Raw genomic sequence first — 72,089 nt, 5'->3', positions numbered from 1 at the left:
ATGTGTCTAATAATATGTTTAACAGATTAATAAAACAATATTGGTCTTTTTATGCTCTGTATGTGTTATGCAAATTTTAAGTAATAAAAAATAGTGATGACTTTAACAATGGCAAATAATTCAAGTGGTTTGAAATTTAATATTTAAGAGCAAAATCTTTTTTTTTTTTTGAATAATTCTCCACGTACAAGCGTTTTTTTATACAAGTCTTTACAAGTCATTTATATTAAAGCGCTTTGAATCGTTACTGCACGTTTTTACTGCACCTTCTTCTTCATCTTGCTGCACGTTCTTCTTCCTCTTCCTCTTCTTCTTCTTTTTTTTCGTTTCTTGCTTTTTCTTTCTCCTTCTTCATTTACATGCTTTTCTCTCTATTTTCTTTCTTCGTTATTCTCGATTTCTATTGTTTTTTGACATCAAGCTCTGAAATTGTTTTTGAAGAAGAAGAAGCAGCAGAAGATGAGGAGGAGAAAGAGAAAGAATTCTGAATTATGCATAAGGTGTACTTCAACGAATTTTGGGTGTATTTCTTAAATCTTTTGGGTGTAGTTTTGTAATCCTTTGGGTGTATTTCTATAATCGTTTGGGTGAGTTCCTGTAACCGTTTGGGTGTATTTCTGTAATCGTTTGGGTGTATTTCTGAAGTTCTATTATCTTCAAATTTGACAAGAAACTCATTTTTCATGGAGGAAGAAGAAGAAGAGTCGTTCATAATACATGGTGAGTAGCGCACTTTGGAAATAGGAAGTGGTTGAATAACCGTGCATTTATTTACTCTTGAAGATGGGAGTGTAATGCGTGTGTTTGTTGAACTTGTGCCAACTTATAAAACTTGTAAGTCAAAAAGACTTGTATATGTAGTAGACCTTTTTTTTTTACGAATACTAGTTTTATGTGCTTCAAAATCTTTATTTTACCAATGATAAAGAAAAAAAAAATTCTGCAAAGATAAACAAATTAAATAAACTGACTTTACTTAAATAAACTTAACATAAAAAATACTTTTCAGAATTTCAAAGTGTCATGAACATCAAATGAAAAGAATTTTTATAAAATTTTGAAGTTTCAAATAAAATGAAAAATATAATAAAGTAAAAAAAAAAATTCCTCACTCAAAATAAAATCTAAAAAAGTCACTCGAATGTAAAAGTGTGTTTTTGAAGAGAATTTCCAACCTTTTACTCATTTATATTCCATCAATTTATAGACCAAATAGATCCAATCATTTAGCGACACATTATTAGTTCAATAGTTTTTGTCAAATAACTGTTCGCGTCCAATTCTATAAATCAAACTTTGTCTTTGAATTCTTTTTCGATAGCCTTTCTCGACTTTTTCCAGATCATAATCCACTTTGCCTCATTGATCACCAAAATTACATCACTCGAGTAACAATATGATTTAACAAATGGGAGAAAAAAATATAAAGATTTTAATTAACTAATTAACTTTTTTATTAGGGTGAATTATGATGTATCCTTAAAATAAAGGTTATGCCAACTCGCTCCCAATAATTCATTATAGTTACACTTCATTATCTTAAACGCAAAAGAATTAGCTCACCTAATAACTCGTAAATTATTTTGAAATTTAGAATTTATGGACAGGGTTTTTTATTTAAATCCAACCATTATTTTCTGGTTTAGTTAAAAACATAAAAGAAGAAGAAGGATTATATTATTGTGTATTATTTCCTAATTTCGCAGCTCAGATTGTGAAATTAAAAAAAGAAAGCAATTTCACATGCATTGTCCACACAAAATACTTAGAGCATTTTTAATGGTTGATTTTAATTTTATTTTATTTTGGATTTTACACAATACCACATAATAAGTATTTGTAAGATCATATATTATAAAAATTGATTTAAAATTTAATGTGAAATTTGTTGCTCTAATACTTGGTTTTATTTTAATTTAATAACGTTATATAACAAAGTTATAATGTTTATTTAACGAGTTTAATGGATAATTGGATATAGACAAATGACAGTATTATTATTAAATTTAATAATAATACAATATCTTTTTACTAATACTACTATCAGTATCATTTTAAATATTGTATTTAATGTACATTTTAATTTTAAATCAATTCTATAAAAATTAGATTGATATAAAAAAATATCTTATTGAAATTGCTTTTACATACACGTAATATATAGCATAATTATGTATTTATCGACAGCAAAATTGCACATGAATATGTGATATACTGGGAATGAATTTTTTTAATTGTTAAAAAAATTGAGAGTGTAAAGTGTGATTTTTAACCCTCTATTACTCTCTTTTATATTTATTCTTGGTTCCACTTATAAAATTAATGGTGAGAGATCATACTTTATTCCCTCAATTGTTAAAAAAAATGAAAAGAATCCATTCCCGTGATATACTAATTTCCCTTTCAATTTCACTGGAGTGCAAGAGAAATTATAGTAAAGAGTTTTTTTTTTGTCCGCAGAATGCGAAATTGTGGTTGATTCATGTAATAACAAAACTAATTTTTCAGCCTAAACTTGAAAAACTTACACTATGATTGGTTTAAGGAAAAATAAGAGGAAAGAAAAGTGATGAAAGAAAAATGAGTAGAAATTTTTATTTTTTTTTGTTTGGATATCAAAGAAAATGGGAAAGGAAAGAAAATTTTAGTGTGGGTCCCACAAAAATTTTTTTCTCTCCATTAGAAGCAAGAAAACAAGAAGAAAAATGTTATTTTTAGTGTATTTACAATACTACCCCTAATTCTATTATTATTAATAATTATTAATATAAATTTAGTTTTAATAGTTTTAATACATTATTATAATAAAGATTTATATTTAAACATTATATATGTATTAGATAAATAATTTATAAAATTATAATATTTTATAATATTCATAAAATACAATAAAACATAAATAAATAAAAATATTTATACTTTATTTTATTATAAGGGTATTAATGTAATTTTATACCATTATGGTTTTTTTTCTTCTCACTTTTCTTCTCATCCAAACAAAAAAAATTTTTTTCCTATTTTCTTTCTATTTATTTTCTCTTCATCCAAACAACACACAAATAATTCTACTTTTCTTTCTATTTTTTTTCCTCTCATTTTTTTTTCTCTTATTTTTTTTTTTCTATTTTTTTTCCTATATCCAAACAAAGCCTTACTGCTTGGGAAACTGCAAAATAATGAAGAAGAAAAAAAAAAATCATGGTCAGGGTCAGCTTCAGCTATAATTGGTGGTTTCTCATCAGATGGCAATATCTCTTTTTGTACGATGTATGCCTTTCTTTCCAAAGTTAGCTTAAATAGGTAAAAAAAATTAGGATGCCTCCCAGATACCTCTGATACAATGTTAACCAATTTTCAGCTCTAACGTGTCAGATTTGAGAGTACAGGTCCTAGCATGATTTGACAAATGCACCCTTAATTATTATATCACGTGCCTAACTCCATGGTTATTAACAAGAGAGATCTTATAGGATCAGTATAATTTATTTTTTGTTTAATAATATTGTTAAATTATTTAAAAAAAAAAGAAGCTCAACACATAAAGTAGAATAAAAAAGACAACAATAAAAATAAATCAAACAAAACAAACCAATAATAATAGATATTTTTTGTTATTTTTGATATTGTTATTAACAATAAAAGAGATCTGCATTTAATCATTTTTGTAGTTTTGAAAGCACATGTTTATAATCTCTTCAATCCTTTTTTTTCATTCTAAAAAATTTTTCTGTATTTTTTCAATGCGATGTTTCAAATAATTGTACAAAAACACACTATTCATTTCTTGCAGTCCTCTTTTTTATTTGATATTTCAGTCTAATTTTAAAAATATTTATCAGACTAAAAAAATTGAGTTAATAACTAATATTTGTCAAAAACAATAAATTCTACTCATCTTTGAATTTTTCTCTATTAATAATAAGGATCAAAAAGAAAAAAGATTGAAATAGTAAAAACAATTAACTTTTAAATTTTCTTCTAATATAAAAGTCTTGATTGATTGGACAATAATTTCATGTTGCAACAAAAGAATAGAATAAAAGTAATTCCTTCTTTATGCTTATCACCAAATCAAAGAATAAAAGGAAACGTGACACATTGTTACCGAAAATAAATAGGAAACAAGACGTTATTTCGAAAGAAAGATTGGCGCAAATTACTAAATTGTGTGATGGACATGGTCCATGACTCCGTAGAGATGCCTTTAACTCACATTACAGTGCTTGTTAGTTGAAACTTGAATCTAAGTTTTATTGCTACCTCAAATCATTTATATTGCTCATCTTATTCTCATCCTCCCTCTCGAATAATTGTACTTTCCAATGAAGAAATAAAGGAACCAAACTGTAAAACTTTTCAGTTATCATTAATCACTTCAAGTATATATCTATCTAAGAATTCGTACGTAGATTAAAGTATGGGTAAAATTGCATTTACCTCGCTTAAAGTTTGGTAAAATTTAACCTTTTTTTTAATTAATATTTCTAAAATGAGTCCTACTAGAGAGTCAATGTACTATTTGTACAATGTGTACAATGGACTATTATTGAGTTACAAAATGAACATTCTCCATACTATTTAAAATAACCATTCGAGTACTAGGGATAATAAACATCTTCCCAAAAACTTAAACTGATTTTGGGGTTCAGCAAGGATTGAGCTCTTGACCTTTCGGATCCAGAGCTCTAATACCATGTCAACTGATGTCAAAAGATAATACTAATGGTTATATCTCTAATACTCCTTAATCCTTTAGGTAGCGTTTGATGGAGAGACAAAGATGGAAAGACTGAGACTGAGAGACAGAGACTAAGAGACAGGGATTGAAATAAATCTCAGTATTTTGTTTGGTGCAAAATGGGAGACATGAATTGAAACAAGAATGAAACTCTAATTTAATTTGCACAAAGGGTAAAATTGGAATTAATTAATTGAAATGAAAGTATTTTAGGTATAAAATGTTATTAAAGTTTCAGTCTCCATCTCTAAAAATTCCAGTCCCCTGTGTCCCTACTTTTTGGAGGTACTAAAATACTGAAATTTTAGAGACAGAGACAGAAATTTTAGTACCAGTCTCTAAACTAACAAACACGATACTGAGTCTCAGTTTCTCAGTCTCTGTCTCAGTACCTCAAAACAAACGCTACCTTATTGTACAATTCCATTGGCTCCTCGTACTTTCCCTTCTAAAATTTATCTTGTGTGGCATTAACGAATGCTTCTATCTGAACACATAACATTAATCTTCCTTTAATCCAAATAAACAAAAGAAAATACTATTAAGTGCAATTAGGCCCTGTAATACGCAACCACATTGATGCTCCAAAACAAACAATAGCATCCGCATAATAATCGACATGAATACTGGCTTTCATCAATTACGTACATGAGAGTTCTGGCGGGGTCCGCCATATCAAAAATTTGATCTCATACATGCATCTCCAATATTCTCTGCAAAAGAAACCAAATTAATTAATGCTAATGAAGCATTAACCCGTGAGAATGTTTATTATGAGTCAGTTAGTTTGATTCGGATAGTATTGGTGTTTTTTTATTTATTTACGTTTATACAAATTAACTTGGTTAGTCGATCCGCTTAAACAAGTGTTGGGACTGTGTTGTTGATGTAACAATCCAAACTATAGTTAGTTATGAATTAGTGATGCAAATGTATGTGTTTTGACGTTACGTTGTTGTTTTGGAGTGGAAAGCGTGAAGTCTGGGTCTCTGGGATTTATGATGCATGAGTGCGCCCTTTGAATTTATGTGGACCATTTTTATTCTGTTTCTATGTAAGCTGCGTTTGTCTCAGCTATGCCTTGTGTTTTGACACTTTCAGCATATTCAGATAGATCAGCAACAGTTAAATTATATGGATATTATAAATATTTTTAGGTTGAATGATAGAGCTCGTCGATGAGATTGAGATTGACATTAAGACGTGCCATGGCAACCAATATTTATTAAAGTTGCTAAAGCATTATTATATGAATAATACATGGTGAAAAGTATTTTTAAATGAAGGTTAAAAATAATAAAAATGATTCATTTTATAAGAGTAAAAGTTAAAAAAAAAATTATCATGTGTAATATATATTTTCTATAAATTTAATAAGAATTTTTATATTTCACCAAATTCTTATTTTCACCGAACAAATTTCTCTATTATATTCCTATTTAAAAGGTACTTACGTCAGAATATTATTATAATTTTTTAATCTATTTATAAATAATACATATAATTAATTATAATTTTATTAGATATTTTATATTATATGATTTATATAGGTCTCATTTATGATTATAAATACTAAATAAAATAACTCATTATTACTTCACAAAAAAGGTAAAATTTTGCTAGAACCTTATAAAGATACTTTAGTGATTAAGGTCTTGGACAAGAACTACAGTTACACAGCTTTTTTACATAAATTTCAAATGGTTTGGCACATCAAAGGTGGTTTCGATCTTCTAGACGTGGAATTTGAATATTTTCTAGTAAAATTTGATGCTGCTGAGGATCAGAATAAAGTCATGCTTGGTGACCCGTGGTTGATAAAGGGGCATTATGTCGCTGTAAAATCATGGAATGTAGATTTTCAGCCATGTGAAGAGTACTTCGGATCAACGCTTGTATGGATTCGGATTTTTTGGGCTTCTAATCTGGTGCTACCAAGAGTAAGCTATGATGCATATTGCTTCTGCAATAGATGTCCTGATCATAGTGGACCAGGCCATTAAATTGGCAGAGAGAGGGAGATATACCCGTGTATGTGTTCAAATAAATCTGGGATTATCGGTGATCAAGAATATTATTGTGGAACGAATAACTCATGCAATGGAGTATGAAAGTCAAAATCTGATGTGCTTCTTATGAACGTCATGGTCATGATAAGGCACAATGCTTAAGTAGTAGAATCACCACGGAAGGAAAGGGTGTTAATCCTGGTGCCGCTAAGATCCAGGTTGGTGAAAAAGTCAATGCCAATTAATGATAAAAAAAATTCAAAAATTAAATGCAGCGGATCGTGTTGTGATAGGCGTGGTTGTTGGCGAGGATCACGGACCTAATATGAATGATGATTCATTGACTAATAAGTTACATAAGGTTCACGTTGAAGAGGCATGCATGAATGAAGAATTGGATTGGGAGCAAGTATTAAGGAAGGGAAAATATAAGTTAGGCCAAAAGCAAATTTTTAAGGCCCAAGGAAGAGAATACTCAAGCAAAGGTTTGGATAAGAAAGCAAGACCCATGTTGCATGCTCCTCTTGCTGACAGGTCCGCTTTTTCACAAGCAGGATTGGATCTCAAACCATGCTCCAGCAGCGTGGATTGCATGTGAGGAATGGAGATGCATTTGCGATGCTGTCTTCTCACTAGACCCCATCTCCCCGGAGCTCCTCCCTCCGAAAATGGCCAAGACCGCCGTCCTTGCAGAGCTCGACAACAGAGAATAATGGAAGCATGGTGGTGGGCACTTCCGTGAAGGTTGTTGTAGCGGCAGTACCACCGAGGATGGAAGTCTCACCATCGAATGATGCAATGAAAGAAGGCATGGATGAGGGAGTTTGTCTCGTTATTCAAGCCTCATCTTGAGGTTGGTGAACCAATTTTATATTCATTGCTGTTCTATTATTCTATTTTTATATTATGGATAGTTTAAATATAATAGTTTAGAACATTAGGGATGCATCTAACAAGTTAGCCCAGGTGAATTGCAAAGAGCTTGTTAGAAAATTTAAACTTGTCTTTTTTATTGTGGTTGAAACTCATGGACCTTTTCAACACTTAAAACTGTTCTGGAAAACGCTTGGTTATCATTCTATTGGTACAGTAGAGACAACAGGACATAAGGGGGTATTTGGTTCCTTTCTACAATGCCGAATGCTTGTTGCAAGTGGGTAGATGCTTTTGATCAGTGTATTACGGTGGAGGTTTAGTTAGATAATGTGACTTGAAGGTGTAGTAGTATTTATAGTAGTCCTCATTTTAATACCAAAATTACTTTGTGGGATTATCTTGTGATTCAGTCCTTGTCTTTTCTTGGGCAATGGATCATTCTTGATGATTTTAATGAAGTCATCTTCTCTCATAAATCTAAAGCTTGTCTTTTTTCGAGTCAACACGCAGATAAGTTTGTTGCCTCATTAGAGGATAGTGATCTATTTGACTTAAAGACTATCAAAAAATAATTTTCTTGGTATAGAAGATTGAAAAATTATGTTAAGGTGATAAAAAAGTTTGACCGGGCTTGTATCAATAGTGAATGGTTATCTCTATTTTATGAGACTTATGCGAAAATACTAAATAGACTTCAGTCTAATCATTGTCCCATCCTAGTTCATTGTAAAGGGCAGCCCCAACCGAAAAGGAATAGACCTTTTCAGTTTATTGCTGCTTGAGCTACCTATCTGGGGTATACAGATATTGTAACCCTAAGAACCGTGGTGGTCTGGCTATAAATAGGTGCATGGCAAGCTTTCAGAAGTACAGAAGAACTCTCTAAAATTTAATTCTAAAGTGTTTGGCAACATTTTTGTTAGAAAAAGCGAGTTAGAGTGCCAAATTAACTTTCTACAGAAGTGGCTAAAAGTGATGGAAGATTCTTCTATGCGGCAAAAAGAGTGACAATTGATTGAGGATTACAATAACACTCATGTGAAAGAGGAACTTCTGTAGTTTCAGAAATTTAGAGAGCAGTGAGAAAATTTTGGAAAAAAAAGACTAATTTCTTTCATGTTCAAATTTAGCCCTTCAAATATTTATTATTAAATCTCAATGATTTAAAATTAGGGAAGACTGAACTTCTAGAAAAGTATAGAGGCATATCTAAAACGCTTTCTATATACTAATCGATCGGAGTCTAGAAGCATGCTATTCTATTGATTGTCGAGGCTATGAGGCCATTGGTTGAATTCAACCAATCCATAAAGATAAATTCTATAATTACAGAAGTTCAATCATGGTTCAACTACATTATTAGTTACCAAAAATATAACATACATGAAAATTGAAAATGTCATCGATCAACATCAAATAATCAAATCATTCGCAGCGCTAAGGTTACTGATTTTGAAACCGAGATAAGAAGAATTTGTCAATGGATAAATTATTCTGGACCTCGCTACGTGCAGAATCATATATTTACTGACAAAGAACACCAACTCTGACCAAAACCCCAACCATGTAGAGTTGGATCCAGCTAGAATGAGGATTGTAAAATTCATGGCCGATGAATGGGTCAAGATCCAAATCCAAAGCACAGGTCTGATCTATTTCAAGCCCACTATCTACGTTGACCTTAATTCTAATTTAATTAGGGGCCCAAAACTAAAGGAATTGATTTGTGAGAATGGGATCAGAATTAGTTGGCTCATCTCATCTCTTTTTACACAAAGTGAAAATGACTCACATCCACTAAATTCACTTTCTCTCTTTCTCAATTCTAACACAATGCAGCCCTACTGATACGGAATTTAAAACCAATAACAACTTACAACTCCTCTCTAGTAACGAGGCAGCTAATAGAACACTATGAATCATCAATTGCGAAGGAATAATAATGGTGTGTGAAAATGATGATGTATGTAAACATTGATTTAGATAAACAATAATGACCTGATATATATAACCTTATTTAAGATAGGATTCAAACCAATATTTACTTTGACTTTTTTTTTGTATTTTTATTTAAAATTTATGACTTCATCACTTCATTATAAGAAGCATAATAATGAACTTGAACAAAATTAGCAAAAAAGTGGGTCATTGTCATTCCATCCTTATTTCTTAAAAATAAATAAATTGGGACCAATGTTAGAAAGGCTAATGGTACCGGATCATTTGATGTCAGATACTCTGCAAAGTGGTAATGAATTAATGTTGGTTGGACCACACAGCCTACAAAAGGGTGTCATCCATTGGAAGAATCATCGAAAATTTTGCAGTCCACATACACTAGAGTAATCTTTCTTTACTTATCTACATTCTGTTAACTACTACAATCACAATATCTGTTTTAACCGTTTACTGCATCTTCTTAATCTTCCTAAATTTTATCAATTGATCTCATTATCTCCTCTCCAAAAGTGAGGAAATAATCTCTTTACTCAAAAAATTACTCGACTATTTTTTTAGTCCTATCATATTATTCGTCTTTTTTTTTCTTCTCTTATTTTATCCTATCCTCTTATTATTGTCTAAACTCTAAAACGTTTCGCTTGGGTCAGACAAAAAAAATTAGTAAATTAATGATACCAAAAACATATGAATTTTTTTGTGATCAAAACAGAAAATAAAAAGGCAGTGAGATCCCCGTTATCCTACTCAAAAAAGGAAAAAAAAGGCAGCGGCAGACAAATAGTTAAGTATGAGCCGCTAATTTATAACAATATATAAAGTCAATATAAAGAGTTAATTATAATTTTGGTGTCCAATCTTTTTAAATTGTATTTATCCTTTAAAAAATTATTTCATAAAATAAATTATAAGAATAAAATAGTTATAAAAATTATTTTAAAAAATCTAATAACCTACCACTAAAATAAGAACAAATTTATTATTCGTATAACTATAATAACATATCTCCTAACAAAAAAGTGCAGAAACTGTCCGCAAATTGTTAAAAAATCATAAAATAGATTGACATTTTCTAACAAAAAAGTACAAAAATTGTATGCAAATTGTTAAAAGATCAGAAAATGAACTGATGTTCAATGTCTTCACATTCTTTACCATCTTCAAATTTCATAGTACTAAAGGATAGAAGACCAAAAAATAAGTTATTTATCAGTCAAGCATTCTCTACTTCTTACCCTGATCTCTGTCGAAAGTAAAAAAAATTTAAAGTTCTTCAAGTTTAGATTATTTTGTTTTGAGTATGTTGTATCAAATTATTCTATTAAAGTTTTTTTTTGTATTTTCTTAAAAAAATCTGCCATTTTTAATTTGTTCTTAATGTACTTTTCTATATTTCTCTTGTTCGTCCTTCTCTTTTCTTTAATACTCTCAATTACATTGGCTCCATCCTTCTTCATTGTCTTTATCTACTGCAGTTGTAAATTTCATTCGATTTTGCAACAATTATTACTTTTACGCATAATTTCACTTACATTTTTTTCTTCTCTTCAATTTACTTATCTAATCTATATTTTTAGTTATTTCTCTCTCTTTTCAATTTATTCCCAACTTTTTACATACGAAGATAGTGTTATATCTTTTTCTCTTATCAATTTGATAGAGAAAGAAACCATTTCTTTTTGATAAAGAAAACAATTTCTTTTTATCTAATATGTGTTCTTATTTTTTTTACTTGTCTTTATCTATCAATAATGAGATGAAAAAGTCTCATAAATATTTTGTCAACTTATTTTTTAAATTGCTTCGTAATAGTATTATTTTTTAATTTTTTAAATTATTGATTATGCAGAGTATTATATTTAAAATTTGAGTACATAAATATTTACTTAAAAATTAAATTAAATGATTAATTTTGTCTATCACAATAAAAAAGTTTGCACCTATTAAAGATTCATTAAAAATATTAATATGTTAATTTTCTAAGCTATTAATTATGTAGAATACTGAATTGGATATTTAATTATATAGAATACTAGATTTGACATTTATTAGGATATATTTTGATATTATCTTTTAGAATTATTGACATCAACTTTTAATAATTTGGACAAAAATTTTAAATGCTTTATATCTTAATTTTTTTAATAAAACTTCAACAACTTATAAAAGTTATCAGAATAGATAGTTATAAATCAAAGTGATAGATAAAATTAAAAGTTGCGATAATTATACTTGGTGATAATTAATTACGATCAGATGAAGAGAAGGTGAAAGGAGAAGAAAAAAAACGAGAAAGAAAAATAAGGTAATATATTAGTAGCGATGAGATAATGATAGGTATGTGTATACAGAATAATAGTAAGAGAAAGAATAGTGTTTGATATAGTAAGGAGATATAATAAAAATATAAATTAATAATTTTAAAAAATAATGAAATTAAAGATAATTTAAAAATTAAATATAAAATAAAAAAATAAAATATTTTTTATTAAAATTATGCATGAAGACAAAGAGTGCTTTGAATATAAATTTTTATCTTTGCTTCAAATTTAATAACATTTATAAATAATTAATTTGTAAATAATGTTTTTAAATTTATTTTGATTTTGTTACACATAATAACAACATAATAAATTTGTTTAATATCTTATTTAATTTAAATTTATAACTTTTATACGAAGATGAATGGACAACTTGCGACGACTTCGAGCGACGATGGATGACTTTCTTGATGGTGGATGACGCTCTCTGGCTCTTTGGCTCTCATTCTCTCAGGCGTGGCCGCATGGAGAAGGAAGAATGGAAGATGAAAGTGAGCTGTAGGTGAGTAGGTGTCTGGGTGAGGGTGACTGCGCGAGTGAAAGGGAAAGAGAGTTAGGGATTTCAACCACAATAGAAAAGCTTAGATATATTTTTTTCAACCACCGAAAACTTTTTCAATCGGTTTCTGCTTTGTCAATCAAGCCTTTCAATAACTAATGGTGTAGTTGAACCTAGACTGAACTTTTGCAATTATAGATTTCATCTTCAGGGATGGGTTAGTTTTAACCAATGGCCTTATAGCATCAACAATCGTGTCTGAGTCTAACTTAGAACGATCATATGAGATTGTTCCAATAGTGCACCTGTGTCTCCCGTTGTCTCTCCATATCACCCAACAACCTTTCTTTCATATCAAGCTAGCTTGAATAACCCAATCGCACCCACGGTCATACATCTTGTATTTTGCATAGAACGTCTGTGACTTGGACTCATAAATAGTGGAATCAACTCCTCTAGAGATAGTGTAGCTCCCAATTGCTGTGACGATCGACTTTCCATTCCGATCCTGAACTTCTTGTCCTTAGATCAACAACACCTGCAAAAAAAGCAAATTTTCACTCATCAATATATCCAAAATATAAATTAAGAAAAATATATTACTCACTCCTCACGTATTTATGTTTGCATATTCGAGGAATTCCGGTGTATGCATGGCATCAAGATCTGAGCTACTCATAAAAGGTGAAACATCCATAAGTTGACTGACTACGGGTGAAACCACTACATTTTCCACGACTACCTCAACTCCCCCATCACTATTGTCGACCTCGTCGTCTGCTTCATAGGTAGCTTCAAAGTCTTCTTCGCAATCACTGTTCATTCATTGGTACACTTCAACTCTATCATCTTCCATGTATGAGTCATGTTAAATCCTATCTATAGCTATATGTTCAAAATCAAAATTCAACTCAATGTTTGGTTGTTGCACCTGCGTCTGCTGGTGAATATGAAACATATGCTATATACTTGCTTCGTCAATGATCGATAAAATATCAAATTGTATTAGACCGCCAAATATGATAACGGGATTCCTGTACAGAATACAGCTGACCCTCTTTGAAATATCACTCTTTATGCTTTGATAGAGACTGTACTATTACTATTGTAGCTTTGACGAATGTCTTAGTGCAGGGAACCACAAACAAAATGGATTTTCACCAGCAAAACTCATCCCCTCATGTGTATTTCCTATAATCTCATCGTTGTGATACACCACTATATTTGCAGTACCTTTAGTTACAACACCAATACACTAAAACAACTCTCGTCACAATAAAGTAAAATAGTAACAAACTTCACTTTAATAGGCAGAGCACCAAACACTCCCCCTGCGTATTGGCTTAGAGTTCGCCTCCTGCGTGTTGGGCCTGCTCTACTTGCAACATCCACTTACCTACAATTACACCAAATAACCATATTTCCAGCGAAAACGCCAAAAAAATTTTCATATAGAAAAAATAGCCTAGAGTTCTATTCAATATTATCTTGGTAAGTGAAAAAAAATGAGATAATAACAAGAGTTAATAGTCAAATTAATCCTTGAAAAACGAGACCTTCTCTAAATTCATCCTTGAAAGATTTTATCAATCGAATTAGTCCTTCAATGATGATCAATTAATCATATTTGTCATTCAATTACTCAATTAATAATTTCTATCAACGAAAGATATTGTGAAATGTTAATTGATAACATACATGATACCTAACATAACTAATTGAATATTGACCAAATATGTTTATGAAAATCTTTTAATTTAATTCTTTTCTCTAATTACATAAACCCTACTCCTAATATGATATAGCGGCTAAAGTGATAGATTTTCAAAACATATTTGGTCAGCGTCCAATTGGATATCTTAGGTGTCATGTATGTTATCAATTAACATTATACATCAATACATCATCAATCGTTGACAGAAATTGTTGATTGAGTAATTGAATGACAAATATGATTATTTGATAATCTTTGAACAATACAAAAAAATGTTGAGTATCGCCAGATTTACCGTCGGATTAATCAAATAAATTTGCCGCTACATAGATTACCGTCGGGTTTATCGTCGTCCTTGGATCGATGGTATAAACCTCACCAAAAACTGCTTTCTGGCGGATTTATTTTGTCTGACGCTAATTATCGGCTGATTTTTCATCGATCTTTTCAATGGATTTAACGAGAATCTGTCGATGGTTACTGTCAGATGTATCCGACGGTAACTTTAGCACCGTTTCACGTGTTTAGGCGCCAAGTTACCGTCAAATTTATCTGACGGTAAGTTCTACGGTAATATTAATTTTATTTTTTTTATTTTTTGGCATAGTTAAACCACAATTAGTAGACTCTTGTTAACAAAATTGGTAGCAAAACTTTAAAGTTTCCAGAAATTAATAAATTATTTCATTAAAAAATAAATGATCTGAATAAAATAAAATGTTATAAATGTAGAATACAATGAAGTAGATGAACAAAAATGCATAAAACTTTAAACCCTATAGATCCCGGTAATCTTCATCATCGGCGGCGGCGGCGTCGTGGTTCCCGTGCTGAGGCGGCGGAGTAGGTGTTGCTGTCGGTTCCCCACCACTAGCGTTGTCGCTGGAACCAACAGTGTCGCTGCATCCAGTGCGCATCTGCTGGCTGTATTCCTCCATCTGATGTTGCAACCACTCGAGCTGCTCCAACTTCTTCGTCAGGTCCGAGCTGATGGCAACACATGCAAGAATTTCTTGCTACCTCTACTCAGACTGCTCTGCCTGCTGGTGTAGCTCCTGTATTAGCTTCTACACCTGGGGATCAGCAGGACTGTGGTAGAGGCAGACGCAAAGGAAGCTGCCAATGCGAAGGAGCGGAGACCACTGGCAAAGAACGACCTTAATCCGAAGCGGTGATACTTGTGGGTTCAGAGGCGGTCTCACGCCAAATCTTATTAGGATCCACCACTGAGGTCTCGAAGCCGGCTTTGTCGGCCCCACTAGGCGGTTGAGATTGTTGGGTTGCGGACTCCAACCTCTGTGTGTACTCCACGTTAGTTGCGATTAGGATAATAGTTAGATAGTTTACTTTAAACCAAATAAAGTTGAAACTTAGGATTAATTTAAACTCATATAATGGGTCACAAACTGCTCGTTAGCAAATCTCTCCTTATTTGCCTTCAAAGTATGGGTATACTTGAAGGTCTTCGCCAGTCACGATCCAACGACTTAGACTACAAATTAATATATCAACCAAGCAATAAAATAAACGAACAAATTAAACAATGACAGACAAATATATATGAACCAAAATACAGGAAATCTTAATTCTAATTTTGAAAACATAATTTTAATTTTTTCAATTTTACTGAAAATCTTCTAAAAATTTTGACAGAGTCTCTCCTAAAATTTGGACTTAGCCACCCTTGAAGGGTTCCATCTAAACCAAATATCCATCAACCCTTCACAACTTATTAATTTTTTCAATCATTATTAAAATAACATACAAACAGCTCAATCATTACTAATACAGTCAAGTATTTTTCAAATAATTTCAGTTGCAGAAATTAGCAAACAGCCCAATACTGCAATATTTTTCAGCAATCTCAGAGTCTAATCTAACCTATTCTAACCTATCCTAACCACCTAGTTCACTAAAATAGAAAATTAAACTAACTAATTAGTTAACTTGATAATCAAAAAGAAAATTAAACCAACCAAGCAGTTCTATATCAGGTCAGCTCAGTTTAGTTCATACAGGACTATATAAGTATACATCAATAGAATAAGGCTAACACCAAAGATCATATTCAAAACAAGAATGCTTATAAATCAATTACATTCTTATAAAATAAATGAAGAAATTAAAAAACTAATTCAAGTAATTACTAAAACAATAAACAATTTCAAATTCTTACCAGTCTGGTCTTCATCTTCATGAAGGTCGCCGACCCACCCGTATACCTGGATGACCTGGGCAAACCCCTGTTAGCGACGCTCGTCAGATGACGATGCTTGAACCCTTCGTTATCTCTAAAATAGGCCTCAAGTTCATGCTTGATGTTTGGACAGATCCATGATGTCAGGTGGTCTTTTTCCCTGACGAATGTTGTTCATCATCTGCAGAAGTCGTTTGGCTGTCCGGTGGTCATAGATCTTCCTAATCATGACATTGTGTTCTGTATCCCATATGAATTTCAACTGCACAAAGTGATTCACCAGGATTAGTTAGTCGGAATAAAATATAGTTCAAATACAGTTAATTAATTCAAACCAAATTGGGTTCTTATCGTCCACTTCTAAAACCAAGGCTCTCCGGTCTCAGCCGAGATCTGCGTGTAGGTCGGCCACGGGTGGTCATACATGGACTTAATGACCTCGGATATCTCGTGTTTGCAAGCATTGGGGTTTGGTGCAAACCTGCTAGAGAAAAAACCTCACATTAGCAAACACATAAGATAAACAAACTTAACATAAACAAACTTAAGATAAACAAACTTAATAATTAATATTAAAAAATTGAACTCACGACCGCATGCCATCGGGACAAATTCTCAGCTGGATGACGGGCGGTGGTGGAGGGGTATCCTGCTCGGGGGCATTGGAGGAATCACCCACCGCAGGATTTGTCGACGTCGTCGCTGCATCTCCAATGGGCGTAGCAGAAGGAGGCACCCAGTTCGGATTTAGGACCATGACAAATTGTTGGTCTAATGGACCTGCCTATGACATCACAGAGGTCGACGAGGTAGCCAGGGTAGAGGATGATGACTGGGTAGCCCTGGAGGATTCAGTGGAAGCCCGCCCTTTACCACGACCACATGACGCACTCGACCTACCTACCTGTCATCATATCTGTACAGCGAATATATTAATAACATAACAAACACTAATAAATAATAACATAAGAAGAAACTCTAGAAATAACAAATAATTCTAAAAGTGTTTTAGTTTAGTAAATTAAAAAAAAAAGAAAAATTTTAATTTTCGATCAAATAGAACCGTTAATTTTAATTTTAATTTTAATTTTAATTTTAGTTTAGGATAATAGTTTAGTAAATAAAACACCAACTTAATAAAATAAAAAACATAAACTAAGATAAAAATAATTAATAAAATTAACAATTGCACAAAAATACAGCAACCTAACAATTAATTATAACAACTTCGAGAACTTAATTTTAATTTTTTCGATTTCACTGAAAATTTTATAAAAATTTCGACAAAATCTCCCCTAAATTTCTTATTTCTCCACCCTTCAAGGGTTCCATCTAAACCAAACATACATCAATCCTTCTCTTCTCAACCAGTTAATTTTTTCAATCATTATTAAGGTAAAATACAAATTGCTAAATCATTATTAATACAGTCAAGCATTTTTCAAACAATTTCAGCAACAGTAATAAGCAAACAACTCAATAATCCAATATTTTTCAACAATGTCAGAGTCTAATATAACCTATTCTAAACTATCCTAACCACCTAAATCTACTAAAACAGAAAATTAAACCAACTAAACTTTACTAACTAATTAATTAACTTGATATAACAGAATTTAAAATAAACAAAGTTCAAATAAAAAACCTTGAATGCAGAATAAGAGAAAACAGAGAAGGGGGTGGAGGTGCAGTGGCGGCAGAAGCAGAAGCAGCAGGGGCGTTGCAGCAGCGGCGGCAGGGACGTTCAGCAGCAGCGTCAAAGGCAACAGCAACAACGTTTGTGAAAGCGGCGGCGGCGAAAGAGGTTGACGGAGAAGAGAGATGAGAAGGTTAGAGAGAGATTGGGAGGGTGAGAGGTTAGAGAGATCGAGACGAAGGTGAGAAGTTAGAGAGAGAGAGTGAATTCGAAACGAGGGGGAATGGGGTTCGCGACTCCAATTTAGGGCACCATTACTGTTGGATTTACCAGCGTATACATCCGACAGTAACGCGGGGCGGATCACCAAAACGCAGCATTACATTAAACGTGTCTACTGTCGAATTCTTCCAACAGTAACTCTGACACTAAAGTTAGCGCTTGTTTGTTGTGGTTTTCTGCCAAAAGTTACCGTCGGAAGCGACTATCCGCCGGTAATTATTTGACATGATGAATTTCTCATCAAATTCGTCGCTAAATTCAACTGTAATCGTCGCCACTAATTCCGATAGTAAATCCGACGGTTCTCAGCGTTTTTTTTTGTAGTGAAAGGACCAATTCGATTGATAAAATCTTTCAAGAACAAATTTAAAAAAGTCTCATTTTTCAAAGATTAATTTAACTATTAACCCATAATAATAATAAAGTTTTCTAGTCTGGTGCTAACTATCAATTGCAACCGATACATCATATAAATTTTTCTAGTGCGAAAATTTTGTACTCCAAGAGCAAGAAAGTTAATTGTACTAAATTGTTTTGCATGTATATCATTCTAAAGTCGGTTAAATTGTGAATACTACTAAAATTTAATTTTGGACAATTTACATAAATAAAATAAGTAGATTTTAAAATTATATAAATATAACAATTGAAAATTTATTACATACATATACAATTATGTATTTATGTAAATCGCTACATTTTTATTGTTGTTTATTTGGTTTTACATAATCTGCCATACCTGTCACAGTTTACGTTCAAGTTCTCCTAGAGCATAAATTGCTATATTTTTGTCGCGTTTTACGTTTAAACTCTCCTAAAACATAAATCGCTATATTTCTATTGCGATTTACATTCTTTTTTAATTCGTTTTTAACTATTACGATTTATGAACAGATAAAGCTACTATGTATACCAGATGAATGTTGTTGTCCAAATTTACAATGTCGTCAAACCAAAAAATTAACGTTCTTTGTTATGGACATGTATTTAGATCCTAATTTAAAAAAAGGGGCATAGGACTGTCTCGTCTCTTACTTTCCATGTATAATTTAACATACAATAGGATTAAAATAATTACACATTAATATATAGTAATATATAAGAGGGTGGTGGACTGGTGGCAGGAGAAAAAAAAAAAAGAAAAGAAAGAAAAAGGCACGTTACGTTAATGTTAAAGTACATAGATTAATTTAAATAATTATACTTATTAGAGAAAGTGAAAAGGGACGGAGCTGTTCATCTAATTTGGATGATTATAAAATTGCTTTGAGCAGTTGAGAAACCTTTAATTATGACCAAAGATGCCTAAAGATATGGTAACACCTTGGCTTCATTAATTTGGTCTGCCATGCATTTTGATATTATTAGTAGTATATATGGAAGATGATGACATTAATTTGAATATTGTTAAATCTAAGCTAAGGCAATTACTTTAATTATATAAGTGTGGCACTTTAATTTATTGGAAGAATCTTTGTTAAGATAAGAAAAGATTGCAACTATATTATCTATCTTAAGCCAATTCCATAAAAGCCATAGGGATGAGATTTACGATAATTCTTTATATAGCCACCGGGAATTAAATGAACATACATAAGTACATACTCTGAAATCAACTGTACTGTTTAACTAGAAATTTAAAAGCTAATTATAGTACTTCGAGACGGCAGGTTTTTATTTAGTTATTAGTGTACTACTAAAATATATACAATTCTTTTGTATGGAGTTGACTTTTATTATTATATTTTTACAAAAGTACTATATATGAATATTAAAATTGGTTACAAAAATTATTTACCGTATATTTAGATATAAATATATGTATTATTTAATTTATTTTTAATATATATTTTATATTTTAATATTATTTTATATTAATAATTAATTTTATTATATATTTAACGTAATTAATATCTTTTGTAACTTACTAAATTAAATTAAGTTGCTTCTATATATATATTTATTATAAAAGATAAATTAAATAAAAATTAAATAATAAATAATAGATGCCATAAAATTGACCAATAAATTATTAATACCTATTTCAAAAATTTAATGTATGAACTAGATTGAAGGGAATCTTTCTTTCAATCTATTTTTTATCTTTTTTTTTTCAAAGACCGTGAATTACTTTTATTCACCAATAAAAGAAATAATTTACTAATAACATAATTTATTAATTTTTGGCAATTTTAAATTTTTGCTATCAATTTTATTAACAAGGGTCTACTAATTATGGTTTAATTATATCAAAAAATTTAAAAAATAAAATTAACATTACCGTAAAATTTACCGTCAGATAAATTCGACGGTAATTTGGCGCCTAAACACATAAAACGGTGTTAAAGTTACTGTCGGATACATCTGACGGTAACCATCAACACATTCTCGTCAAATCCATTGAAAAGACCGACAAAAAATCTGCCAGTAATTAGCATCGAGCAAAATAAATCCGCCAGAAAGCAGTTTTTGGTGAGGTTTATACCATCAATCCAAGGACGACGATAAATCCGACGGTAATCTTTGTAGCGGCAAATTTATTTGATTAATCCGACGGTAAATCTGACGATACTCAACATTTTTTTTTGTATTGTTCAAAGATTATCAATTTATCATATTTGTCATTCAATTACTCAATCAACAATTTCTGTCAACGATTGATGATGTATAATGTTAATTGATAACATACATGACATCGATGATATCCAATTGGACGCTGACCAAATATGTTTTGAAAATCTATCACTTTAGCCGCTATATCATATTAGGAATAGAGTTTATGTAATTGGAGAAAATAATTAAATTAAAAGATTTTCATAAACATATTTGGTCAATAATCAATTAGACATGTTATGTATAATGTATGTTATCAATTAACATTTCACAACATCTTTCGTTGACAGAAATTGTTAATTGAGTAATTGAATGACAAATATGATTAATTGATTATCATTAAAGGACTAATTCGATTGATAAAATCTTTCAAGGACAAATTTAGAGAAGGTCTCATTTTTCAAGGATTAATTTGACTATTAACTCTTATTATTATCTCATTTTTTTTCACTTACCAATATAATGTTGAATAGAACTCTAGGCTATTTTTTCTATATGAAATTTTTTTTTGGTGTTTTCGCTGGAAATATGGTTATTTGGTGTAATTGTAGGTAAGTGGATGTTGCAGGTGGAGCAGGCCCAATACGCAGGAGGCGAACTCTAAGCCAACACGCAAGGGGCATATTGGCCACGTGGGAAAATCCTAGCCAATACGCAGGGGGAGTGTTTGGTGCTCTGCCTATTAAAGTGAAGTTTGTTACTATTTTACTTCATTGTGACAAGAGTTGTTTTAGTGTATTGGTGTTGTAATTAAAGGTACTGCAAATATGGTGGTGTCTCACAACGATGAAATTATACGAAATATACATTAGGGGATGAGTTTTGCGAGTGAAAATATGTTTGTGGTTTCCTGCACGATGACATTCGTCGGAGCTACAGTAGTAATAGTACGGTCTCTGTCAAAGCATAAAGAGTGATATTTTAAAGAGCGTCAGCTGTATTCTGTACAGGAATCCCGTTATTATATTTGGTGGTCTAATACAATTTGATATTTTATCGATCGTTGATGAAGCAAGTATATAGCATATGTTTCATATTCACCAACAGACTCAGGTGCAACAACCAAACATTGAGTTGTATATTGACTTTGAACATATAGCTATAGATAGGATTCAACATGACTCAGACATTGAAGATGATAGAGTTGAAGTGTACTAATGAATGAACAGCGATAGTGAAGAAGACTTTGAAGTTACCTACGAAGCAGACGACGAGGACGATAATGGTAATGGGGGAGTTGAGGTAGTCATGGAAAATGTAGTGGTTTCACCCGTAGTCAATCAACTTATGGATGTTTCACCTTTTATGAGTAGCTCAGATCTTGATGCCATACATACACCGAAACTCCTCGAATATGCAAACATAAATACGTGAGGAGTGAGCAATATATTTTTCTTAATTTATATTTTAGATATATTGATGAGTGAAAATTTAAGAGCTAATTATAGTACTTCGAGACGGCAGGTTTTTATTTAGCTATTAGTGTACTACTAAAATATATACAATTTTCTTGTATGGAGTTGACTTTTATTATTATATTTTTACAAAAATACTATATGTATTTTAAAATTGGTTACAAAAATTATTTACCCTATATTTATATATAAATATATGTATTATTTAATTTATTTTTAATATATATTTTATATTTTAATATTATTTTATATTAGTGATTAATTTTATTATATATCTAACATAATTAATATCTTTTATAACTTACTAAATTAAACTAAGTTACTTCTATATATGTATTTATTATAAAAGATAAATTAAATAATAAATAATAGATGCAATAGAATTGACCAATAAATTATTAATGCCTATTCCAAAAATTCAATGTATGAACTAGATTGAAGGGGATCTTTCTTTCAATTTATTTTTTATTTTTTTCAAAGACAGTCAATTATTTTTATTCACCAATAAAAGAAATGGAAGACATTGTCCAAATTAAAGGACATAACCGTAAAAACAAAAGAAAGGGGGTCTCCCAAAAGCTTCACTTCACACGCAGGTGAGTAAATCGACATTGAACCACAAAATTGAAAAGGGAAAGTAAGGTAAAAAAACTAATCTATTTTTGAAGGCACAGGGGGCGGACAAGAATTTCTTGGTAAGCTCTAATGATGCTAGCAGCAATCTCCTCTGGAGGGGTAGCACCAGCACCTTGCTCAAACACTCTTCGGTTCCAGTCTTTCCATATATACCACAGTAAAATTGCTGCAAGAAGAACCTTGCTACTTTCATTTGGTTGCTTATCCAAGAGGCTCGTTGTTGAGCTCCCACCAGTCGAAGAAGGTGGTTGAATTAGATAAAGGTACACATGCTTCTATTTTTGTCTTCCTCCACGTTAATCTTGCATTTTGACATAGAAATAGGCAGTGAGTTATTGTTTCACTCTCTTCTTGACACAGTGGACATGTTGGTGGCGTATTAGGGAATCTCTGATGGATGAGTTGCATGACTGGGATTCTTCTATGGAGACATTTCCAAAGAAAAATTGCAATCTTCTAGGGTGTGAGCAGTTTCCATAGTTGGGACCAAATTCCTCTTTGTTGTATATACGCTGGGCATAGATCAATTGGTTCATGATAGAACAGGTAAGAAATTCGGTACCCAGATGCAACGTCATAGCATTTGGAGTTATTAAGTAGCCACTGAACCTTGTCTGGTCCTTCTCCCGGGGTTATTGTATGTTAGAATTTGCTGTGCTAACTCAGTGGGAAAAACCTCTGAGACAAGCCGTTGGTTCTATTGTTTATTTTTAGAGAAAAGGTCTTTGACTAACGCCATTCGATTTGATGCTTGGCTGGAATTGATGTCGCAGGAAAGTCCATATGGGAAGGTTGAAGGAAGCCAGGGGTCTCTGAAGATCCGAATGGACTCGCCGTCCTCCACTTTTCAGATTGTACCTTTTTCTACCACACTTCGTCCTTGGAGAAGACTCTGCCACCCCCAGGAAGGTAATACTCCTTTATCTACACTTAGTAAATCCCCATACCTGTAATACCCGCCTTTTAAAATTCTAGCTAGGAGAGAATTAGGTTGGGGTATGAGTCTCCAGCATTGCTTGCCCAGCAAAGCTAGATCATGTGCTCGCAAGTCTTTCACACCCAGTCCTCCCTCGCTTTTCGGCCTTGTCATCTTATCCCAACTAATCCAGACCATGCGTCTTTTCTCTCCGTGCTGTCCCCACCAAAATTGAGTCGAAATACTATGAATGTCCTTCAGCAAAGTATCTGGGAGCCTGAAACAAGATAAGGTATAGATAGGTACTGCTTCCCCTACTGCCCAGATCAAAATCTGATGATCTCCATTTGACAATAAACTCTTTTTCCAGCCTTGCACCTTCTTGAATACCCTATCTTTAATGGAATTGAAGGTGGCTCTTTTTGATCTATTGATTACTAAAGGGAGCCCCAAGTACTTGTCTTGTGCTCCAATATAAGTAATGTTCATTGTTGTTGCAAGGATTTCCTGAGTAGTATCTGGAGTATTGTTACTAAAAAAAATTGCTGACTTAGATAGGTTAATCTTTTGTCTGCTAAAACTTTCATATGACTCCAAAAGCTCTAGGATTCTATCACAACTTTCCTCAGAGGCCTTGCAGAATAAAATAGAGTCATCAGCAAATAACAAGTGACTCACTGTAGGGCAACTTCGTGTTACCTGAATACCGTGAATTAAACCGTTTTGCTCTACCTTGTGTAGCAGGAAGGATAAACGTTCCGCACAAAAAAGAAAAAGATATGGTGATAGAGGATCTTCTTGTCGGATTTCTCTATTTAGTTTGAAAAAACCAAAAGGTTGGCCTTCCACAACAACAGGATAAGAAACTGTGGTAACTAACTCTCGGATCCAGCTAATCCATCGCGTGCCAAATCCCATTTTTTCCATTATGTACCAAAGAAATTTCCATTCGACTATATCATACGCTTTACTCATATCAAGCTTAATAGCCATTTCATACTCCAGCCCCCCGTTTCTTATTTTTTAGATAGTGCATGCACTCATGGGCAATTAAGATATTATCAGAGATCAGCTGTCCCTTCAGAAAAGCGCTCTGATTAGGGCCTATTAATTTATCCATACAGCTTTGTAATCTATGCACCAAAACTTTAGAGATAATTTTGTACATTGTCGTAGATAAGCTAATAGGTCTAACCTGGGACATGTTGATAGCATCAGGAACTTTCAGAATTAGGCAAATATTTGTGTGATTAAAGCTTTTTAATATTCTCCCGCCTTCAAAGAAACTTTTAACGGCTCGTGTTACATCCTCATTTACAATGTCCCAATAGAACTGAAAGAATTTTACTGTCATTCCATCGTCTCCTGGGGCGCTTTGAGGATGAACACTGAAGGTAGACCTCTTAATTTTCTCATCTGACACTGTTTTTTGTAGCCTTCGGTTCATGAAAGCTGTAACCTTAGACTCAAAATCAGCAAGAAAAGGCTCCAGATCCACCTGATTGGTAGATGAAAAAATGCCTGTAAAATATTTCTCAGCCACTCTTGCAATGTCAGCTTGAGAGGATACTACTTCCCTATTTCCTCCCACTAGTCGACAGATTTTATTCCCCATTGTACATACTTTGAACTTTCTGTGAAAGAAGGCGGTGTTCCTGTCCCCTTCTCTAAGCCACTTGACTCGGGACTTCTCCTTCCAATACAATTCTTCATTTAGGTATGCTTTTTCAAGCTTTGATTCAACCTCGTGGATCTCGATTCCACCGCATATCCCTGTTGTACTTATTTCCTCCAGTCGGGCCTTAAGTGTCTCAATCTCCTTCTTTGAATTTGACCGATTACTTTGTTGCCACTGCACAAGCTTGTGGCTGCACAATTTTAATTTTTGAGGGACGATATACATCGGAGAACCTTCAAATGAAGAGGCCCAGGCTTTCCTAACAATATTCCTTATCTCCTCCATACCACACCACCTCTCTTGGAACTTAAATCTTTTTTTTTCATCCGAGGATTAGTGTCTAGCAGTAAAGGGGTATGATCTGAACCGTTTTCGGTAAGCCTGAGGATGGTTGGGTGACAATAAGATTGCAATAGCTCCTCGTTTACTAGTACTTTGTCCAAACTTTCCTGGATCAATTCATTCCCTACCCTCCTATTGCTCCAAGTGTATTGTCTTCCGATCATACCTAGATCCACCAAATCATTGTCACCAATGAAGAGATTGAAGGCTGTCATAGAAGATAAAGACATGTCGCCACCCCCAGATTTTTCCTCTGGTGTAGTGATTGAATTAAAATCACCCAAGATAGCTATTCCTCCCTGATTCTTCCCCATCATCACCGAGATCTCTTGAAATTGGGCTGTTCTTACTTGTTCACTACAGTTGAGATGAACTCCAATTATACTCTATTCCTCATTATTTGCTACATCTTTCACTATAGCTTGTATATAGAAACTGGAGCTGCTGATAACTTTAATATCGCACCCTTCTTTCCATGCCATGGCCAGGCCTCCGGCAATGCCATTTGGATTAACAATATGCCAATTACTAAAACCACACGACCTCAACTTCGCTTCCACCTTTCGAGTTTGGTTTTTGGTTTCACAAATAAAAACCAACTCGGGAGAGTGGGATTGAGATATCCCTTTGAGGTTATGGATTGTCAGGGGTCTCCCCAAATCCCAATAATTCCACATAAGAATTCTCATGGTATTTAGGGTGCCATTTGATGGCTGGCACCCTCCGCATTCTCCTTATCTGCATTCCTTTCCTCCAAACATACATTTTTCTGTTTTGTTTCATTCTCCATATCTGCTGGCCTCCTTTTGTTGCCACTTACGTGCTGGTAGTTTTCCCCTCTTTGCCTAGCAATCTGTTTGATCTTCTTCTTTCTTGACTCCTCTTTATTTGTATCATCCTTTTTCAGTTGTACTTCCATAGAATATGCCATTGGATTAGCATCATCCAACAAGATCAGAGCTCCATTTTCCTCCATAGGTTGCCCTTCTTTCTCTGGTATCTGATTCAGTGCTACTTTATTCCACTTATCCAGAGATTCCGGTGCCCCTTTTTCCGTGTCTCTATTATCCTTCATTCTCATACCAGTAAAGCCTTCTATTAGTCATGTGGGAGGTGGTTTCTTCTTTGTCTATGCAGGTCTTAAATTAGATGTTTTATCCCTTTCTATGTCATCTCCACCCTCTGTATCCACTCTTTTGCCAACTTGATCAGCTTTAACCCACTCTCCAATGCTGTCCTATGTGTTCTAATGCGCCATCAAGTCTGTGATCAGCCTGTTATAGTTTTTTTGCATCATGCACTAGGTACGCACAATAGGTGCAGACTTTACCCAAGTGCTCATATCTAACACCAATCTCCATTACCTTCTGTTTTGGTCCAGCGAGCCGCAGGCTGTCTCTAGCCTTTTTTTCTCCATCAAGTTGGATTTTTGCCTTCACAATTCTGGATTTTTTGCCTCTAATACTAAATAATCCTACTTCAACAACCTCTCCAAGCTTCTCACCCAATTTTCTTCCTACCTCCAATGTTTTGTATTCCTTCGAAAGACCCCAGAATTGAGATCATACTGAAAAGTACCGAAGTCTTTCCTCCACTACGTTCTCATCCTCATTTTATCTCTGGACGTGCAGCACATAATCTTTAAAGATCCACAGCCCTCTTCTTTCAATTCTTATTGCATCTTGTTTAGAGTGAAAAAAGAATTGAAATCCAACAAGATAAGAGCGCATATATATATTTTGAATTGAATTGGCCAATGAAATATTAACGACTAGTATGCCTATATTTTTCGTAGCTACAGTGATTACGAAGTGATATGAAAATTAAAATAATATTTTTTTATATTTTAGTAATATATTTTTAAAATATTATAACCACGCAATATAAATATACTAAAGTGATTATATATATATATATATATATATATATATATATATATATATAATTCATCTTTTTAATTTATTTTTTGTTAATTATTAAAATAGGTGATTTACTGATGACCAAAATCATTATTGCAAAATTGGTTAAACGAATGGTGAGGATAGTAAACTTATAATATCCCAAGCATCCATTGGGTCTGTATTCAAAGGAGGATTGTCAAATAGGTAGGGATAACAATGAAACAGATAGAGATAAATTTTTGTCCTATTTAATTTTATTTTCATCCTACAATAATCTATATTAAACTCGTCTCGCCTTTATCCGTAGGTAGTAAAGCCTATATTCTAACTCATTTTCGCAGGTATTTGTCTCGTTCTTAATTGTCCCTATCAATTATTAAAATTCAACAAATAAAATTAAATTTTAAAATTCATATAACCATTATTATATATATGACATAAACTAAACTAAAAACTTAAGAATAATACATTATCAAACAATATTATTGATAATCCTGCAGGTTTGAGTAGTATGACCACTCCTACAAATAGGTCAGTCCGACCCATTTAAGACCAGCCTGCAGGTTAAATGTAACGGGTTAGTCCGTTTAAACTCGCTTTGTTCACAGATCATAATTTTTCAGTTCAGATTATTTTTTGCTAGCCCAACATGTTAAATGATTTGGCTTGTTTATCTTTTTTTTATTTTTTGAAAATATTTTGAAAAAAATATTAGTTTTAGGTCAACAAATTTAAACAAACATTATTTTTTTAGTTGATGGGTCGAATTTTTAGGTCCGATTAGGAAAAATATTAGCAAAAAGTGCTAACTTTTTGTTTGAAAAATGCAAAAAAGGGGTCACCCCGTTTAGCTCGCGAGCAACTCTATTTGAGCCGTCATTTTTTCAGGTTAATTGAACTCAATCCATTTAACCCAAACTCTAAATTGACTTAATTTTATAGACAAAATTCACCCATTTAAACGGATAAACGGACTGGCCTGAAAAATTTGGCACATTTCGACGATCATAGTTTGTAGAAACAATTGAATTGGAAAAGAATAGAAATTAATAATCAAAACAATTATGTTATTAGCTCTCTCTCTTTCTCTGTCTCTCAAAGACTACAGTGTTACAATAATACAAACATAATTAAAGGTGTTCGCAGATCAAATCAGATTAGATATGACCAAAATATCAATCTGATCTACACTAAACGGATCGGATAAAATATTCACATTTTTTAATGTTCGGATCCGATCCGCACATAGATCGGATTGGACCGAGTATTAGATATATCCACAAAATAAAAGATATATTACAAAAATATTTTTATAAAAAAGTCAACAATTTTTTTTCTTCTTTTAAACATGTTTACTCCTAAAATATTATTTAGCCAATTTTTCTTAAATAAAAAAAATAAAATAATACAACATATATGAAGTATTTTTTAAATAAATAAAATAAACATTTTATTTACCAAAATAGGTAATTTGGAGCATTTTTACGAATTTTTATTCTATTACTTATCTCGTTTATAGTGTAAACAAAATAATACTGTACATATCTCGTTTATCTCGTTTATAGTGTAAACAAAATAATACTGTACATATCTCGTTTACACTGTAAACGAAATAAGACACATCATGAAATTCACGTATCACGTTTGCACACGTGTTATGACACGTAGCATATCTTGTTTACAGTGTAAATGATATATGCATAGTCTGATTTCGTTTACACTGTAAACGAGATAAGACTAAGACACACTTATATAAGTAACTCGTTCACAGCGTCTCAATTAGCACTTTCCTTCCTCGTTAACCTACATTTCTCCCTTTGTTGGATGTTTTCTTGATATTTTTGAGATACTTGGACATTATGGCGCGCGCAAATGCACGAGATGATGACATCAACTTCCTGAATGCGACTTGCACATCGCGGGAGTGACGACTTCCAAGTGTTGTTGTTTTTATCTTTTAAATAAATAAGTTTATGATTATAGTTATGGTACTTTTATAGATTTAGTATTGTTATACATGAGTAGAATAGATTATGATTTGGTAACATAAAATAGGTTAGTTGGCATGTTATTAACATTTGTTAGGTATGGAATGTATTGTTAGTAAAGTTAATTAATTAATTTAATTAATTTATTAACTGTTTATTACGTTTTCTTATTTCTTGAAATCGAATTTTATGTTTTTAATTTTAATGTTGAATATGCTAGAGAACTTGTTGCACTGGATATTTGTTGCAATGATGTTTGATAAATTTTTTAAATGCTTGATTTTTAAAGTTAATTATTCTTAAATGTGAAATAATTTTTTATCATTATTTTTATCTTTTTATTCAAAATAAAAATCTTTACAATTGAAATAGATTTGTTATTGAAATATTTTTATATTTTAACAGAGATCACGTCTTCTACTTCCTAGACGAGTGAGCCACACTCTTACACCATCGGACGTCATTCTCTCTTACTTAAGGGAGGATGGCTTTGGCGACACGATGCAATTCAATGACTTTTTCTTTGACAACTCCTTGATTACTGCAGTCGTAGATCGTTGGCATCCAGAGACCTACACTTTCCACCTGCCTTGGGGTGAGTGCACCATCACCCTACAGGACGTTGTGTACCACCTTGGGTTACGCACTCACTGAGAGCTAGTGGTGGGTGCTTGCGTGATTTTCACACATGGTACCAGCACCCGACCTAGGAGTGGGTAGATGAGCTCCTTGGTGCCAAGCCTCCTCATGCTCAGCAGCATGGTGCCCAGAGGAAGGAGTCATTCTCCATCAAGCTGACCTCGCTTTTGGACCGAGTCCGGCATATGTTCGCTACTGCAGATGCAGCCACCTTCTGACAGTGCACGAGGTGTTACATCCTATTGCTGATCGGAGATTATCTGATGACCGACAAGTCAAACAATCAGGTCCATATTAGGTGGTTGCCACTATTGGATGACTTCAAGAGGTGCCACATACTGTCTTGGGAATCTGGTATGCTTGTCTGGATGTACCACTCCTTATGCTCTGTAACACATTGAGATACCACAGACATTGCTGGATGTACTCAACTGCTAGTCTCATGAATATATAGAGATTTTCTCAGTGGTGTCCAACAAGAGACAGATTCTAAGGTTTTCTCTGATCGTGAGATAACTAATTTCATTTACGATTTAGTTTCTTTTTATTTATGTAATTCGACCTCTTTTTGCCTAACTGTACTCTGTAGAATAGGGATAGTGTCTGATGAGTTGGACTGTATGAGGGACAGGATGAGACTACAAATGAGGTTGTTGTCTAATTGTCGATTATCTTGGGACATGGTGGGGCTAAACAGGTGTGCGCACCTTGAAATTTACGCACATCTCTAACAAAATAAAATATATACGATAGGCATTTATAAACAAAATAATCATGATAAATAATAATGTACACCACAATTAAACTTGACCTCACTAATATCTGAGATTCTACCAGAGGGTGACACGTTAGATCCAATGCACTATAGTGACTCGGTACAGCTGATAAGATTGGAATTAGTTGCGGGTCAGTCAGAAAATATCAAACTAATGCGTCCACCGGATTCTCTGATACAAACTCCTTATCATCATCATCCTCAGAAGAATCACTATCGTTGCTATCGGCAACATACTCCTCATCAGACTCGTTACTGTCCACGTCCATGTCTACCGTTGGACTAGCACAATGCAGCAGTGGTGGTGCAAGAGGTGAGTCATCCCTGGACAAAATTTGAATGGCCAAATCCACCGCCACCAACATCACCAACCTCTGTAGAAAGCTCCATCACTTGTTCCACTATGATTTTCCCGTGGATGTCAAACATGAGGCGCACATGCTCATCGCCATGGAGTCAAAACAGACGAAACCAAAAAATCCTATTTCCCATCAGTGCTGGCTACTTATACCCAACTCTTCCAATCTCTTTTATCCTACTAGCACTGATGTTCCTCAATATTAGACTTTAGCTCAGACAAAGAATTTGCTCTCCAAGTGTGTAACAAAATAAGATTATCACACTCAAATATCATCCCAGTGTCATTGTTTCTCATATGACAATTGAGATACATACTTACAACCACATATCCACTACCGCTAGATATTTTTTCTTATGTTTTGGAAGAAAAATGGAGGAGAAGTGAAGTGTTTGTGGAGAACAGAAATGGTTGCAGGTCATTTTATAGCTGTTCAAAATTTGTCATATTGTATCTCATTTACAGTGAAAACGTCATAACTTTTTGTTTATCTCGTTTATAGTATAAACGAAATATATTTTGTTTATACTGCAAACGAGATACGTGTTGATCGTTATCTCACACGTATGACGTTTGCAAACATGATACATCGACTTTGTGATGTGTCTTATCTCGTTTATAGTGTAAATAAAATAATCATTTACAGTGTAAACGAGATAAATAAACTAATACAAATCAGTAAAAACGCTCCAAATTATCTGTATTGGTAAATAAAATATTTGTTTTATTTATTTAAAAAATTCCATATATGAATGATAATTATTAATTGAATAAAATATAAATACAATATATATACTATTTATTATTTTGTGCGGATCTGCGGATATAAATATTATATTCACGATCCAATCTGATTAGAATGCGGATCAGATCAGATCATCTCGTGGGTTGAATCATATTTGTAAATTGCGAATCGAATGCAAATAAATACCATAAATTTTTTAATATGATTCGATCTATAAACATCCCTAAAGCGTGAGAGATCACACTTTACTGTTTAAAGTAAAATTCAAACTTTAGAGGATTCAAATCCCAATAATAGGACAGCAAGAACCAAAAAATTATATACAGAATTTTAACATTACAATTTTCAATCAATTATTTAGTCACTTAATCATTTTTTTCCCAAAACTTATGGATCTATAAAAACATCTTTTGAAAAATTTACTTAATGTTTTATTATTCTTAACGAATTATAAATTCATTACAAAATTTATATTCTATCACTCAAAATAATGATAGTATAATAATGCAGAAATTATTTTTAATATGGAAATGGAGATGGTGTTTTGGTTGAATATTGATATTTGAAGTGTATTACAGTATTGTGGAACTCATTCAACACGCCCCCATGTGTTGCACCACGCCTCCCACGTGTTGGCCAGAATGCTGCCACGTGTCCAACACACCCCCACGTGTTGCACCACTCCCCCCACGTGTTGACTTTTTACCTACAAAATTCACCCATCTATAATTACACTAAATAATCCAATTTTTCAAAAAAACACCAATATTTCTTCCATATAAAAAAAATCAGCCATAATAATGATCATTTTGCTAATAGTTTATGACTTTATGAACAAAGATAAATTCTATGATTTTTATAATTTGATATTTAATTTTTGTCTAATTTATTTTTTATGACAAATTTTAAATATTTAATTATTATTTATTTTTATACTTTTAAAATTAAATATTAATTTTTAATTTTTTTTAATAAATTAGACAAATATTTTTAGGTGTCATACAAATTACTATAAACAAAAACTCAGATATCGAACCGGTACTTATTTTAAACTTTTAGTTGGGTGGAGTGAAAGTCACCTAGAGATCACTGTTCCAAGTCAAACCTTTTACCAAACATTTAACACCATCTCTCACACTAGACTTCTTGTCAACTCTTTAGGATCAGCGAAAAAGATGGTTCAGCTATATTTTATTTTATGGATTAAGAATTTGGTGAGAATTGCCTTACTTGTTCTTTTTCCTACCCTTTACTTCACGCCTTATGTAATGTTTATAATAGATATATGATTAAGATATTATATATCAAATTTTTTGCTGACACATTATATATCAAATTAATGCTAAATACTAATTATGTATTCTAAAAATAAGTAACAATTAACACTGCTTACATTTTCTTCTACTTTCCTCTCCTTTCTTTCTCTACATATTTAACGGGCTATTTACTTATTTAGTAAGGACATAGTTATTAGTTACTTTTAAGTCGTATAATATTTTTTTTTTTTTAAATTTATATGTACAGTGCTTTAATTTGATTCAAAGTATATAGCAATTGGGCAGAATGCACTTCTCCAATAAAAAAGATAGAGAGAGAGAAAAGAAAAGCAAAAACTTATCATCAACATTTAAGATGTACCAAGGCTAGGTACAAAATGATAGGAAGAACAACTGCTCCTTATTGTGTTGTTATTAATGACAATTGACAAATCACTTTCTGTCACTTTCTTATACTCCTTTTAACTTCTTAATTTTTGCAACTTCTCTGACAAAAATTCCCATTTCATGCTTAAGCCTTAAGTACAGCAAACATCTCTACTCATTAGTTATTAGTGCCTAATTAATTAGCGAGCAAGAAAGTGGTATCAAGTCAAAGAAGCAGATGCATTATACTTAGCAGATTAAGTAATCTACAACCATTTTCTTAATTATTCATTTTATATGAATGTATACCTTACCTTTGAAATGTGTCCATTTTACCCCGCTATAATAATATTCGATTTCATACATAAGTTCAGTAATCAGTAGCTCTAAATTAATTAATGCTCGCATAAAAACAAATTTATATATGTTAGCATTTAATAAGTTGAAATGGAAATATTGTCATCGGGCACCCTTATTTTCATGATTATAGACATCACTATCTCGCATTATCTGTTACTACGAAGAAGAATTTTCGTTCGTTCTTTCCCTAAACCCTCATCAATCATGGTGACTAATCAATCTCATAATATTCTCGAAGGCAAACTGTAATAAAATTGTTCGATTTCCATGTCTTGCATTTGGCACTTTTACCATTTTGACCAAACCTCAAAAAGGTTGTGGCTCCCACGCCCCCAACTTCGCAACCAACAGTACAATACTACAATGGCCCCAATACAATAGGCTCCTAGGCCCAAACAGGTAATTTTACCGCGCGGAGTAGGCAATGTTTGTTCTCAGTTTATTTCTAAGGTACTCAATTTGCTATTGAAGAGTGTTCCTTAAAGATATTATTTATGACAGACATGAAATAATAATGGTTCTTTTCTAAATTATAATATATTTTTATAGATTCAATTCAGTTTAATTGGGTTATAGGACTAATCAGCATTCAGCAATAGATAGTAGCGTAATAATCATGGATAAATGCGGGTTTAGTCCTTCTAGTTATTATGAGACTTGTATTGATTGTTCAAAATTTTTTCAAAATAAAAAAAACTGGATATTTTTTGTTTAATTAATTTTTCTGAGAACAATTTTTCTCATAAGATAGTTGTAGCTTTGGAGGAAATAAAAAAAAGAGAATGGTAAGAGTAATTTGAGTTGAGTGGAAAAGTAATTAAAGAAATTGTTTGGAATATAAATTGAGTAATGGTAGGGAACTAGCAACTTTTGTAATTAGTAGCCATCAAATAGTCATTAATGATGATTTAATGGTGTGAGATTAGTGTAAGATTTCATCCAATGACTCACCTTTCTGTGCTGATTACATGCTGGCCAAAATTCAATAAAATTACTGTCCTAAACTTTTCCATATAAATTTCTTTATACAGTGAGCGGGGAGCCGAACACTTTCCACTCCAGGGGACAGCAGTCAAAACTCAACACAAAAAAAAGTGATTGTTTCCAAATAGGGAGGGTAATATGGTACTTTCAATGGTTCCCAGAAGGCACAGTGAGAGAATGATTTCCGTTGAAGAATGGCTTGCAGAGTTGGCAATGTCGTTCGTCTCCCTCACCACACCGATCCGTACGCTTTCTCTCTCTCTTTCTCTGTTTCACTGTCTCACTCTTCCGTCTCTTCTCTTTGGCAGTTAAGCTGCTCCAATCCACAATCCCACCCACTTCCCCTCCCATCCCAATCCACAACAATAAAAATCCAATCTTTTTTTCTTTCTAGCTGTAACCTTTCTCTCTCATCATTCCCCTTCATTTATTGCTTCCTTCTCATAGCACACCTATTCATTCATTGATTCATTCATTCATTTCACTACTAAATACATAACCAGTAAACTCCAGGGTCATCACTTATCAGCTGTAAAGAAACTGAAAAAAAGGAATTTTCTTCTTGTGGGTATTTTGAGTTAAGAGGAAGAAGAAGAAGAAGATGCCACTGGTGAGGTTGCAGGTGAGGAATGAGTTTGGTTTGGGGCAGCCTGAGCTCTACAGAGAGGCCAACAGGGAAGACCCTAAGGCGGTGCTTGATGGTGTCGCTGTTGCTGGCCTTGTTGGGATCTTGAGGCAACTTGGTGATCTTGCTGAGTATGTCTTCTTTCAATATCTATTTTCTTCTTCTTCCTTTTCCTCTCTAATTTGTTTTACCTGAAAGGTGTGAAATTTTCTTCAATTTTTTTGCTACTACCCTTTTTGGTTTTGGTGGTTGTTAGGGAAGTGGGGTTGGTTAATTCCTCTGGTTTAAGAGGTTTTTAATGGGATTGCTGGGGGTTAGCTGGTATTGGTAGTTGCCTAATGTAGCTGAGCTTTTGTTTAGGAAGATAGACACTTTACCCGTTTACCGTTGAAATTGGATTTCTTTCTTGGTTTCTGAGCTAAATTTCAGTGCTGTTTGATGGTTTGACATTTTTTCTTTTAATAATAATTAAAAAACTAAATATAGCTTTCCCATTTGAGGTAGTTAAGCTTTGAAGACAATTTCACAAGTCACTGTTCACTACTGCTATACTGTGATTTCTTTTGGTCTATCTTTCTTAACTCTTTTTAGCCTCTCATACTTTGGGTGGTTCATGAGTTCCAATGGTTACGAGGAATGAATTCGACTGAAAAATGCTTTTTTTCTCTGATTATGCTAGCTGACTCTATTTTCTGAAGTGTTCTGCAACCTTTCTTCATCCTTAAATTTATGCTCTTGTTTGCTTCACATGGAGCTGGAACCACTATACCCTGTACTGTCCTTGTTCATATGTATATATCTACACGATTTGCTATTGAAATTGCAGCAGGAAATGAATAATTTTGTTTCTAGAGGATCCCTTCCCTCCATCAAAACAGCTGTAGATAGTCAATACTAAAAGAAATATGACTATTTTGAAAGGCATTGCACATTTACCTAGTTTTCACCATTTTTGGACCTCGATTCTCTGATATAAGCCACCTTCTACCCTACTGCGTATTTTGATCCAATATGGCTTTCACAATTGTCATTAGACTCGTTGCCAAGGTTGAACCTCAGAACAGCTCAGTTATATACAATTTTAAATTCTGAAATCCTTCTCTACTATTCATATTATGAATGACTAGTCAAAATAAGAAGTTCCAATCTGCCTTCTGGTATTTACAACTGATGAAGCTTTTATGAAAATGTAGTTTCGCAGCAGAGGTTTTTCATGGTTTGCAGGAACAAGTAATGACAACTGCTTCTAGGAGCCGTAGATTGATGGTTCGTGTTCAAAACATTGAGGCTTCCTTACCGCCATTGGAGAAGGCTGTATTGGCACAAACAAGTCACATACATTTTGCTTATACATCTGGTACAATTTCTTTTGAGCAGTTATTTCGCCCTGTGTGGATTTACTGGAAATGGTTCCTTGGAATCTGAAAATGATATTTTCTTTATGCATGGTTTTGCTTTTGAAAGATAGAGTCATTGTATTTCTCTATATAGATAGATTGAGCCATCTGGCCAATCGCTCTGTAAAGTTTCATTTGCTTTGGGTCTGACATTGTCAATACTTAATATAATGACCCCCTGTTAGCTTGCATGCCCTTAAATTGTTAGGAGAAATCTAAATATTAAGAAAAGCAGAATTACAGTGATTAGCTGATTGTCATTGTCTTTGATAAGTTCAGAGAGTTATAATATAATGATGTGATGAGGCTTGGCTGTTGTTGGATATTGTCAGTAACTCATTATTTAGTGCTGTAAACATGCTATAATGATGATTTAGAACATGTGTCGGTTCTAGTGCCTTGGTTGGCAGTGAGTTGGAAAGTGTGAAAGATGCCAAAGCCCAATTCATAACCTTCTCTTATACCATTGAGACATTTATGTTTACTCAAATTAATATTAACCTGATTCAGCACGTATTTGAGCAGGCAAGTGACTGTGCACTAGCATGAAACGTTCTTAATGTACAGTCAATGTAACTGTCATTAATGAAAATCTGTTTCCTTTCAGGTTGTGAGTGGCATCCACGCATAAAAACTGCTCGAAATCATTTCATTTACAATGACTTGCCGCATTTTATAATGGATTCATATGAAGAATGCCATGATCCTCCACGCCTGCACTTTCTTGATAAGTATGTTGAAATTTCTTTCGAACGCCTCCTTTATACTAGATGGTAAATTATAGCAGTCTCGTTCAAATTTGGACCGATACTATAGCAGTCTCATTTTTGGCTTTGGAAGTGTCAAGTACAGCAATACTGCTTAAATTAAGTTTCCTGTACTGATTGATGATCTTTTTTCCTTTGTCAAATCAGATTCGATACTGGTGGCCCCGGATCTTGTTTTAAGAGATATTCAGATCCAGCCTTCTTCAAGAAAGCATCAGCAGATTCAGATGAGATATACTCTGAGAAAACTGAAAAGGCTAGAAAAAGCCATAAAAACAAGGTATGATAATTTGATTAAATGATCTCAATGGAATATTATTTTTGACCAAGTTTTGTTCCTGTCAATTTCTTTGCTAACAATTTGTTGGTATGCAAAATATATTGAACAGAAGAAAAGGTCTTCACGGAAGAATGGAGAACTTTCGAGGCGTGAACAGATGCATAGCAACAGGAGCAGGTATTACATCCATTGTATATTGCATACTTATTCTTCGGATTGTGTTATCACAATGTTGTAATTCAAACTTAAAATGTTTACTGGTTTATTGGCTGCTCAGAATGCAATTTATTTCTCCTACTGCCAATGGGCAACTCTCTTCCTCACAATCAGCCACTACAATAGATATGAAAATGAAATCAGATATGGAAGTTCGTTCAAGTTCTTTTGATTCAAAGGCTGGTGCTGGCTACATTGAATGTGTTTTCCATCCAAGCTACTCTGTGCAATCTAATGAGCAGGATCATAGGGAACCACCCTCTTCAAGGCCAACACAGAAAACCGCTGCTTTTCGGTCAGTGTCTCCTCTTATAGATGATAGTGTTTCACATGGTTCATTGGAAAAAAAAATTGGGTCTAGTTCATCTTGTGTTACTTGGGATCAAAAGGAAGACATAGTGGAATCCACAAGTCAAGCTTCTGTTAAAGATAATACTCCTGAGAGGATTCAGCAAAAGCATGACTATGATGTGCTTGCAAATGAGGATGTTAACATACCAAATGTTGATTGTCATGATATCCTATTTGATGAAGAAAGCAACCTAAAACCAGACTACAGCAGGGTTCAAACAGATGATGTTGACAGTGAACCTGATAGTTATGTGGATGCTCTTAACACTATCGAATCAGAAACAGTTGAATCGGAATTTGAAAATGAGTTTGCTTATGAAACAAAACCCGAGGAGCAGGAGGTCACCCATCCTGTTATGCATGGAAGGATTGAAAATGAAGTTTCGGAAGCTCCACCTAATATATTCAACAATGATTTATGTGATGCTGTTACTCAAAATGGGTATATAGTTTCCTTGAATAAAGAAACAGGAAGGGATTTTCCTGAAGCACCTCAAGAAAATCATCATCTAAGATCAGAGCCACATGAACCAGAAGTGGCATCGGTGAGTCCATCAGATGTTCTTGATGGTGAAGAAATGATTGGAGACTCGGATTCCCTAAATAAAGAAATATTCAGCAATTTGTCTGACTCGTTGCAAGATCCTTCTGTCAGATCAGACCCACATGAATCAGATTTGGGACCTTTGAGCCTATCAAATGTTCCAGATGGCCATGAAATGACCAGTGAAGCCGTTTCATTAAACAAAGAAACTTTCGGGAATATCCCTGGTTCACCACAAAAGATTGCTTCTGTGGGATCAGTGTCAGATGTGTCTAATTTGGCCTCTATGGATCAGCTGGATTTTCCAGCTAGTGATGAAATGACAAATGTAGCTGATTCTCATTCCTTTGAGAGCCCCATCTGTGAACAGGTTCCTCTCACACGTGAAAGTTCTGTTTTGGATCACCCGATATGCACAGATTCCTTCATTGGGTCTCATACTGCGAAAGATAGAGTCTCGGTCGATGATACTGTCTCAGCCCACCTTGAAGCCGATACGTCACTTTCTGGTTCTAAAAGCTCTAATTTACCAGAAGAAGTGGGCAGCATTGACAGCAATAATTGCAAATCTGAAGAGGCTCCTAGAGAGTCTTCTAGTGACCGTTCAGTGAGATTCTGGACAAATGGTGGATTACTAGGACTTGAACCATCCAAACCTCCTGACTTCAACACGTCTAGTTCCCTAAGCCAAGGTTCCTTGCCCACAAAAAGTGAGGTGGATGTCGGTTCACATAATAAATCTATGCAAAAAAGCAATGGTTATAAAATGGGACAGGATTTACCAGACGAGGTTGTTGAAAGGATTTTAAAGGAACCAAGTTCTAGATGCTTAACATCAAACCACAATGATGATCAGGCTTGCATCTCATCAAAGAACTCTGGCAGTTCTCAGCCGAGTAATGTATGTAGTCAAACTGAGAGGAATGCTTTGGGGGAGATAAGGGTAAGTTCCCCTGGAAATGTTCTCCCATCTGGCCCTGAACCCAATCATGGCAACGGTGAAAACTCATCACGGGTGTTTGGACTTGGTCATAGATTGTTACTAAATAGTTTTCAACGTAAAGTTTCTCTTGATGAAAGATCTGCGACTTCTAATTCTCTGAAATCTATTTTATTGGATGAGAGCGTACAAAATGGCATTGCAAAGCAGTCACTTCCTGAGGCAACCGTCAAAGAGAAAGCTAATCCCGGATATCCTATAGATTCTCTTCCTCCTTCGCCGCCGCTCGAACATATGAAGATATCCTTCCATCCGGTTAGTGGACATGAAACCTCCAAACTAAAACTGAAATTTCCTGAAGGCAGTAATCATCGTGAACATATAAGGGATATGTTTCCGTCATTCCAGTTGGTCCCAGAGTCTTCCATTCCTCTAGATGATGCAGGCTCTCACTCTGATGGCGATGACACTTTTTGTAGATCTTCTCCTTATTTATCGGATGATTGTCTTAGCCCCCATTCCGATGATAATTCAGATCAGTGGGAATCCGAGGAAACTCCCGAAAGCAGTGACCATGGGGTATATGATTCTCCTCACGGAAGGTCATCAAGTGAATCTATGCTAAGTACAAAAGAACACGGTGGACTTTCCAATGACGCTACCAATATGGCTAGTGTCGAACCTTATTTATCTGTGCCTTCACTTGATTTCCCAAGTTTTGAAAATGTAAATCCTGTACTTGAGAAAGAAAGTAGTAAGCAGTCCCAAGACAATAATGCTGTTGTGCTCCGAAGTAATCCTGAGTCTGCACCGCCACCTCCACGACCACCGCCTCCTCCGCCAACACAATGGAGGGTCTCAAAACCACAGTTGGATACAACAAATGGGATACAACATTATGTGTCTGAAGATTCGGAGCATATTCATGATGGAAGTCTTCCACAGTCTACTCTGTTCCAGCAATCTAGGCTCGCCAGGGTTGAGCAAATGCAAATTAATTACCACTCTCAGGACAGCATTATACATAAGTTGAAGGATAAGGTAACTTTAGCTTGCTTATATTTCTTGAACACTATATGCAACCATGTTCAAATATACATGTACAAGGATTCATCTGTTTAATCTTATGTGCAGCTGGATAAGCCGAAGCTGAAGAGTCCGAGGGAAATAAATCAGTTGAGAGCTGCAAAGGGAATGGATGAAAGAGAAGATTTCCTACATCAAATCAGAGCAAAAGTAAGTAGCTACTTAACAATCAATTGCATTAAGAGCAGCAAATATTGAATATGGTTCTCCAAAAAGTATAATAATATCAATTGTTGAGTGTAGACACCAGCAATGTAGAACATGAACTTGCAAAGTTAATGATGGATTTTTATTGTATCTGACTATGCATTGTGCTGTCAAATATTGGTTCAGTCGATGAACCTGAGGCGGACAGCAACAGAAAAGCAGAATAATGCAACCGCCATGGGTCCTGCCGCCAGCGACAAAGTTTCAGCAATTTTGGAGAAAGCTAATGCAATCCGTCAGGTATTTGTGTAGTTCAATTTTGTTACCTCTCTTTTGCATTATGTTGTGTATCTAACTAACTTAATATCCATAAATTGAAAAAACTACAGGTGGTTGCTAGTGATGATGGAGAAGATGATGATGATGATACTTGGAGTGACTCCTAATTTTTAGCATTAAATTTTCTCTTTTTTTTTTTATATATATTTTTAATTTTTGAGAGTCCTCTGTGCCTTTGAGCCTCTTGAAAGTGAAGTTTGTGTGAATAAATCTGTGTATTAGTAAAAGTGTAGTGCAGCATTTAGTTTATCTAATTTTATTGTCACCTGAATTTATTTCTTCAATCTTCTGCAGCTTTTGCTTTTGAATTCCATATAGAGGCCTCTCAAATTTTTTTTCTTAATTGTTTAGTAAAATGTGATCTCTTACTATTTAATATTTTTTCTCACATATTTTCACTTAATCTTATTTAAAGAATATAAGGTGAGAGATTACATTTTATCACACAATTGAGAGAAAAAAATTAAAAGAATCTATTTCTCAGGAATATAGAAAAATATTAGACGATTATCAAAATTTATTGTTTTTGGTTATTATTTAGCGATTAATGTTTACAAATATAGAATAAAATATGCTGTTGGTGATAAAAAACAATAAATTTTTATGATCTTCCTAACATTTCTTTCATATATCACAAATCATTCACACAGTTATTGTTCTTACTTCTTAGGTTCGGTTGTCATAATAATAAATATTTTTTTCCCTCTAGCAATAATTCTTTTTCTTAATAAATGCATTATAAATATATTGAAAATTTTAAATATTTAGTATAGGTGTGGCAATGAGTAGAATAAGATTTGAATTCAACCCTAATCTTATTTGCAGGTTGAGATATTTTCAATTCTAATTCTACCCGTGCTTAACTTGCAGGTTCTCCATCTTACCACAAAAAAGATACAACATTATTATATAATTTGATGATAATTTAAAATAGAACTGATTTTTATATAAAAAAAATGTATTAAATTATTAATTAATGACTTAATGATTTTTTTTAGTGACTAAGGATATTTTGTATTTAGTGAGAAGTTTTTGGTTCAACATCCACTTTAAAACAATATTTTTATATAAGTATACATATACATGGTGCGAATTGATCGGGTAGGTTGAGACTCAACCTACACCCTACCCAACCCGTAACCCTATCCAGCCGGATTAGGTCGAGTTAGTTGCCCGCAGATAGGATATATGTTGTCATCTCTAATTTAGTAATTTTGTAAAAAAATTTCTTGATTAAACACCTTAATGGCAGCCCTTCACAATTGTTTATTCAAGTAAAATATTATAATTTTTGCTTATCTAAATCAGGTATGATAAAGAAAACAACACAAAATCAACGAGTAACAAATTTCACACATCCAATACTTAAAAAAATTACATATTCAACAAATATTTGGCATTTCGGTTGAAAAATAGGTCATTTTTCATACTTTGTTAAGTAGGAAAAGCTGCACTCTTTGTTAATTTAACAAAAGTCTTTATTTATTATATTTTATGTGGATGGTTTAAATTTAAAAAAGATAACCTGCTTCAGATTAACAACTTTTTTTTGTAAACTTTAGAATGTTTTTTGCAAGTATTAAATGTTGGGTTGAAGTCTAGAAAAAAAATAAATGAATATTGAAATGACCAAAATATATGAATGACAGGCATTTAGTCCTGTTTTAATACCGAAAAAAAAATGAATGAATTATTATTATTATTATTATTATTATTATTATTATTATAAGCATACAAATAGCCTGTAAATACAATATTGTAGAACAATAATAATAACAATATTACAAAAATACACACACACACACACATATATATATATATATATATATATATATATATAAAATGTTTAATATTGTTGATAATAATAATAATAATAATAATAATAATAATAATAATAATAATAATAATAATAATAATAATAATAACAATAATTTTTAATAGCTGAATTATTAATAAATAATAATAATAATAATAATAATAATAATAATATTATTATTATTATTATTATTATTATTATTATTATTATTATTATTATTATTATTATTATTATACAAATTGTCTGTAAATACAATATTGTAGAACAATAATAATAACAATATTACAAAAATACACATATATATAATATTTAATATTGTTGATAATAATAATAAAAATAATAATTATATTATTATTATTAATTATTAATTCAGCTATTAAACGTATTTGGAACTTGACATATGTTTAATTATTCATGTATTTAATTTAACTACATTTTTCTATTGATACTTTAAATATTTCTAATAGTATTTTGGATAATTTAGTTTTTATGTTAGTACATGTACAAGATTTCGTTAGTACGGGTTGATAGGGATGGCAACACCATCCGAATCTGTGGGTATCCATTCCGCCCCTACCCATTTGGGGTGGATAATTATCCGCCTCACACCGGTGAGTTTTTAGCGGGGCGGGTTCTTGGGAGGGGCGGGGAGGGGTCGGGTTTAGGTAATACCTGCCCTTATCCACCCCGCTATATATATAATATATATAATTTTAATATATAATATGTATAATATATGTAAAATAATTAATAAATGATTAATAATATTGTATTATATTTAAATTTTTACTTTAATTTATGTTATGGATGTAATGATAGTTATACAAATTTTGAAATTTTATTTTATTTATTTAATTTTAATAATTATAAGGGAGGGTAGGGGCAGAGCAGATACTCGCAGGGGCGGATTAGGATTCAACGTTTTACTACCCGCGAATAGAAGTGGGACGGATTCTATGCGAGTTGTTATACGGCGGAGCAGGATCGGGTAGAGCAAAAACCCGCCGCTATCCGTCCCATTGCCACCCCTACGGGTTGATGGAAGGATCGAGAACTCGCCGTCTTAGTAATTACGCAATTGGACCTCTAGAGTAACAGATGGTGATATTTACAAGAATACTTTGACGCTCAAGTTAAAATGAATTTGAGAAGTATAGAAATAGATTATTTAGAGATTTGTGATCTCCTGGCCATAAGTTTGTGCCGTGGAGAGGACTTGAACCTGGAAACCAGGTCGTGGTATGGCCGTTTGAGAACTTGAAAATCGAATCCAAAACAGTACATATATTAAATTGCTAAAAAAACAAAGAAGAGTTAAAACGGTGCTTTATTTCAATTTTTATTTTTGAAACAAAGATAAACAAATAAAGTTATCAAGCTTATGAACTTGCCAACAATGAAAAATATTATTTTAGGTTTTAAGAAAGCTTTTTAATTTATTTATTTTTAAATAATTAAAATAATAAAATAAAATAAAGTTAAATGAACGAGATAAAACAAGAATACAATACATAACAAAATATTAGTTCAGTTGAGACATGCCTACCACCATAACTCAACAATAATTGAAATTTTCACAATAAAACAACGTTACAAGATATTATTATCTTAAACCTTCTCAAATTAAGTAATGACCTAGATAACTAAAATATCTAAAATTTTTAGATATTATTCTTATTTCAAGTCTTTTTAGTAATAGATCCGGACACAAAATACAATAAATTTATATATAAGATACACATACAAAGATTATTGAAAATTAGTTCCAACATATATCAATTATAAAAACCTTTCTGAAATATGTTTGATAATCTATTATAAGATTGTAAACCTAAATGACAAACAAATACAGGAAAAAAAAATTCTTTTCTATGACTAGAAGGGATTTTACAAAGTGAAAGAATAAAATCTAAGAACTAAAATGACGAAAACTTCAAATATTTTTTTTTAAAGTAGCACTCCGTTAGCTCTTCTATGATTCCTTTGACTTATAATATAATAGTGTGTTTTTAATACATTTATTTATCATTATACATTTAGATAGCTAATAAAACCGTGGCCACTGGTGATTAATAAACAGTTGAAGGCGGGAAAATTGAGGAGAAAGCACAAGGGGAACCTCATCAAAAAGTGATTTATGTCAAGCAGGAAAATCCTCAACTTGCATCAAGACTCAATTTGTTAATAGTTTTCCACCGCCTCATTTTCTAGGTCTCCATGCATGAAGACTATGTCCAAATTAAAAGGAACTTGGTAAATCCTTAATTTTCATTACTCATTGTTAATGTTGTAAGTATGAGGAGTATTGAAGTTAGTCCTACATAAAAAAAAAAGTAAAAAAAAGTAAAAATTTTATAAGATAAGAGACCCATTTATTTGACACTTTAAGATTTTGAGTTGAATCTTCTCATTTTATGTTATCTCACTTGATTTCTCTCCAAAATCTTCCCGGTGGTGATCGAATGGGACCGGTGGTCAATTCTAAGTGAAGGCTTGGCGATATATTTCTGGGTCTGTGTGCTTTAACTATCTCTCTCAAGTTTGATATTTATAGGAGGATGGAAATGGAGTTTACTTGTTTGGGAGGGTCTCTTATTTTATCTCTGACTGAGAGATTAGTCATTGAACTTCCGGCTTAATAGATACCGTGATGCAAACCAAAAAAACATATACACCCAAACAAAATAAATAAAAGAAGACCATATCAAATAATTTATAATTCAATATACAGTAGCTTAATAATTAGCTATTAAAAGAGTTAATAATCAAAATCGTCCCTAAAAAATATTCTGATCTCTATTTTCGTCCCCGAAAGATAAATTTAATCAAAATCGTTCACGAAAGATTTAAAATTAGTCGCGTTAGTCCCTCCGTCTATTATGTCACTAACAACATTAATTTTACTGATGTGGCACGTTAATTTTTTTTTTTTTGTCTTTTTTGGTCATGGGCGGTTAAGTAAAAAAAACAAAAAAAAACCCTAACTACCCAAAATCCGACCCACCCGTACCCGCCCCGAGAATCCCTCCTTAACCCATCTGAGTAGTTTCGAACCTCCATTCTCGTCTTGCTACAACACAACCCCCGCAATGAAAAGTGATAGGAAGAGAGCAAAAGAGTGTTACCTTTCTGTGATATCTGGCACGGATCCAAGTGGGAGTAACATGAGGCAGAGGGCTTCCTTCCACCGGCCTCGTCATCGAATGTGTCGACGACATCGCCGAAACCACTCTCATGTCGTCGGAGAGCACGCTCTTGAAGTGCTCCAAATCAAATATATGACCGAATTCATTGTGCATCAATGGTCAAAATAAAGTCACCATTCTAATGCTATAATAGGGAACAATATTTAATTAATACCAACAATGGAAAGAAATTGATTCCTATATAGATACCTTTCATCGTCCCAAATGACATTGACTTGCAAAATGAGAACAACCAAAGCAGCACCCAGAATCCTAGCAATAACAACAGCATCAACAATCTAATTTTTCAGTTGATTCATTCCACCAGAAACCACCACCATAAGATACTTTCTTCTGTTCTTCATAATCCCTTCACTCACTCTTCTATAATCTCTTGAGAAACTCAAACATGACTTGTTTCCCAACCCATCCGGTTGCTTCCAAAACTCACCACCATCACCATCATCATCACCAATAGACTCTTGCGTTTGTGCTTGTGCTTGTTCTTCTTCTCGTCTCTGCAAGATAACACCAAAGTTTGAATTTGGATGAAGACTCTGGAGTGAGAGGTGTGATTTTTGTGATGATGTTATTGTTGTTAAGGGACATCGGAATGTTAAAAATGGGGTGAAACCGAACTTGAACATGCTAATGAGTAGTGCTCTGTGATGCGGCTAACCGAATTGGATTCGGAGTGAAAAGCGAGCACTATACCATTGATGCGGTAGTGGCAGCAACTGTGGAGTAAGGGCTCTAAGACACTTGATAGGTGGTGGAGGTTGACGTTCAGGTAAGGCGTGGTATCTCTGCAATATCTGGTGACGACGGCAGTGGTTACTGGAGACGGTGCGCAGTGTGAAGCTTGCAGAACCATCATTGCGGGAGTTGTGTTGTAGCGGGACAGGAATGGAGGCTCGAAACTACTCAGATGGGTTAAGGAGGGAATTTTGGAGTGGGTACCGGTGGATCGGATTTTGGGTAATTAGGGTTTTGTTTCTGTTTTTTGGACTTAACAGCCTATGACAAAAAAAAAATTAGCGTACTACGTCAATAAAATTATTAATGACAAAATAGATGAAAAGATTAACGTAATTAATTTTAAATATTTAAAAAATAATTTTAATTAAATTTAATTTTTAAGAATGAAGATAGAAATTAAAATATCTTTTAGGAACGATTTTGATTAAGCAAAATGAAACCTTTATTTGCTGATTGATAGAGGATCTTGCTTTTTTGCTTTTGTTGACTTTTCTTCTTTTATTATAATCTTTTTCTTTCCTGATTAGTAATTAATAGTAGCAACTTGCGCGAAGAAACCTGCCATGTTCATTTAAAGAAGTCTTTGTTTGCGAGAATATTCAACTATGTTAGCTACCCTAGTTAGATTACAACTATAATAAATAATTTTATAACTAAACCCTACACACATATACCAAATAAAGGAATAAATGCACTCTAGTATACATCCTAATCAGGTTGTAAGTTCCTTAGCATTCATTTACTTGTGTTTCTTTCAAAATCAATAAGGCTGCTCCACTTTTCATTATGTATATTTGAGTGAGCTTAGAAGAAGAGAATTCCCATAGAAAGAGTGTACCTTCTGTACCAAATAAAAGAAAGGTAATTATTTATTATTCTAATAAAGATACTAAAAATATTTTTTTATGATGATCTTTATTTAAAAATATAATTTATTTATTTGATCATATATTTTAAATAAAAATAACACTTTTATAATATATATAAATCAAATTCTATAATTTATTATCTAATAATTAAAATAAAATATTTTCACATAATAATAATCATAAAATTTTTATTAGAGTACCCATGATAAAAGAAAGGATCATTCCTTGTCAACATTACAAAAGAGAGAAATGAGTTGGAAATGAGAACTTTCCAAATAATAATATCAATATATAAAGAGAGTCCTCTAGTAAAGAAAGGGGAAAGTAGAACATATAAAATGTTGCATATACTAAAGTCTAAAAAAAGGGACCCCATGCCTATGGTGCAACCTGAAAAGTGGTGATCATACTCCCAAATTAGATTCATTGAAACCCGAAAAGTTTTTGGTAGGAAAAGTTCTACCAAATACCATTTGGAGCATGCAATATACAACTTGAGCTTCAACAATCAATTCCGCTGAAATTTTCACCATCTTAAAATCTAATTCGATACCGACCTGCGTAGTTCTTTATTTATTCGAAAAAAGCACCAAAAAGGTCAATGTTGGACCATTCATTTGGACGCATCTTAGCTAACTCACGAATAGAATAGATGTAAGTCCATCTCGTTACGTTGCATCAAATAGTACCAAACCGATCAAGGCGAAGTCGAAATAATAAAATTTCAAAGTGTTCATCATTTTGAATTTCTACTTAGTTATTTTGTCGGTAAATAAAACGAAATATGAAAGCTCCTTCCCCGAGCTTCATTTTCTGCCTTCTTGTGTTTATTTATTAGTGGTTTGACAATAGTATATAGAATTATATATCCTTATTAGCCATATGTAATAACATGAAAGTTCCTTTTACTAATAATCCTAATGATTTATTTGTTGAGTTCTTTCTAAATTTTTTCTACTTATTCTTGTTGTTGAGTTTTTTTTAGGTGAAAATTCACCTGTAGTTAACTTTATAAAAAGTTATTTTTAAATGGCTGAAATATGTTATCATTTGATTTGAAAAAAATCAATTTATTTTATATAAATATTTTTTTTTAAAAAAAATCAATTTAGATAGATCAAATAACTACTTTTAAAAAAAAAATTCAGCTCTTTATACGTGTTATCTTTAAATGATAAATTTGATACGTTTTTCTTTTTCATCCTTCTTGACCAATCTTTTTTTAGATTTATCTTTTACTTTCATTTATTTAATTTTCGTCAAATATATATAAATTAAAATAAATTATTTGAAAAAGTAAAGTTTGATATTAGAAAAAAACAAAATTCACATTTTTTTGTCTGCGTAGGAATGACAAAAAAGGAAAAATTAGGAATCCGAATTTGCAATACGAACAAAAAGTTATAAATGATATTATTTATTTCTATTTTTTTGCTAAATTCTTTCTCTAACACAAATTTTAAATTAAACTGTAAAAATATATTTAATTATAAATTTACAGTTAAATTAAATTTTATAATAATCAATCAATTAGTTTTCATATTAGTTATCAAAAATTGAAAGACAACGAATTTTATTATTTTAAAAATGTAAAAAAAAAGAGTAAAAATAACTGTTTATTCTAACTCAAATTAATCTTTTTAATTAAATTATTTGTATAAAATAAACTAATTTTTCAAATCAAATAATAATACGTGTCAGCAATTTAAAAATAATTTCATTTGACTGTAGGTGAATTTTTGCCTTCTTTCTAACCCTTTAAAAGAAAAATAATTGGAGCTAACTATAACGCTCGAGCACTAGTGAAATTCAACATGAAGCCGTAGCTAAGTATCATCATGATCAGCTACGTTCACTATTATTTCTCACTTTTCTTCCTTTTTCTTTATTTTAATTTAATTTATTCACACACTTTTTAATTCCACTACTCAAGTTTTGGCCTCTCTAGATATCACATGCGCTTCGTGCCGTAGACCATAAAACAATATATATTTCCTTAGATTTAAATCTGATTTCACTTTAATTAACTTTCCACGTTTGCTCTCAATATACTTTTAATTAATTGACAAAAAATTAATAATTAAATTTTGGTATGCATTATAAAAATACCAATATTATTTAATAGCTGCTAATCACTTTTAGCTAGCTACCTTCATATACATCTCCATAATCTCTACAACCCCAATCCTAAACCTTCTCCATTAAGAATAATCAATCTCTCTCTCTCTCTCTCTCTCTCTCTCTCTCTGAAATGGCTCCATTAGAAAAAACTGGACAAGAAAGAGAAGGGATTAAACTGTTTGGCATAACGATCACGTTGCATGCAGCAGAAAGAAAAGAAGATGAGAAAAGCAGCAATGGTAGCGAAGAAGATGATGATCATGATCATGATCATGGAGAAGATCAAGAAGAGATGATGAAGAAACCAAACAAGATCATAGCATGTCCAAGATGCAAGAGCATGGAAACCAAGTTTTGTTACTTCAATAACTACAACGTTAATCAGCCTAGGCATTTCTGCAAGGCCTGCCACAGGTATTGGACCGCCGGAGGGGCCCTTCGCAACGTCCCTGTCGGTGCAGGCCGCCGAAAGGGTAAGCTGCCGTGCCCTGCCGCCGCCCGTCACGGTGGCGCCATCTGTGATTCATCATCCACTGTTCAGAAATTTGGATTAGATGATGAAGAGGAGGGGTTGGTTTTGGACGAGTGGGATGTTGCCACCGTCATTCACGGTGGTTTCCGGCAGCTTTTTCATCAGTCGTCTAAACGGCGGAGGACGAGCTCTGAGGATGGTCAACCTTGTTAAGTTATTTTTTTTTTCTTTTATTTTGTAAATGGATAATCTGTGAAAGTGTATTTCTTTTTCTTCGGAAAATACATTTTCCTTTATTTCAATTTTAACTTTGATTTGTTTTTCTCTTTCTTTCTTTCTTTTGATTTATCAGGCTTTTTTTTAGTGGCCTTCCTCACAAAAGATTACAGATAGGAATAATTAACTTTAATAAAGTGAACTAAATACACCACCGGCCTCTTCACAAATCTAGAATAATTTTAAATGAAAATCATGTTTTTATATAAGAGGAGTACTAGGGGCCACTAATTTTTGTGTTTTGTAACCATTAATTGATCATCAATAGTATTTTTAATGGTGTGAGATTACATCCAATGATAGAAAATTACTCATTTTCCTTTTGATGTTTAAGTGCAAAACACAAAAGTTGCTGCTGCTAGACTTTCTCTCTGTATAAAGTGAGAGAGTTGAATGTGTGTCCTATTTGTGTTTAATATAAACAAAAATAAAACTCTATATTTTATTAGGATAATATTACGGTGATGGGTGAAATTTTGTGAAGAATAAAAAAATATTTTTTAATAAAAAATAAAAAATTATTATTCACATATTTTTTAAAATTCAATAAAAATATTTTTTTATCTAATTTTACTCTTCTACCATAAGATTCTTTAATTTTTAATACTAGTGTTTTTAAATTAAACTTCGTTATGTCGTACCAAATTGAATCTGAAAATACATTCTAATTTTGGTAGGTTGATGAATGATAAATTCACACACACATATATATATATATATATATATATATATATATATATATATATATATATATATATATATATATATATATATATATATATATATATATATATATATATTAAAAAAAGAAGGTTAAGAATTGTCAATGCCTCTCTAATTATATCAAAAGGAACTTTTGCAATTGGAGATGAAAGAAAAAAGCCAAGCGAAAACTCTAAAGAAATTACTAACTTCACTTGCTAGTATACTTAATTGACCTAATGATGAATAGCACAAGTTCCAAGTATTGTATTTCGTTTCTGAATAAGAAGTTTTGATTAGCTAACTTTAATTTGGAAAATTTTTTTTTTTACTTTTACCAAAGATAGAAGACTCGAATCTGCAATCTTTTAATTGAGTACCAGGAGACTATACTATTTGAGATATAACTCATTTGCTTAATTTGGGAATTACTTGTACGCTTCGTTATACTTAATATTATTAAAATGGTGTCGAATAGTCCAAAAATATTTGATTATATTCTATTTCAGATTATTTCTGCCCTATATAGCTAGTTCGTATAGAAAATTACGATCTAATTCAAGGGCATTAATCATACAGCTAGATTTCAACGCAATAGAAAATTAGAAATGGTCAAGCGAAAGAAAATAGAGATAAGATTTGAAGAAGTAAACACGCTACTTAAAATTAAACGCACAAAATTTGATGGCGAATTGCACTTTAATTATTCATTTCCCGCTCTCGTCTTAGAAAATTAAGGAAGCTATCGTTTTCGATTGTGCACAACGTGGTTCTGGAGGCCGGCTAATCAGTTTTCACTACATAATTATAAATGTAATTGAACTTTAAATATTATGAAGTTGGTACAATTAATAATAGATTCCTTTCATGTTCAGTTACATTCATTATTAGTGAGGTCAAATTAATTTGTTAATGATGCTGACTACTTGCAATGCGAATAGATAGAAGAATAGTTTGTATTAATTAGTAGATAATATTTTATTCGCCACTTAGTTTGTATTATTCATAGGTAGAAACAAAGCCTTCTTTCTATCTGTGAATAATTTAATTCAGCTATGGGCATCATATCATATGATAATTAAAATTAGTCATCAAAATCAATTATTAAGAAATGAGTTTATAATGCGATTATGATTGATTTTGAATAAAAAAATTATCCAATTTTAACATTAATTTTAATTTACTTACGATGTAGTTTAGATTGAATGATTTTTTTTAATCCGATCCAATTTCAAGCGGTTTAGGTTAGATTGAATTTATGCTTTTATAAATAAAAAAATTAAATATATATATATATAACAAGTCTTAACATCAAATTTTAAATAACTAACAATGATATAACAAGTTTTAATAATATTTTAAAAAACTAACAATTATTAAAAAATTATTTAATTTTTTAATTTGTTTGTGAATAATACATATATTGATTATAATCATAAATAATACTATTTCAAATTAAATGACTTATATAATGGTGATCTCATATATTATTATAAGGGGCCTGCTACACATACAAGAAAAAACGGTATACAAGTTTTACAAGTTGGCCTAGCCCATAAAAAATACACGCGCAGAGAAGAGCATTGGATGGAGCGTCATTTACACGCGCTCCACCCAAACGGTTACACTTCGCATAAACCGCCCCCTTAATGGCAAATTCTTCCACTTCTTCCACTTCTCAAAGCCATTCAGAGAAAAAGCAACCCTTCCATTTTCGAGCAACGTTCGAAACTCAAGATATACAACTCGTCGCTAACATTCGAAAACTCCATCAACACACCATAGAACTCTCGATCAAGAATCTCCAAAGAAAACAAAGCTATAATATTCAAGGTACGTTACATTACCATTGCTATATATTTTCCAAATTTCGAACTAGGTTTTACTGTTCTTCTACGTTGTTGTACGTTTTACTGTTCTTCTTGCTCTACGTCTCATTTTACAGTTTATAATGTTCTACTTGTTCTAGGTTTTACTGTTATTCTTGATTCTATGTTACACTGTTCTTCTTCGTTCTTCTAGGTGTGACTGTTCTTGTTGTTCTAGTTCTTCTGGTAACTGATTTTTGAGGGTATATTCCGTAGTTTGGTGGGTGTATATGGAGTAATTTGTTGGGTGTATATTTCTGAACTGATATACTGTAATAGTCAGCAGTTGCTTATATTTGCTTGTCCATGGGTCTATATTGCTTGACCTTGTAATGTTGCTTGACCTTGTATATTGATGCATGTTTGAGTGATACCTGACTGATATATATGGGTATATCTGAATCATATCTATGGGTGTATCTGACTGATATATATGGGTGTATCTGAATCATATCTATGGGTGTATCTTACTGTTATCTATGGGTGTATCTAACTCATATATATGGGTGTATCTTACTGAAATCTTTGGGTGTATTTTTCATTTCAGAGAAAATGGCAGCAAGGAACCAACCTGGAAGAAATGTAAGAACAAATATATGTCTTACCTGAAATCAGTTTTATATAATAGAAATATATTTGACTATAATTTTGTTTTTGTTTACAGCAAACCAAAGATCTCAAGTGTGCAACACATCTCCTAAGTGATAAATTCAGAAACATGAGTGAGGAGAAGAAAACGATTGTGAGGGATTTGGGATTCGGTGGCTTGATGCACATCCCACCCCTAAGGGTGCACCACCAAGTGTTAAGGGAGCTTGCTAACAACTTCAAATTAGGGGAGAACAGACTGGAAACTGGATACGGTTCTTTTAAAATAACCCCAAAAAAAATAGGTCATGCGCTTGGCATCAATGCAACAGGTAACTCGCTAAAAATTATAGGTGTATATTAACTGATGCTTGGGTGTCTTTAAGTTGATGCTTGGGTGTATTTGAACCGATTTTGATACTTTGTTGTTTTCCTTTTTGTAGGAGATCTATTTCCTCAGAAAGTCGATTATAAGAAACTTTCTGAGGATGACAAAGTAATTTTTAGAAGATTCCAGGGTAAGACCCTCAAAAGTCTTACAGATGAGATGATGGATATTGGCGTTGGTAACGAAGAGGATCGCCTAATGTTCAAGAGGATTTTCATCCTCTATATACAGATGGCGTTCCTTTTGCCGACGACAATAAACAAAATCTCGCTTGTGCACCTGGCCCCAATTTTTGAGATGGACACCATAACAGAGAGAAACTGGGGAGGGCATGTTTTGACCTTTATCGTCAAGGGCATAACCGACTACAAGGAGAAAAAGAAGAAGGCAATTGATGGCTGCCTCTTTGCCCTGATGATAATTTACTTTCATCTTTCTAAAAATAAAGGCAAGAAGAGGGCTGAAAGACCGCCAAAACCATGGATTGCCAACTGGAGTAAGGAGCAGTTGGTCGAAAGAATGAATGCAGAAACAGAAGAAATTTTGGTAAGTGAACATAATATGTTGGGTGTATTTTATTTATCTGAATGTTGCTAAATAAATTATCTGATGTTTTAGGGGATTGTAAAGTTGGCGCAAACAAGAGAGAAAATGAAAAAAATAGAGAAAAAAGAAAAAAAAACAAAAAATAAAAAAAATAAAAAAAAGAAAGAAAAGTTCAACATCCTCTTCAGAGACAGAAACAACAGATACTGACAGTTCTACCTCTGAGTCTGAGACTCAAGAAGACTCAGAGGATTCAGCAAAAAAATAACCCAGCAAAAAGGGGAAAAAGTAAGTACCATACTTGGTGTATTTTCTTTATCGAGTTGGGTGTATTTTGTGGAACCATTTGGGTGTATTTTGTTTATCAAGTTGGGTGTATGTTGTTTATTAAGCTGGGTGTATTTCGTTTGTTGTGTTGGGTGTATATTGTCCATTCAGTTGGTTGTATCTTGTGCTTTCATTTGGGTGTATTTTATATCTTTAGTATGTTCTAAATAATGATTGTTTGCCTTCCAGAATGGACTCCGAAAAAAGAAAGAAGAGTCAAGAGGATTCAGATTCTGATTCAGAATCTGAATCAACTGATGAGTAATGTTCTGAAATTATTACTCCTTTCTTTTGGCTTAATTATCAAGATTTCGTGTATTAACTGAAGTGTCTCTTGTTAACTTATAGAAGCGAAGAATCATCACCGGTGAAGAAGCAAAGAAAAAAGAAAAAGATACAAAGAACACCAAAAAAGTAAGCACTTCTTTGGATAATATTCTGTGATAAAATTAATTTTTTATTTCTGATTCATACTTGTTTTTTCCACCCAGAACACAATCCAAAAAGAAAAAGGTTGTTGTTGAACATTCATCCCCTGAAGAAGATCAATCCTATGATGGGTACAGTACTTCGTAAGCTATATTACCAACTATCATCATAATTATTTTTGTTAACATCTTCTTTTATGAATGTAGTGACAGATATGAAATAAGAACTGAAGATCTGGATGAATGGTTAAGGGAAAACAATGAAAAATCTGCTGCAGAGGGGTATGTCTTGTTGGGGTGTATATTTCAGATTTTACTGTGTTTTCTTTGCTAATAATTGTTTCTTGTTTCGTAGGGAGAAGGAAGCTGACATGCGATCGACAGAAGGTCGCTATGTCTCCTCTGAAACGTAAGAAGCTTTATTTAATAAAATCTTGTTATCATGATTTACCTGTATCATATTTTATCTGAATAACATGAAATCTGTTTAGAATACCGAACGTGAACTTGGGAAGTGATCATCCTTCCTCTCAAGGACACACAGAATAAAGTAGTGTAAACAGGTCTGCAGAGAGCACGTAATTTCTCTTTCAAATAACTGTTACTTTTGTTCTTTTATTACCTTTTACTTCTAATTCTGTATATATTTTTTTTTTAAAAAAAGCTCTTTATTATTTTATTCGAGAAAAAAAAGGCAGGAAAAAAAAAACAAAAACTGCAAGTATGTAAGTTCTCAAAAAACAAAGCCTGTATTTCTTTTGAATTGTTCGGGTGTATTTTTTGACTTTATTTGGGTGTATTTTAGGTTGAGTCTGGTTCAAGAGTCAGCCAGTGAGCCGGCTGATTTGAATATAATGGTTGTGAGGGAAGAGACACCGTCGGATGCGCTTGCAATGTGAGTTTTTCAAGAATATCTTGCGCCTTATAAACTTATTATTTTCAAAGGCGTTGTTAACCTTTCATTTTTCTTCTTGTTTAGAGTTCCGATTCAAGTTTTTGTGCCAGTGTCCCAAACAATCACTCTGTCGGACTTTGAAGAAACACCTGAGACAGAATTTGAACCAACCACTCTGCTACAAATTGAAGGACCTACAAAAACATAAGAAACAGTATTGGCTGTATATTTTATTACAGTATGGGTGTATATTGGGTTACAGTTTGGGTGTATATTGACTTACAGTTTGGGTGTATATTGTTCCTGAATAGTTTTTTTTACGCCATGATTAATTTTGTGTAACTGTGCAGCACTCCTGAACCCCCCCCCCCACCAACTTGAAAAAAGCACACCCACGCTTCCCCCAGCTCCATCTAAAAGGTAAGTTCATTAGAGTAAAATCAATGTATGGGTGTATATTGGGTTACAGTTTGGGTGTATATTGGCTTACAGTTTGGGTGTATATTGTTCCTGAATAGTTTTTTTTTTTTTACGCCATGATTAATTTTGTGTAACTGTGCAGCACTCCCGAACCCCCCCCAACAACATGAAGAAAGCACACCACGCTTCCCCCAGCTCCATCTAAAATGTAAGTTCATCAGACTAAAATCAATCTTTGCTTATCATCCGTATATTCTTACTCTTATAATACGTTATACATGATCACGCAATCATCCATCCGCAGAAGACGCTGCTGCCCTGATGATGATGGCACGGACAGCATCCTATGTTCCTAAAACATATCCGATGCCATCATTCAGCCTTGGCTTCACTGATTCCAGCCAAGAAGAAACAACAACGCAGGAGGGAGCGTCAACGCAGGAGGCAGACAGGGCAAAAACTCCAGAAACTGCAAATTCGCTAGAACAATTAGAGTATTTGGTACAAAAAATAGCAAGCAGTGCGGCGAAAGAAGAAAGTAAAAGTGCACAAATTCAAAAGGAGACTGGCGGAGAAAGTTCTGGGAAGTTTGAAACTCCTGCGGGAATAAATCAAAATACGGATGATATGAAAGAGAAGTGCTACATCTGGGTGACCCGAGTGAAAACATACGCAGATGGCAGTACTAACGAGTTTGACAACCTGTGCACTCTGATTGCCCAAAACAAATACATTTTGAATAGAATGCACTTTGCATCGCTCCAGGCAGGAAGTTATATAGAATCTGAGGTAATATTAGAATAACATTAATGTTTTTACACCAAAGTTAACTGCATTGTTTATTAATGTAAATTGATTTCGGCATATATTTCTAGATTGTATCTGCCATATGCCTCATCCTCAACCAGAAAAATGATAAAAGGTTTCAAGAACAAATATACTGTCTCCCACCTGATATTGTGGTAAGTGTTACTTCTACGAATTTTGGGTGTATTTTCTGTATTCCTTTGGGTGTATTTTTTACGTTCAATTGGGTGTAAGTTGTGTAGTCATTTGGGTTTATTTAAAGTATTCACTTGGGTGTATTTTCAGTATTTAATTTGTTGTTTCACAATTGTTGCAAAGCATGGCTGTTTCGAAGCACCCAAACGGGGAATTCATATCACCTAAAACCAATAAAAAATTCAAGGTGGAAGACTACCCAATGTTTATTCCCTTCATAGATGGAAAAAAATTAGCTTTGCATCGATATGTGAGTTTTCATTTGTAAAATTTGTTAGTACCGTTCTTTACTTATATGCCAAATAAAATAACACACTGTTGAAATGTGGCAATCCTTCAGATTTTTGCGCCTGTTTGCTACTCAGGCCATTGGTGGTTATGGGTGATTGATACAAAAAAGGGGAGATTTTATATACTTGACCCGCTAAACAAGAAAGCTCCAAGCGATGGGAGAAAGCAGCTTAATAAATTCACTGTAAGTTGGCTCTGTGTTCTTTATTTTAATAGATAGGTGTATTTCAATTCAATATAAGGTGTATCTATGTTTTGCTTTGGGTGTAAGTATGTTCTCTTTTGGGTGTATTACTGATTTGTTTTGTTTTTTAAGGGATATGTAATTTCAAGAATTAGAGCACATGCCGGCGGGAACCTCTGAAGAAAAAAGAGGAGTTGGAAATTAAAGCAACATACGTTAAAATCTCAGACCAAAAATCAAGGTATAAATTTCTGACTCTGAACATTAAACTTTCCTAAATGAGATTTGTAATTTATTTTCTTCGTTTTCAGCTATGACTGTGCTATTTACGTTATGAAGTGGCTTGAGTTAATTGAGCCCGAAAACATTAAAAGGGCGAAGTATGAATGGGATAATTGGCCACAGGTAACTGTCTTTAAAACTATATAACTTTGTATTACTTTACTGGAATTAATATTGTTGTTTAAACAGAATATACTTTTTAATTGTAGGAGGAGGCAGACCACTATAGAGTAGAATATGCTTCGCGGATACTATTCAGTGAAATGAATAAAGATAGAGATCAAGCAATTAGAGCGAGTAATGCAATAAGACTGTCCAAGCCATCCTCAGTATTATTGAGTCCATTTTGTCAGATAAATTCTACTGATATAGAAACTGAGTAATGTAACTGCTAGCTAGTTTGTAAATTGAACATATGCTATAAAAATTTGCCATTTATAAACAACTTCTATTCAATGAAGTTTTTTTCCATAATTAAAATGTCTGTGCTGTTAAACTGTCTGCGTTGTATTCAAAAGCTCTGTATTACAGGTAGTAAAATATGAAGGAAAACATCAAGGCAGATCTAAACACAAATTATAAACTTGTACACCCAACGGAAAGTTTAATATACACCCAAACTGTCTGTGCTTGTTAAACTGTCTGTGCTGTATTCAAAATGTATGAATTACAGCTACTATAATATGAAGAAAAACATCAAATCAAATATACACCCATAACCTGCGATTTTTTACACCCAAAAAAAGTTGAATATACAACCTGAAATCTACCCCCCTGATGCTTTGACCCTAAAACCCTAAACCCTAAACACTTAAAACCTAAACCTTGTGAATCACAAGAAAATTCACAAAAATACACCCAAAAGAGAAGTGCTTTTACACCCATATCCTGTAACTATATACCCAAAGAGTTATCCCCTGCTGCTGGTACCCTGAACTGATAATTCATAACAGGTCCTTGATATTGGCTGGAATTGGAATGCACCACTGATGCAGCATCAAACAAGTTTATCTGAATATAACAAACTCACTTATTAGCTAAACTATTAACGAGAAAAATAAACTCAATCGCCACAAATTTAAAGAACATTGCTTTTACCTCGCTTAAAACTTTCATTTTCTTCTTCTTTGTGGCATTTGCAATCTGTTTGTCCAACTTTGAACCTAGCCTATTTTTTGGACGTCCTCTTGTTCGAATCCTTGGCGGGCTTTGAAGCTCGTTAATGGATTCCAAGTTGGCATCTTTGTGGGATAAAGAACATGTCCCCTTCCTTTTGGCTTTTAATGATTCCATCTCAGCCATGACGTTATCGTACGCACGGTGCAGAATTGCAGTCAGCTCCTTCGATTCGGATGCAAATTCGCAAATATTTTGCGAACGAAAAACCAATTGGTTAAACCTCTTGCTTCTTGGCTCCAACAGTGGCTCGTCGTGGCTGCTCTTGATGTGTGTGTATCGCCTCTTTACCTTCTTGCTCCATCGTTCCAGTATATATCTAGGTGACACTTGGCTTACTCGTTCAAAGCTTAACACGCTTAGTGCGTGACGGTATAGTATCCCTCTCGACTCGAATAATAAGCATTGGCATTTTACCTCGGCTGCAACTGAGTCGTAAGTAACCACAAACTTGTTGAATATTGAGCTGGAAACTTGTTCTCCGACTTCGTATACTGAATAGCCTAGAGCGGAATTCGTTAATCTGGTGATGCAATTCGCCTTTCCTCTGAATTGCGCTTGGACTTCCCTAAACTTTTGATGAGTATACACATCTTGAAACTGAGCTTCAATGGAGGATTTGGTTGCACACGGTATGACCGTGTGAAAATCTGCAGCATCTGATTCTCTCTCTGCTTGCTTCCTGCTTCCGAGGCAATTATCGTATTGTTTGACGAATTGAATAAGCGAGCTGTTTCGGGTGATAAACTTGTTAAAAAATGAATGCATGCTCTCGCTCCTTTGTGTGCTTCTCATCCCTGCCCAGAAGTGGTGATCCAGATAGATAGGAACCCATATATGACGGTCTTCATACAGATCTGCAGAATACACCCAAACACAGACTATAAATACACCCCAAAAAAATGCAATTTACACCTCTGTTGCAGATTTTTAACAAACATTACCTGAAAGCCACTTGTTGTCCACAAGACCAAAATTCAGCAGAAAATCATTCCAATTCCTATCGAATGAGTCTTTGCTATGAGAGTTCCAAACCACTTGGCTCATTTCTTGTTCGATTTCTGCATGTCTCTTGTACCCGTTTAATTTGCTTGGAATCTTTTTCATGATGTGCCAAATACACCAACGGTGAATTGTTGTTGGCATACAGGCCTCTAAAGCCCTTTTCATTGATACGCACTGATCGGTGAGAAACCCTTTCGGAGCGTTTCCTCCCATGCAACGAAGCCAACATTCAAATAACCATTTGAATGATTCAATTTCTTCGTTTTTCATCAAAGAGCATCCGAGAAGTGTTGACTGACCGTGGTGATTCACCCCGACAAAAGAACCACAAACCAAATTATACCTGAAATAAATTACCATAGTGCAGAATGCAAAATCATTAGGTACACCCAACAAAATGCTTAGTATACATCCAAAAAATAGCCAATATACACCTCTGCTGCGGATTCATAAAAATACATTAATTTAGCATCATAAACAGGGGCAGTTTGTTACCTGTTTGTATTGTAGGTGGTGTCAAATGAAACAACGTCTCCAAAATACTCAAAGGCAGCTCTGCTTCTTGCATCGGCCCAAAAAGCCAGCTTAATCGATTGATCCTCCTCGAGTTCGAGCTCAAAAAAGAAATTCTGATTCTTCTCTTTCATTCTTAACAAATATTTCCCGAATTCCTTTGCATCTTCTTGTTCGAAAACATTCCGCACTTCTCTCGTAATGTAATTCCTCACATCCTTTTCGATAAAATTTAACTCGCGGTGACCCCCGGCAGCCGCAACAAATGATTGGTAGGTTTTGCTTGGTCTGATACCGGCCTCCTCGTTATTCTCTATTGTACGACGAATGGACATGCTTAGTTCTCTGTGCTGTTTGAGCATCTTTGCTTTACTTGGACAGCAGGGGTGTGAATGATCCAGCACAACCTTTGAAATGATCCAAGCACCGACATCCTTCAATGTGTGTATATAAATTCTTGCAGGACAGTTTAAACCAGCTGTCGGATTCGTCTTCTCGGTCGGAGATATTTAGATTTCCATTTTCCCTCTCTGCTACATGTAATCAATTGATTCTTAATCTCGTTTCCCTTCCTATTTGTGCTCCGAACTCTTGTAGAAAAACCTGCAGCCTTGGCGTAGTTCCTGTAAAATTTTCCAGCATCTTCAAGGGTGGTAAAGGTCATTCCAACCTTCGGAACAAACTGGTCATCAACAACAGAGAGAGGCTGCAGAATACACCATGTCAAAAACTAAAAATACACCCAATCATTGCTGATATAATACACCCAAACCAAAACAACTCAACTAAAATAACAAAAAAAGCCATAAACTGTAAATACACAGGCTGCAGAATACACCATGTCAAAAACTATAAACACACCCAATCATGTCTGATATAATACACCCGAACCACAACAACTCAACTAAAATAACAATAAAAGCCATAAACTGTAAATACACAGGCTGCAGAATACACCATGTCAAAAACTAGAAACACACCCAATCATGTCGATATAATACACCCGAACAACAACAACTCAGTTAAAATAACAGAAAAAGTCATAAACTATAAATACACCCACACTTATCGCAAAAATACACCCAAAAAAGTTCTGATCTACACCCGAGCGTCTGCTATAAATTCCAGATAATTAATCAAAACTAATACATTACATTCAATCCACAGATTTATCTTCATGCGTTATTTTGACAGTCAATGTTCACGAATTATTTACCTACACAATACTATACAAATTACTGCAACAAAATTCATAGTAATCCTATGTAAATCAAACCTCAAGAACTTCGTTAGATTCAAATTCATAATCCACTTCGCCTGGATTTAGCTGACCATCTGAGGTTGAATCATCCATAATCTTCAAAACGAGTTCAAACTTTGATTTCAGAAAACAACAAATCAAATAAAAAACGAAGCTGGAGTTGCAGAGAGAAGAACTAACGTAAATAACGAAGAAAAACGAGTGAGAAAGGAGGGAAAAGAACGATCGAAGAAACCGGGGGAAGCTTCGCGAGAAGAAGAAGGAGCAAATCTGCAAATAACGAAAACGAAGAAGGAAAGAAATCTTTTAAATTTGGTAGTTAGATATACGCGGGATCTTATATAGCGCGTGTATACAACGTAACTCTTGGAGCGCGTTTTGGAGTTTTATTTGTTAATGAACTTGTAAATCATACAAGTTATTAGGGCTTGTATGCAGAGCTTTTCTGTAGTTGATAATAGAGATGATGTTAACTTGAAATAATACTTCAATTGATACTTTAATTTGATTCTATCGAGGAAGCCAAGTCCATTGCGGAGGTGTTTTGGTTCGTTGTTTTGTTGAAAAATTAAGGATATAAGCTTCTTCTTGTTCTTGACTTCTTGGTGACACCGGCATTCGGTGTGATGTCATTGGCATTCGTCTAAAGGAGTATTTCTAATATATAATGGATATGAACTATGCAATTGATACTTTAAAATTTTAAAATATATAATATTTTAATTTTTTATCTAATTCTTAAGAAATTTAAAAAAAAAAAATTCAATCTCAACCATTGGATTTTTTGTAAACATAATCCAATAATCTTAATTTCATGGTGCATGAGAAGTTTCCAAAATACCCTAAAATTATTAAATTAAGAGTCCTTTTTTCTTTTCTTCTTTGAAAAAAAACTGCATATTTCTTACTCTTGAATTTAACACACAAAAAGACAAAAAATATACTTGGTGGTGAATTTCCTTTATATATAACTACCTTCTCATTTCCAACTTCAATCCATTTAGTGCACCTAGTCAAACCACTAAAGTGCTAATTAAGATATGTGACGGTATGATATCCAGCATTGCTATAACAGTATTATTACTCAAATAAATACCATTTTAATTTCTTAAACTGTCGTACTACACTTTTTTAAGTTAAAAAACTCAATTATATAAATTACAATAATAATTGAAAAGTTAGATAAATCGTATTTTAATCTTAATGATTCGTATTTTAAGAGATGATCATAATCTGACCACCGAAACAATTGTTACGAATTTCAGAATATAATTAGAAAAAAAGTCGATGAATTACGCAACCAAACAAAGAACTCGAAAACAGAACTAGATAGAGAGAAGAGTTAAGAGAGTAAGAAACACATAATACGGATATTTAGTTGAAACGATTGAGAATCCTTTTCTTTGCATTGCAAGCTGAAATCAGCAGATTACATGATAGAGATAATGAAACAGCTAGCTAGAGAATTAGAATTTGAAAGGGATTCGAAGAATGATCAACTTTATTATTACAAAGAGATAGAGTTGTGGAAGGTTTGGGTCTTAATTAAGAGTCGCTGGCAGTGCCATTGGCGTTGAGGCCAAGCTCCTTGAAGATCTGAGGGCATTCAGCGAGAGGAACAGCCTTCAAGAAGCCAAGAGGATTGGCTTCGCGGACGGCGGAGACAATGCCGTTCTTGTGGGTAAGGGAAACCCTTGAGGCAGTTTCCAAGTTAGCAACCTCACTCTTGATCTCATTGCAATCCTGTCTTGGGCTGTCAATCAAGAAAACCTCGCACAACTCTTCCTCGTGATCTCCCTCAACCTCAATCGAGTATTTTCCTGCGGCATCTGTCGTCACGTCCTTCACGTATGTGATGGTCTCGTTTGCAGCTACCTTGCACTCCAGTCTCACGGTGGCGCCTGGCAAGAACTCGCTCACGCTTGTCAAGAACTGGATGCGGCAGGTGTCGCAGTAAACTTTGCCTTCAACAAAGAATTTGTCATAGCCATAGGCCGAACCAACAACGGACATAAGGCAGAGAGCTGCAATGACCATGATGGTGGACTTGGCCATTTTTCTCTTCTTTGTTTTTGGTTTTATTACTGCTCTTACTCTTTATTTGTTGCTTTAGTGATTGAGGGTGGGATGATTTGCAAATGCCACAGGACCCCCCTTTTATACCTCACTAATGCTTAAGGTTTGTTATTTTCTTGTGGTGGGAATTGTTTTTTTGACCCGGTTTTGCCTCCGATCCTTCTCTTTCTATTATTCTCGCCTCAATAACCGCTCCTCCTAGCTACTTTTAGATTTCAGTTTGTATTCCATCATTCATGTGTTACTTAACAATGTCATAATCATTATTTAAGAAGAATATATAAGGTACAATATATATATATAGTAGCTTAAGTTATCATTTTGAGCATATATCTAGGATTCACATATTTTATCATATAAAAAAATATTATAATAATTTAATTTAGCATTTTTATTAATGTTTTAAAAGAAATGATTTATTATAATGATTTTTTTCCCAATGTTTGGAGAGAAAAAGTTCAGCATGAAGCTAAACAAATATGCGATGAGCATGCGCAGTTGCGCACGGCCAGATTGATTTATTGGGCACAAGTGATTGGATTTATATATATTAATAAAAAAAATTAATAGAATATTTAAAATATTTTATATTTATGTTTAATATTTTTTTCGAATAATTATTTATTTATTGTATTTTAATGGTAATAGAAGAAAAAATTCTATAAAAAAAATAGTAGTTGAATTCTATGTTGTTTTATAGGTAGAATTTTAGAATTATTTGTATTAATAAAATTTTTAAATAAAAATAATTCTATTAAATAAATTTTTTTCTTATAACTCGTAAATATTTATTTTATAACAAATAAAAAGAATTTTCAGACACCAAAAAAAAAATAAAAAGAATTATGGAATACTAAATTAGTGATCCAAAAAAAAAAAAAATTTTTCATTTTGGAATCCAAAAAAATACATATTTTTTTAATTAAAAATAAAAAATAAATTTGAAAAATTATTATTTTTGGACACTAACTTAGTATTTTATTTAAAATTATTTTTTTCTTATAAAATAAATAAATTTTAAAATAGATATTTATATGAGTTATGGGTAAATTTTTTGAATAGAATTATTTTTATTTAAAAATTCTATTAAATAAAAATAATTTTAAAGCGAATGAAGAGGCAATGAAATAAGTAATAACGGGAACACGTAGCTAAGGTTATACATCTCATTTTGACAATTTTTAATTATTATTATTATTATTATTATTATTATTATTATTATTATTATTATTATTATTATTATTATTATTATTATTGTTTTAATTTTTGGGTAATTCATCTCAATAAATCAAACCAAGTTAAAAATTATTCGAATCTCTCAAACTCAAAAACGTTACTTAATTTTCTCCGTTTACATTTTTATGAAAACTGAATTCAATAAATTCGAATTACAGATTTAGGTAATAAATCAAATATATAAGATTCGAATTACTTTATTTTTGTGTTTATGGGTTAATCGAATTAATTGAATTCGAATCAGGCCCAATAATAATAAATCAAATCAATGGATATCAATTTACTAGTTATACTATTAAATCGAATAAAAAAGTAACAATTTAACCCTCTTAGTAAATCGAATTCATTGAATTCGATTTATAGCTGGTATTGGCTAATGGTAAATCGACTCCATTAGCTTCAATTTAGTATGAATTCTACTTTATATATAAATCAAAAGGAGTTAATTTGATTTAATATATGCGTAACGTATATAAATAGGAAGTGAACATGAAATTTTCACCATAGTGAGATTCACGATGGCTAGTGATGAGAGTTTTTTTGTTCTTGTGCACTATAGAGGGTCGATCAAGAAGAAAACGCGATTAGGAATTAAATTTACTGATAAGGACCCGCTGAGTGTTTTTCTCAAACTTTCAACGAGTTTCACTGAGTTTTAGAATAGTATACTTCAGAGACTGGGGCTACATGGTGTGAAACGGGTGGAGAAGTTATTCTATAGAATTTTGATTTCTGTATTACGCGATGATGTGAAGTACGATTCATTCGTCATAAGCAGTGATGAATATTTGCAAGTTTTGTTCCATTGTCGTCGACAGTTTCCCAAGGTGAGGACCTCAGAACTGCTGGCGAAGCTTGTGGATGTGGTATGTAGTTCTGGAGGTTCAAACCGAAATCCTCAATCTTCAGGACATCCATCTTGCTCTAGTTCCATGCCTGTTGGTGCTTCGTCAGCTGTGCTGGTGATTGTTCCTAAGGCAGTTTTAGTTGCATCCCCGTCCTTTGCAGCTAATCTGAACCGCAATGGTGACACAGGAGTTGGTGAGACTGGACTCCTGGGGGAGGTTGCGATTGCGACGCCCGGTACTCCTATTATGGTCTCGATTTTCGGAAAGGGTAGAGTACTAGATGGGGTTGAGAATGCACTGCATGATGATGATGATGATGATGTGGAGCCCGCCAAGACACCTGCATCCAAGTGAACTTCACGGTGAACTTGTCGATGCAGTTCGCAGGAGGAAAAACACCCAATAGCTCCTCAAACCATACTCACATTGGGCGGTCACCCTTGATATGTCGTTGAAAGTTCGTGAGGCATTCGCTAACATACTGACCGTCGATCGGGAACCCTACCTGGTACGCTACATCTTGCAGCGTGATTGTGCACTCCCCGAATGACATGTGAAAAGTATGCGTCTCCGAATACTATCTTTCCACGAATGCGCTAGCTCACCAATGGCTCGTCCAATTGAAATCAAGTCTCATTCAGTCTTGTAAGATGTTATAAACCGGCCATCTGCAAGTACGGAACGATTCTATCATCCAATGGCATACCGTGTTGCCTTCTCATGATGGTGATACATCGATGGGCTGGACAATGATAGAAAATTTCTTATCACAACCATAACAAAATAGTATTCAATGCATAAAATTCTAAAATTGCGAAACATTGCATGCTCTAATTTTAAAAAAATCGTTTACAATAACGTCCAACAATTTTTTCATAGGACCCAATACAAAACACTAAATAATTCATGACCCAATTCCAAAAAAAAAAGTAACTAAAGCATATAGTCTCACACGTTCACATAAAATAGAAAATGCTAAACTAAACTGGTTTAAGTGCGTCACAACTCTAAAAAAAAAATTATCTTTAATGTATCAAAAATATAAAAAAAAAATTATTTTTAACTCTGACCCTAAACTAAATCTCGCTGAATATAAAACTAATAACTTTAAAAATTTAACATAGCCTACAATCCTAACTAACCGTTAGGTACCATTTCAAGTTCTCAAAATCTCATCAGCTAATAGCTTACTACTTCTAACAAGCACTTATATTAAAAAGAAATTAATTTTCTAATTCCTAATTAACGACTCTAAACAACTACTATACAAACCATGTTAACATTACTAAGATGACTAATTTATGTTCAAAACAAAAATTTTTGTTCATTAACCTCTTCATGGACAGCACTAGCAATATGTGCGACCCCATCTAATCGATAGAGACGATTCGGATTATCCTCCATGTGTTCATATTCGAATTTTTTGGGGTTGCTTTCCAAGATTTGGGAGCTGGGTGGTGGGGCTCATGGAGGGGTTGTGTGTTTTGTAATTCGAATAAACTGATTTCGAATTCTATATATAGGCACATTCACACTAAATCGATCCCATTTGATTCGATTTAGTATGAAACGTCATTGGTTGTAAATTGAATTTATATGCGTCGATTTATTGTGGGCGTGTTAAATCAATCCAACTCATTATAAATCGGTCCTAGTCAATTTGATTTATTATGAAGGAGCTAAATCGAATCTCCTTCATTCGATTTAGTAGTGGAAATAGCAATCAAGTAATTCAAATCTTAAAGGTTCGATTTACTACAAAAACACATAATTCGAATTTCATAAATTTAATTTACATAGATATGTAAATCGAGACATTCACGTTTTTTACTTTGGAAGATACACATAAAATTGATTTACAAATGATTTACAAAAGTCATTTACCCTTAATTTTTTATTTTGATCATTAAAAGAAAGAACTCTATAATAGTATAGAGTACCGAAAATACCAAGTCCAAGTGAAAAAAATACAGAAACAAGATTGAGAATTTTTTTTTAATATACTAATAGTATAATAAATCTTATAGACTCATTCAATATTATAATAAATTTTATATGTTTATTCAATTAAATAGATAATTGTCTCTATATAAAAATTACATTATTATTATTATAAATAAAATATATTTTTGTTTTTAAAATTTTAAAAAAATTTTAAATTTTATTTTATTTAAATTTTATCGTAAAAATTTTTAATTTATATAAAATATATTCATGACACCTAATTTTTATAAAAACTTAAAAGATCAATTTAATAACAATTTCACACAAATAACCTTAAACATAATCCAGCCAAAACACAAAATTCTTGGCCTTTTACCAATGTGCAACTCTTGGCATTAAGCGTTTCTTTCATTAAATGATTATATAATAATATTCTGAATATTTAAAATTTTACAAATATTTTGATAAAGTGTTAGATAATAATATTTTTAATAAAAGTAATTAGTTAATAAATTTTGAATATAATAATTTAATTATTTATAGAGTAACATAAAATAAAATTTAATTATTTTGTATTTTTATATTGCAGTTTAAAAAACTATTTTAATATAATCTTTTAATATTATAAAAATTTTATTGCATAATAATTAATCTTAATAAATAAAAAATATTTATTTTTTTGTATTTATGTGTTTTATATTTATTTATTTAAAAAGAAAAGATTATGTTGTTATTTAAAATATTGTATATTAAAAGATATTTATTTATGTACTAGGATATATCCTATATTTATTAGAATCCATCAATGCTTTTCTTTTATGAATAATTCTCTACATACAAGTGTTTTATCCATACAAGTCCATATATTCTATTTCACGTCAGACGCGCCTCTTCTAACACCTCGATTTCACGCGCCTCCTAATTTAACTAATTTTTTAATCAACGCACGCACGTTCTTCTTTGTGCCATTACTGCACATTCTTCTTCTTCGTTATTTTTCTCTTTAATTTTTTGTTAGTAGTTTATGATTCTGTAGATGAATAATGTTTCATCATTGATGATTTGAATTGAATGTAATGTAAAAGTTTTGCATTGAAGAAAATATTTTTCTGTATTTGCGGTAAATTTGGGTGTAACATGAAGATATTTTGGTGTATTCTTTAAAAATTTTCGGTGTATATGTGCTGATAAATTCTGCATAATTCAAACCTCTTCTTCTCCTTCCTCTTCATCATCTGCTGCTTCTTTTTCATCTTTTTCATCATCATCATCATCATCATCATCATCTTTTTTTTTTCTTATTTTATCTTCTCAAGTTTCTTTTTGTTTTACTCTTTTAATAAGAATAAAAACAAAAAAATCAAACAAAGAAGAAGAAGAAACACATAATAGTACAAAATTACTTGAAAAATGATGAACTTATATTCGTTCAACTAAAAGAAAGAAAGAAATAAGAAAAAAAAAGAAGAAGAAAAAATACAGTATTAAAGGAAATATTTTTCTGTATTTGCAGTAAATTTGGGTGTAACACAGATATTTGGGTATAACGAAGATATTTGGATGTATTGCTTAAGAATTTTTGGTGTATCTGTGCTGATAAGTTCTACATAATTCAAAACTCTTTCTCTTTCTCCTCCTTGTCTTCTGCTGCTTCTTCTTTTTTTTTTTTTCATCATCGTCACCATCTTCTTCTTTTTTTTCTTATTCATCTTTTCTCTTTTGTTTTACCTTCTCAAGTTTCTTCTTGTTTTATTCTCTCACCAACACCACCTCTTCCTCCTCCTCTTTCTCCTTCTTTTTTTATTGGAATTTCTTCTCTCTTTCCTTTTTCTCCTTCTCCTCCATCATCAGTTATCTCGTTGTTGAAGATAATGAATAATTCAAGTTCAGATTGTCAATTGAACCAGAACGAAATTGATTATTTTGAATCTCATCAAGTGGCTGAGGTGTGGTTCGATTCTAGTTAATGTTTTCGTTAGTAGTTTATGATTCTATAGGTGAACAATGTTGTTTTTGTTTGTGAAAATTGTTGTTCATCGTTGATGGTTTGAATTGAATGTAATGTAAAAGTTTTGCATTAAAAAAAATATCTTTCTGTATTTGGGTGTATTATTTAAGAATTTTCGGTGTATGTGTGCTGATAAATTCTGCATAATTCAAAACTCTTCTTCTCCCTCTTCCTCATCTTCTGCTGCTTCTTCTTCTTTTTCATCATCATCGTTTTTTTTTCTTGTTCATCTTTTTTTCTTGTTTTATTTTCTCAAGTTTCTTCTTATTTTACTCTTTTAACAAGAATAAAAACAAAAAAAATCAAACAAAGAAGAAAAAGAAACACATAATGGTACAAAATTACTTGGAAGAGGATGAACTTACATTCGTTCAACTAAAAGAAAGAAAGAAATAAGGAAAAAAAATAAAAAAATACAGCATTAGAGGAAACTTTTTTCTGTATTTGCAGCAAATTTGGGTGTAACACGAAGATATTTGGGTGTATTGTTTAAGAATTTTCGGTGTATGTGTGCTGATAAGTTCTGCATAAATCAAAACTCTTCCTCTTCCTCCTTCTCATCTTTTGCTGCTTCTTCTTCTTCATCTTCTTATTTCATATTCTCATAATTCTTCTTGGGAGGAAAAAAATCAAACAAAAAAGGAAAAAAAATACACAATGTTGCAAAATCAATAGAAAGAGAATGAG

At 32.9% G+C, this 72,089-nt stretch overlaps 4 protein-coding genes across 4 annotated transcripts; 2 read left to right on the top strand and 2 right to left on the bottom strand.

Annotated features, from left to right (window-relative positions):
• Nucleotides 1–23,742: 23,742 nt before the first annotated feature.
• On the bottom strand, nt 23,743–26,145 carry LOC112735669 (uncharacterized). Its single transcript, XM_025785195.1, has 3 exons — nt 25,998–26,145; nt 25,007–25,722; nt 23,743–24,444 (listed from the first exon to the last, which is right to left on the bottom strand). Exons 1-3 carry the CDS (start codon nt 26,143–26,145, stop codon nt 23,743–23,745), a joined length of 1,566 nt encoding a protein of 521 aa, XP_025640980.1.
• Nucleotides 26,146–35,285: 9,140 nt separating this feature from the next.
• LOC112734950 (protein SCAR3) lies at nt 35,286–42,200 on the top strand. The gene is made up of 9 exons (XM_025784489.3): nt 35,286–35,980; nt 37,043–37,206; nt 37,854–37,977; nt 38,161–38,293; nt 38,403–38,470; nt 38,571–41,385; nt 41,479–41,580; nt 41,764–41,877; nt 41,967–42,200. The coding sequence occupies exons 1-9, from the start codon at nt 35,826–35,828 to the stop codon at nt 42,021–42,023; spliced, it is 3,732 nt and encodes a 1,243-aa protein (XP_025640274.1). The 5' UTR covers nt 35,286–35,825; the 3' UTR covers nt 42,024–42,200.
• Nucleotides 42,201–50,796: 8,596 nt separating this feature from the next.
• Nucleotides 50,797–51,351, top strand: LOC112736117 (cyclic dof factor 4-like). Its single transcript, XM_025785459.3, has one exon. It carries the CDS (start codon nt 50,797–50,799, stop codon nt 51,349–51,351), a length of 555 nt encoding a protein of 184 aa, XP_025641244.1.
• A 13,312-nt stretch (nt 51,352–64,663) lies between these two features.
• On the bottom strand, nt 64,664–65,431 carry LOC112734949 (olee1-like protein). Its single transcript, XM_025784488.2, has one exon. It carries the CDS (start codon nt 65,343–65,345, stop codon nt 64,836–64,838), a length of 510 nt encoding a protein of 169 aa, XP_025640273.1. The 5' UTR covers nt 65,346–65,431; the 3' UTR covers nt 64,664–64,835.
• Between the last annotated feature and the right edge of the window lie 6,658 nt (nt 65,432–72,089).

Source organism: Arachis hypogaea, chromosome 20, assembly GCF_003086295.3.
Source record: "Arachis hypogaea cultivar Tifrunner chromosome 20, arahy.Tifrunner.gnm2.J5K5, whole genome shotgun sequence".
In the NCBI taxonomy this organism is placed as follows: Eukaryota; Viridiplantae; Streptophyta; class Magnoliopsida; order Fabales; family Fabaceae; genus Arachis; species Arachis hypogaea.
The sequence above is the reverse complement of the archived record's forward strand: the minus strand, read 5'-3'. Positions and strand labels throughout refer to the sequence as shown.

Coding starts and splice junctions, on each gene's coding strand:
- LOC112735669 (XM_025785195.1), bottom strand. CDS start 26,145: ATGGGGAAGAATCAGGGAGGAATAGCTATCTTGGGTGATTTTAATTCA. Junction 25,723..25,997: donor CAATGATTTGGTGGATCTAG/GTATGATCGGAA, acceptor CTTCATTTGAAG/GTTCTCCGATGTATATCGTC. Junction 24,445..25,006: donor ATGCTATCAACATGTCCCAG/GTTAGACCTATT, acceptor TTATTCTGCAAG/GCCTCTGAGGAAAGTTGTGA.
- LOC112734950 (XM_025784489.3), top strand. CDS start 35,826: ATGCCACTGGTGAGGTTGCAGGTGAGGAATGAGTTTGGTTTGGGGCAG. Junction 37,207..37,853: donor ACATTTTGCTTATACATCTG/GTACAATTTCTT, acceptor GTTTCCTTTCAG/GTTGTGAGTGGCATCCACGC. Junction 38,471..38,570: donor ATGCATAGCAACAGGAGCAG/GTATTACATCCA, acceptor TTGGCTGCTCAG/AATGCAATTTATTTCTCCTA.
- LOC112736117 (XM_025785459.3), top strand. CDS start 50,797: ATGGCTCCATTAGAAAAAACTGGACAAGAAAGAGAAGGGATTAAACTG.
- LOC112734949 (XM_025784488.2), bottom strand. CDS start 65,345: ATGGCCAAGTCCACCATCATGGTCATTGCAGCTCTCTGCCTTATGTCC.